Source organism: Amblyomma americanum, chromosome 5 (genome assembly GCF_052857255.1).
Source record: "Amblyomma americanum isolate KBUSLIRL-KWMA chromosome 5, ASM5285725v1, whole genome shotgun sequence".
Taxonomy (NCBI): domain Eukaryota; kingdom Metazoa; phylum Arthropoda; class Arachnida; order Ixodida; family Ixodidae; genus Amblyomma; species Amblyomma americanum.
The window spans coordinates 170,051,363-170,123,451 of NC_135501.1; the positions used below are offsets into that span (position 1 = coordinate 170,051,363).

The 72,089-nt window shown below is 47.4% G+C and overlaps 1 protein-coding gene and 1 long non-coding RNA gene across 3 annotated transcripts; one reads left to right on the top strand and one right to left on the bottom strand.

Annotated features, from left to right (window-relative positions):
* Positions 1-9,439: 9,439 nt before the first annotated feature.
* On the top strand, positions 9,440-22,795 carry LOC144133017 (uncharacterized). Its single transcript, XR_013314959.1, has 3 exons — positions 9,440-9,570; positions 10,078-10,195; positions 22,670-22,795. It is a non-coding gene; the product is annotated as an uncharacterized LOC144133017 (long non-coding RNA).
* A 10,774-nt stretch (positions 22,796-33,569) lies between these two features.
* Positions 33,570-48,141, bottom strand: LOC144133015 (isoinhibitor K-like). Of its 2 annotated transcripts, XM_077665803.1 has the most exons (4): positions 47,793-48,141; positions 39,057-39,239; positions 36,121-36,300; positions 33,570-33,943 (listed from the first exon to the last, which is right to left on the bottom strand). In XM_077665803.1, exons 1-4 carry the CDS (start codon positions 47,842-47,844, stop codon positions 33,864-33,866), a joined length of 495 nt encoding a protein of 164 aa, XP_077521929.1. In that variant the 5' UTR covers positions 47,845-48,141; the 3' UTR covers positions 33,570-33,863. The 2 variants fall into 2 exon arrangements, with proteins under 2 accessions (XP_077521929.1, XP_077521930.1); XM_077665804.1 differs by lacking the exon at positions 36,121-36,300.
* Between the last annotated feature and the right edge of the window lie 23,948 nt (positions 48,142-72,089).

Sequence of the window (72,089 nt, forward strand, 5' to 3'; positions counted from 1 at the left end):
GAAATATTCCGAAGCTCTTGGTGTGTGCGGTGTGGAGCGCAAAGAAATATTCGGCGGAGAACGGGATCCAAGCCCGCGGTGGCACAATCAGATCAGCCTCGTTTCCCGCAGACTTAGTGAGTTCTGTCATCCACAAGCAAGAAGGGCGATCACAAGCCATCAAACATCATCATGAAACCTTAGTAGCGTTCCTCCGTGAAACTGGGTACAGCTTCGTCTATTAATTTAATTAAATCCCGAACCGGTGGTCGCACTACAATTTAGGCGACTCAAAATCATGCTATCCAATTCGTCCTTTTCTGCTTTCGCAAATTTGAGATAAGGCGTGGCTTAGAGTATCCTGCTTAGCGCAAAATTCTGCACTCGGCATAAATCTCTTTCCCTCACCCCTTCTCTTCGATTAGCGATGCGGTAGATCAAACGCTCCGTCGCTTCTACCGTGCGTTTTAGCTTAGTGAGTGTGTCATTATTCTTTCCATTTGTTTGCAAATACAACCCATGTATTTGCATGGTTTGTACCTCTTTGACGGATCGTCCATTGACATAGTTTATTTGCGGAAGGGGCTAGTTGGTGTTCTGCTAGCACTTTGTTTATGGCATATCACGAAGAGTTCAGATTTTTGCTCTGAACAAGTGAGGCCCGGATTCCCATGCGCATGCCTCAATGATGTCCACTGCTGCTTGGAGTGTGTCCTCTATGTAGCCCTCGCATCCTTTGGTGACCCAAAGCGTGATGTGATCAGCATAGATCGTGTGATCTAGGTATGGTATTTGTGCCAATTTGGAGGGAATTTTAATGAGGGAAAGGTTAAAAAGGAAAGGGGACAGGATGGAGCCCTGTGGTGTTCCTTTTGTTTCCTAGTGTGATTGGGGCAGACTATATTGTTCTGACCGTCATCACTCCTCTTCTGATAGTGAGGTAGGATCGGATGTAGTTGTACGTCCTTTCTCCGGGATTGCTTTCGGACAAGTTTGTCAAAATGGCTTTGTGGGTCATGTTGCTGAAAGCGTTAATAAGGTCTAAACCCAATATTTCTTTCGTTCCTGTTCCCTCGTCAGCTTCAAATATGTCCTTTGTTAGGCTGGAAGAGCATGTCCTGGGTAGATATTTGGGCCCTGAATCCTAACGTTGTTTCAGGTAGGAGGTTCATGCCCTGCGCATAGTTTTGGAGCCAGTTGAGGATAACAGGCTCCATTAGTTCGCCTAGGCATGATGGTAATGAGATTGGGCGTAGATTCTCGGTGCTAAGTTTGTTACCCGCTTTAGGAATAAAGATGATTTTCGAATGATTGCACTCTTGTGGTATGTTGCCTGCATGTCAGTAATTTGTTCATAAGATCTGTAACCGTCGCGATCGACGTTGTGTCTATGTTCCTGAGAGTCTTATTTGTTACTTTGTATGGTCCTGCCGCAGATGTCCACAGTTTTCTAATTGCCTATCAGACCTCTGCGTCTGGTACGCAGAGGTCTGGTACGCAGAGATCTTTTAGCTCTTTAAGTATTCAGTTGTACTCTCATATTTATGTATGAGTATGTGCAGTTGACTTTGTTGCACAGCATGTGTTTGTTCTGAGTCAAACAGGTGTCTCAGAAGTAGCCATGTCTTCTTATTTCCGAGCTGCCCGTTGATGCGTTCACATATTTCGTTCCATTATTTGGTTTGGAGCGTCAGTGTATATTCCTCGATTAGCCTCTTGATTTCAGCGATCTTTTTGCGGAGTCGCTTGCAGCGTTTGTGGAGGCCTTTTCGTGCCTGCCACAGGTGTGAGAGTTTTGAGTCTGCAATCTGTTTCTCTTTGTCAACTGGCACCGCAACGCTAGTGGAGCTCACATCCTCATTCAGGGAGATAACCAAGTCGCAAGGTTAGAGGTCTCCTTTGAAGCTGATTTGTCGCGAAGTTCCCTGAACTTGTCGCAATCCGTGGTTCGTATTTCTTTAGCTTTTTTTTAGTTTTATCGTGGGGAAGCTGATGCTAAGGATGAACTGATCACTACCATTTATGTTTAGTTTTCTCCTTTGGATGCCCACAACCAGGAAGGAAACGCTCAAAACATTCCGATTATACGGCGAGTTAGCGCCCTCTTCTGCTCAGCGAAACGATCCTGCTGCCGACAGCACAAAACAGCACTGCATGGTCATGTCTAGACCAGTTACTAGGTGGCGCCACTTCCCCACTAGGGTAGCACCCTAGAGAAAATGTTGAAATGCGAAATAAAACAATTTAAGGGGCTTGTGCATCGTATAATAATTTGTTTTGGTCGCATGCCTGTTTCACAAGTCGCGTTTCATTTAGAGCGCGAGCTCTACTCCTCTGGGTACAACTTCCGATTTTGATGTGGATGAGACCATGTCCTTCCATGCCTCGGAAGGCCAAACCGAACATTACTGCGTGGTGGCATGGCCTAAGCTACGGTAGTATGACCACGTGATGATATGGCGATGACCGTCGGGTACTTAATCTTTGACTTTTACATCTGATTTGAGAGAGTAGACACCACATCGACAATCCCCTTCAATGCCTCACAAGGTCGAACTGAGCTCAAATATGTGGTGGTATGGTCCAAGGTATGATACTATGGCCAGGTTATCATATGATTACGACAATTGGGTACTTCACCTTGAACTTGACTCTTGGCCTTGATGAGAAAATGGCCTTCAATGCCTCACAAGATCAAACTGAACTGCAGGAGGGTGAGTGGAGGGTACGGGTCTGTATGAAGTTTTCAGTATCTGGTAGTGTTTCTTAATTGTGGTTTGTAGGCCTGCATCTCTTACCACGCCATGCTTCACGGACATTTCGCTCGCATAACTTGTATATCTAGGTTTAAGCCATGTGGAACCATAGCTATTTTTCTCTATCGTAGGCGCCGTCCTGTCCATTATCTGTTTCTCTCCCTGGTTCTGTCTGCGTAACTTCCACTTCGGACACTCCATCAGGAGCTTCCAGGCTGAGTTCGCCACACCCTGAGTGTTTGTCTATAGAGTTCTACCACTGTCCACCCAGCCAAGACTCTCTCGAAGAGGAGCCGCCGAGACCACGCGAGAAAGACGCGTATGTAACAAGATAGACGGCATTGTTGATATTCTGTCAAACGGCTATTTTCTTCTACAAGCCAGACAGCCCGCAGTGCATTGCGCTTTCCATTACCTGAAGCCTAAGCCGGGCAAATGTTTCGTGCTTTTAATAACGTTAGCTCTTACTACTCGCATTCGAACATTTGTTTTGCTTCAGAGATTTCAAGTTGGCGGCCAGAAATGTCAGGTCAGCAAAATGTGACCACCCCCATCGCGTTACCACGCACGCACAGTCTTCGTGTCGGCACGGGGGCCGGCACATCATTTGATACATAGGAAATAATTTCACTTCATTATTCACAACAGCGCAGGAAACATGTACAAATTAATGTCCGTGTAATTAATTTTACTTTAGTGTAATTTTGTGCGGAATTGTGCGGCTGAAACGTGGTCCAAGTACGAAGCTTTTCTTGACCAGATGCATCCAGACAAGAGAGAGAAAATGAAACAACGCATAAGAGGTGTGCAGCATATTTGAGCCTTGCTGACTAAAGCAAGCCTGTCTTCCAGCGGAGCGTGCGACAGCCAGGCACTCCAGGAGCGAGGTGAAGAAAAGGGGACGTGGTGGCAAGACAGAGGAAAAGTAGAGGAGTAGAGGTAGTATCCTAAATTGGCATATAGAGCAGGACAGCTACGAAAGTAGGCACCAGAAAGAAGATGGAAATTGAATAGTCTGCAAGGTGTAATGAGAGTCTAGTTTCGATTCTACGTAGTGTATGTCTTTGAGTAATGTGGAGGAGCGGATGGGGTTCGGGTATGGGTCTGTATGAAGTTTTCAGTGGCTGGTGGTATTTTTAATTGTGGCTTGTAGGCCTGCATCTCGTACCATGCCAGAGGGCTTGACAAGAGATCACAGACACTTGGATGAGAATATCGCAGACTAGCTGATGAATCAGCTTATTTCTTATGCCTGCAGGGCCAATGACCCTCTATGTGCTGGCTAAGGACTATAGCCAAAAAGTCTAGGATGCCATCTACTTTTGATTTTAGGTCATGGAGAATCAGCTGGTGCTGGAACAAGCGAATAACGTCCACTGAGTCAGTTTATATGGTTAAAGAAGTGCGACAAACCTCAGGGAAATAGATGATGACATGAATAATAGGCACAATTTCTAGAGTAGCGAAGGAAGGACGATTGTTCTATGGACCACATGTATGAAAGGGTCGGTCTGGTTGTCAAGGTGTTAAGATCAGATATACCGCCTAAACCATGTCTGAGATTGTGGCATCAGTGTGTACTACGGTCTGCGTGATTATGATAGTTTGTGATGGGCTTCCAGCGCTCCCTGCGCTGGCAGCACATAGAGAGCAATAGAGAGCCACAGAGAGGCGAAGCCCATGTTTGCAGGAAGGGATGAAGAGAACTCGTGAATAGGAATAATGGGGGATAAAGATTCTGTTTCTCTAAAGGACAACCACCCTGCACACTGCTGGACCGTCCAGAGAGCCGTCTGACCATGTGGAAGGTGAGAAATGTGGACAGAGGAGAATGAGGACCGTGTCTTAGTACCTCGGGGTTGAAATGGCGGCAGGAACGTTATTGGATGCTTTTGAGGGCCTGTTGAGCGTTCACGAATCTTAAATGATTTGGTGTTGCGTGAGTTGAAGATACGGAAGAGAACATTAATTTGTTAAGTTCGAGTGCCTGTGCCTCTGCTGAGCGCAAGATCATTCCTCTACGAGTTAAAAAAACTCGGCACAGTCGGTCCGAAATTGATGAGTTTCGTCTTCCTGTCGTTAGTACATACTTGGGAGCAGTATTGTGAAGTCATCTATCGCGAAGGACAAGTATTGCAAAGTATTGCGAAGGACAAATCTCGTACAGTCGCTGCGACAAGGAAATGCACAGAAATACAGAAATTTGATTTCTGTTTCGAAGGAATTTTTGTTTTGATGCAATGCCAAGTCCCAAAATATTAGGAAATGTTTATTTTATCGACAGTAAATTACGTCGAGCTCTGTGATAAAGGTATAGCGCCACGATATCAAATAAACTGAGAAGCCCGATCCGTAAAGAGTGGAAAAATTCTCAGTGCTGCACGCGGACTTAGAAGGAATAGGGCTGCCATCTGTTACGATTATTTCGAGTGCTGAACACGCGGGATTCGGGATGGCTCGACAGGCGGCGCCGCATGCTTGTAGCGAATGGTGTTCCTGTTTTCGCAGCGCAGCTGGCAAAGCTATTCGCCGACCAACTGTCACATGATCCTGAAGACGACAGATCCTTTGTTGCGCTGTGCAGGTGCACAGGTGCACAGCTGCAGGGTTGACTGTTCGCTGGCTCCGCCGCCATTTCGGCCACTGTCTCTCCAGCTGTCTAGTTGGTTGTCTCTGAGGTGTTTTCATCTTTTTTGCAGCACTCCAGTGAGACCTTTGTATATACACCCCAGGGACAATCTTCTCACTCAGGGCGCGGTAACGAAGCATAAATGAGTATATAGCGCATTGGATACGCGCACGATTGACAACAAAAACTTTTATGCCTTCCCAGCACCTAAAAGCACATTTTTTAGTGATCACCCAAGGGCTAAGAAAAAAGCACTTTTCGGTGATGCACTTAAGCTGAAGAAAAACAACAATTAGCAATTTATTTGCATCGGCCAATGCACAGTCATGGTCAGAAAGAATGAAAGCAGGAAGGTAAGGATCAGTTGAATGATCATCTTACATTCAAAGACTAAAACAGCCGAATTGAAGTTTACTCTGTCTACAGCACATGCGTAACATCCCCATATCACAATCTAATCCCATTCACTTTGCTTATCAAACAGCTACTCATCCCGGTTCTCGCTCCTACATTTCAACATTCCTTTAAGCTTAAATTATCACTCTGATGAACGTGACGACGGACTTATTCTTGGAGGTAACTCACCTCTTTCATGTGCTAGAGTCTCGGAAACGTGGCTGACGGATACTTTTCGAGGGCATTTAACCTTCGTCCTTACCGTCTAGAGTATAAATAAAGGTCGCCTTCGCATTCGCTTTATTGTCATGACGTTGTTTTGTATATAATAAAAATAGCAGACGATGCCGGCTTCGCGACGACAAGGCTATTTCTTCTGACTGGAGTCAATAATTATTTTTTTAATGCCGGCAGTTCCGCAGAGTAAAAGCTACATATCGGAAAAATCAAAAGTGACTTTATTAGATGTGCCTGAAGGCTGCACAGAACTTGAATTATAATTTGCTTTGTATGACCTACAAAGTTTTTACGATACATATTGGGAAAAACTAGGAATTTTTGTAATGGGAGATATTACCATGAGTACCTCGGAAAACAGTTCATGCAGCATTTCCTTGTATGCAAATTTGCAGAAGTGGGTACAACGCAAAAAAAAAAAGATTGAAACAGCTATCACCGTTCAAAAAACTGATTTATTTGCCCAGTCCGGGCTGTGTGAAAAGTGAGAAGCTATTTATAGCCCGAACATTACTGACGAGAAATTAACTTTTCAAATAGAACTAAGCTGCATTGGGGAATCTTCGCTAAAAAATTGATGACGAAAATAAGGTGTTACTCGGTCTACAGGACCTCCGAAAAAGCTGAATCAGTCCGTACATACACAATCTATCAGCGTTTAATTACCCTTATATTTAGCGCTTAGTTCCCTTATAGTTACCCCATTATTGTCAAATACTGCGCGTATATACCGAGTGATTTTTAAACATTTACGTATTTTATTTTAAAGAGAGTAAGGGAGACGTAGTGCGGTTTGTCCAGTTGGATCGTGTAGAGCAAGGCAACGGTTATGTGCGTTGAGAGGGCTTTCCCGCCATGCATATCTAAAAATGGCGCGGCTCGATGTGATAACAGAGAATGCAGACGCTGTTAGTTTATTTTATGATGAAAGGAAGAAAACATGATTTCGGCGACAATACCATGCTCAGCGACGCCAGTTTCTGAATGAGTACTGCTGGAAAGACAATTCAACGAGCTTACGAGGTCACTTTCGCGCTCGATATTTCGAACCACAACTCCGATTTTGAGGTCGCCTTCGATGTTGACGGTCTTCAACTTCGCGCTGCATTCTTGCGCCCTAAACGGGAAATAAAAAGTATTAGTGAATATAGTGAAATATTTGCCTTATAGGTGAGGCCTAACAAGAAAAGTCGAGCCGGAAAGATACGGTTTATGGTTTACGGGGGTTTAACGTCCCAAACTTACTCTGGCAATGAGGGACGTCGTAGTGGAGGGCTCTGGAAATATCGGCCAGCTGAGGTTCTTTAACGAGCACCGACATCGCACAGTACAAGGGCCTCTATAATTTCGCCTCCATCGAAATTAGACGCCGCGGCCGGGTTCGAACCCGCGTTTTTCGGGACAGCAGCCAAGCGCCACAACCACTGAGCCATCGCGGCGGCCCCGGAAAGAAACCCAGACACGGATATGCCGGTTAATTGTATACTGCTGGTGAAAGTGAATTCGTAAAATATCTTTAGTTTTGTTCAACGGCACTGTTCGCGTTCCATTACGGCCTGATTGTACACAATGTCCGCCTTGCACAATCCAACTGCATACACTGCGCCGACGTTCTTAAAATAAACATCTCCAAAATTTTAAAAAATGATCACCCGGTACAATCGACTTGCTCTAGTCCCTACTTCATAATTGAAAAAAAAAGAGATAAAATATGCGCTTTGTCGGCGGCTTGGAGAACACACTGCCTCCATCTAGCACATATCGGACTGTTTGGATGTTGTAATGCCTAATATTCGTCTTACATATAATGACATCCTGAAATATCTTTTAGAGCCCTTAGCGCTTTCGAATGCACCTGGACCTGGATAACTTTTAATTAACGTTACACAGTAGGTGGCAACAAAACTGCGAAATGCGCAACAAAAATAGTGCTCAAGTTCGGAATGCGAGAATGGATATAGCAGCGGGCCGAACATTTTCTGTTTGTTTGATGTACTGCTCTTGTCGTTCGTTACTTACGCTGCACTTGACAGAAAATTCGAGTGTCAAAGGAGGACGTACCAATAAAAATAAATATTTGCTTATCTTTGAGTACACATGTAACACAGAATGGAAACCAATGCTTCAGAACGATTTACCAGAAAACCGAGCTGTGTTTATAACTTTTTGTTTGATCTAGAACGCTGGACAAATGTGAAACAGTCCGAAAGCTTTTGAACCGTTCGAACTAAAGTGCGCCACGGGGTTGAACCTGAAACAATGTCCCCATAACCGTAACCCGAACAAAATATGGCGAAACTGGCTAAACTCGGCCACCGCGTACTTAAAAATCGGTGTGAGCCTGCGGCTGGGCGCCGGTGAAAGCAGCGTCTTTGCTCTGACGCTTTCTACGCCCATGCTCCAGCACGGCCCCCCTAGAACGCACACCCTCCAAGTAGAAAGTCCGCCATGTTAAGTCCAACAGGCTTCGCCCTCGGAGGCGAGCACAACTTGCTCTTGGCTACTCCTACTTGGCTCTGTGCCACGGGATGTGCGGCGCACTCTGCGCGCACTGGTTTTTCAGTTTGTTATTTTGTTTGATCGGCCATCTGCAGAGGGAATCTTGGATGAGTTTGCTCTCAACAAGGAATTCCATTTCAGAGCTGCAGTCACTCGTGGGGAGAGAGATAAACAGAAAGCATTAAACAAACTTAGTTGAAAAGAAACTTGTTCCATTATTTCTCCCATCGCTACCCCTCTCTTCTGTCTTTTATGCTGCCCTCCTAGCTCCTTTTTCTGGTTATCTCGGACGGACCTCATCCACACGACGGCTCACGGTAGGCTCCGCTAAACGACTGACGCCAAGAAAGTTCTGCCCTGATATTCGGAACGTGTTCAGACATCCCACAGGCATCAGCTGGTAAACATATTTCGCTGCGCCGCCGGAGTGTGTCTCCCAGCTCCGCGGCTACATTGGCGGTCCGCTAGACCCAATGCAAGTCGGGGCGTGAGTTTGACAGTCGCGGGACAGTGCAATCTGTTTCGGTGCACTCATTAGTACGGCCCCTTGCTTCCGCAGGTGCCCAGTTGAAGGAGCGTTTCTTCTTTTTGAAGAGCAGTAATTGCTGGCACAATAATACATGAAAAATGGCGGTTGTTTAGCTCTGATTAAACTTGGAGTGACGCGATAGCTGCAGCTGGCCGAGTGGAACTTGCTCAGTTGAATTGCAAAGTCAGTCTTTCGCCGCTCCGTTTCGCTGGGCGTTCCTTCTTCATATTCGTCCCAATTGACACGGCACATGCGCACAGCTGTGGCAGCTCGGTTTCGCAGGCGCGCTGCGCCGCCGGCAGCAGCAGCTGCTCCGCACCACGTGGCTTGTCACGGGACCAACCACGTGACGAACCACGCGATCCACGCCGAGCCACGCCGCCGGCAGAGGCTCGGCACCACGTGACCAAGCACGTGACAGCGTGGCGGTGCCCCCACCGCCACGGCGCCGCCACGCTGAAGGTTCGAAATGCTACCGTAATGTGGCTATCGCTACAAAATTCCAGACTCCCACGATTTGTATTACTGTGAGCACCTGCACAAAGGTATTGGACTACTTTGCACCCTATCTTGCTCCAGATGCCCACAGCAGAAATATGCTTATATAGAACTGCTCATTTGAAGTGTGGGCAGTTTAAAAGCGGTTTTATTCTTGTCAGTTAGGAAATTGCATATGTTGTAAGGTGCAGTACGTGTTTTAATGTACTGCATGCGCTGCTTCTTCTTTTATTTTGGCCATACGGAAGGAATAATACATTAAAACATGATATGCCACATTGCTGAAAAATAAATGCACGAAATCATGTAATAATAGAGGAATTTTAAAAATTACTGAAATGCCTTCATTTAATCTTTTATGTCAGGAAATCATTTCATAAATTGAATTTCGAAGTGTTGAATTATAAGGTTAGTTATATATAGTCGGATTTTTTTTAGTACAGCCATGGCTGCAGTGAACGGATGATGCGTCCATGTTTTCTCCAGGACGTGCTAAGCAAGTATGCTTAGTTCATATTACACAAGTGACAAAATGGATGGTTTCCTTTCGGCAGAAACACCTACTCCGATTCGGACCGCCTCCAGGTCGACTGCGAGATGTAGACGACTGGATATTTGGGCCACACCACCGGATCTCGCTGGGCATCCATCGGCAGTTCGACCACTAACTATGTGTGTAAATAATAATTTTTGTAGCCGCCGCGGTGAGTCGGTGGTTATGGTGCTCGGCTGATGACCCGAAAGACATGGGATCGGTCTCTGCCGCGGCTGTAGCAATATTGTGGAGGCGAAATGTTGGACGCCCGTGCACTGTGCGATATTAGTGAACGTTAAGGAACCCCAGGTTGTCGAAATTATCCGGAGCCCTACATCACGGCGCCCGTCATAACCTGAGTTGATTTGGGACGTTAAACCTCATAAACGTTTCATCTTCCCACAACGCACTCCGTCGCATTAAAGAAAAAATTACTGTCGAACTCACAGGAAGCTGGGTCCGGCTGTGGGGTGGGTGAAGAAGTACTGCACAAGAGCACATTTTAGTGCGATGGCACATAGAGTTACCGTTCCTCGCATTTAGCCGTTCTGTATTTGTTCGTTTGTTTGTTTGTTTTTTGTTTGTCTCGTTGATTGCCGGAAGCATGCTGCTCACCTGCCCGCCGGGTGGTGGGCAACCTGTCCAAGTGTGTATATGTATATACCTAGAAAGCTGCCCAGCGTATCAGGTGGCAGCTTAATCGCAGCACAAGGTCGCAACCGCCATAGAAGGGCGCTCTACCACTGCGCCAGGGGTGGTATGAGGATTCGCAGGGAACTATGAATATAAGGTAGAGAATGATCGGTATGGGTCATTACCCCATTAACGCTATCCGACTGTCAGCCATGAACACTGGACTTGAACACCGGAAGCGAGGTGAGAACCGAATTGCAAGCGCACCCTATTCGCATTCGGCCTAACCACGCAAAACTAACATCATTTTTTCTTTTTTTTATCCATTTCCGAGCGCTCTTTTGTCGTGAACTGAGATATATTTTATGGTGTTGTGGCTTGGCTCTTCAGGCTGCGCGCGCCCATCACACGTCACCATCATCTTTTGGGTGCGAGCAGGTGCACATGTAGCTCACATAATGTAAACTTAAAGATTTTACCATGTGAGAGAACCAGGCACACGAGGAGGAGAACTAAGCATTATTGTACTCGACTCATCGTGATCATCTATCAGACCTTTACGGAGAATTGCGCTTCCTCTTGATAACATTAACCACCAGTGGCTGCGTTAACGTGTTATTTTAGGTGGAAGTGTCAGGATCGTAACAATAGGAGAGCCATGTCGACAAAAACTGCACGAAGTACAGTATTGTTGTCTGTTTACCAACTGGTTTAAAAAATATGGGTCCTCGTTGGCAGTTTCTGCGAGAACATAGTTGTTTTTACATGTGGATTCCTTTTTAATCACACTCTTGGAGTATCAGGTTTGTCGTTATAGTCTGGAAGCTGAGGCGGAGAATCAGTACATATAATAATGCTCCATAAACTGCTACTAAGGAACTGGGAACAAAGGCACCGTGCTCACAAATTTTTCATATTATAATTGAACTTGCACTAATGGCATTGTTTCTTTTTAATTCTGTACATATAGTTCTGGGAAAAGAAGTCATAAATACGAAAATGCGGTCTGTTCAGGGGAATTGGTCGGCATAGAATACATTGTATCCACGATAACAGGTATTTAAAATACGACTAGGTAATGGTTATGAGCTAACAATGTTTTAATTTTGCCTTGGTGCGCAGTATTATATTGTGGTACAGGACGTATTAGACATCATCAACGAAACCAGATTTCACAATCTGTAATCAGCATTGCGCTTCAAGATAGAGTCTGGAGTTAAGGGCGCCAAACGATCCGACATCGAAACAGACTCGCGATGTCCGCCGGAAGTTGTGTAACCCAACTAAAAGCCAAGCAACCCTCGGTGCCGAAAGAACAAGGCCCCCCATTTGAAATTCTGAGGTGCGCTCGTCAATAATAACATTGCTCGTCAGGCGCACGCGAATCGGTCACTTGACCCTCTTTAGTCCAGCAGACGCATTCCAGTCCCACTTCTCGCATCTACATAGCCACATCGATGCAGTTTCGACCTCTGCTTTGCCACGCTAAATACTGCGTCAGTCCAGCAATTTGTTGTCAGAACACAGCAGTGTTTTTCTGCCTTCGTGGCTCTGTCCATGGAGCGTCGCCTACCTTTTCCCTGTGACGATTTATTCCCGCAAGAAGACAGGAAATGCAAGTTAGTTTTCTGGCCATTAAGCACGATTTGTTGGCGCTAAATGCGGCTATGCTACTTTGCTCGAAATACTTTGGGGGAACTTTCTGTAATAACATGCCAATTTGTCTGGGGCCACATAGTCACCAGCTGCTGCAGAGCAACTGACCAACGCGGTGGTCAGACCTGTGACTCAGCGGAGGGTGCTAAGAATTTCTAGCTTCGCACAGACCGCCATTGGAAACTAAACCTGGCATCGTTTAACGCTGGAACCGTATCCAGTGAGGCTAGTCAAACAATGCTCTTCGAGGAACTAGCTGGTATTAAAGGGGATGGTGTAGGGCTCAGTGAGGTTAGGAGGACAAATGAAACGATTACAGTGCAATGGGGTTGCCGAGTACTATGCTATCGTGGTATAGTGGACAGACGAGAACTAGGTGTAGGATACATCATCAATGAGGATATAGCTGTAAACAGGTATATATTGTCACGTCTCGCTAAATAACAAATGCATGGACCTGAGTGCCGAAAGCATCCAGCATCGATACATAAGCTTTACAAAACTTCGTTGCGTTACTCTGCTCTGAAAAAAGCATCGACCCGATGATTTAAAACGATAACAGAGGTGGGCAGAAAAAAAAATATTCACGTTCGACAAATGCTATTGATGCGGCCGGGAATGCGTTAACATGTGGGCTCCGATTTCGCGGGATATTTGTCGTGCCGGACTGAATTCCTTCAAAGCAATGACAAATAAGTTTCGCTTTTGGCTGGTTTTGGCAGGCTGGCTTTGCATGTTTTCCAATTCTTTTACAACAATGCCGCCACTTTCAATTCAAAATGGCTTCTTATTTTTTAAAATCAAATTTAGAACTCAATTTTAGGTCTGAGTTTTCCAATTCCTCCGCAGTTATTTGACTGCTATTCTCTCTTTGGCCGTTACGCACCTGTGCGCTCTCCTCTTTCTTCTTATGACGTTACCTAACCTCCTCCTCCTCCTCACTCCACTTGTCCTTTCACTCCAAGGTACACGCGCAGATGGACGGCGGGCTTCTGTTCGCATGGCCCTTGTGATGCTGGAAAACGCTGGAAATACAAAGAAAAAACACCCTTTGTCGACATTTTTGTTTTTAGGCGCTGGGAATTTATAATGTAGCAAGCGCGGCGCCACTGGAACCCTCTCGTCACGTTACCTGACTTGATGAAGGACTTTCAGCGGGCCGGGAAAGCGGCGGCAACTTGTTTCTTTCAGTTCATGGTGGCGAATGGGCATTTATACCCACACACGATCATTTGGTCTGTAATTGGTTGTCGTCGGCCCAGATTGTAGCGCTTAGTGTCGGTGCGCTGTTGCTCTACAATACACAGCGGGGAGAGGAGTCCGGCCTCTTCCACGTGCTAGAGCGAGGCGGCGACGCGGATTTTGTCTTTGTCTGACACATATAACGGCACGACGTCGAGCAAGGAGATTCCCTGCTATGGACGCGCCGAAATGCGTCGCCCGGGTGGTCCTGGACTGCTGCGTTTCAGGTGTATAGGGCGTAGGGTAGAATGACATCTCAGCTCTTGAGTCTGCTTCGACGCAAACCGCAGTCGTATCTGCGATTATTCAAGGCCTTTATAATGCCGTTAGTATGCGAATGGTGCGCGATTGTGCTCTCGTTACTTGTCCAATTGTAGTGTAAAAGAGCTCCCCTCAGCTGTGTACTTTGTCCGTGATGGAGACTTCAGCGGTGCAATGTCGCAGAACTATGAGAATGCTTCAGACTTTGGCTGCTGTGCCAATCGGGAAAGCTTTCGCTTCGACGCAATGGCTCATGCAGTCGGTCGCTACATTGTGAACATATCTTCGGAAGCTGTAGTCGGCACGGAACCGGCAATGGCCACATGGACCTAATAAAACGGCCTTTGTGGTACCCGACTTGACTTCGGAGGTGTACTGGATTTGTTGGTGGTTTTTTGTCGCCGCCACTTCGGCCGTCTGTACAGATACCGTGCGAGGTGTGCGGACATAAGTCGTCAGTTATATTTGTCTTGTATGCGGCATAAGGCGCGCAGAGTTGCCGAGCTGTCAGTATATCGTGAGAAGCGTACAGAATATCTTCCCTGATACAGTTCAAAATATAATAAAGCAAGCGGCCTCGTTTCGTCCAAAGCTGTCCGTGACGATGCCAATTTGTCGACGTGAAAAACTGGGGCGATCAATTGTATCGATCCGGAGAAAATTATATTGCATAGTTCATCAGCTCGCCACTACTGCAGTCCTGATGCCGTCATCTTTCGCTCACTATTCCATTCCAGTTATGATTCTATACAAGTTTAGATTATTTAATTCTAATTTCACCCTTGTTCTGATTCTAATACAAATGTCAATCTCTTTTTATTCAATTTGTACTCGTTAACGCATACCACATTCCTATCTTCTGGCTCCGTCATTTTGCGCTGCTGCATGCAGAGTTGCACGAGCAAGTACTAGCTGGGTAGGACCTTTCAAGAGAATTTTAACATTAAACGAGGAGCCAACGTTCTGAAGGCCATGCACCTACTCGTACACATATGAAACAACGGCTAGCTTCTTTTTCTGATCCACCTGTTCTCTTCACTGATAGCCCACGTGGGGCTGGCTTAGTTTCCTGGGATTTGTACACAGAATGCATGAGCGTCTCAGAGAAACCAACATTGCGAAGACGCGATGCTTGCATTGCAAACTGAAGCGGTCAGTGATAACGTTGCAATTACCTTCTTGACAGGTATGAAATGGGCTGATTCGCAATTTAATTATCAGCTTTTAATTTAATTTAAATATCAGGCGATATTCAAAGAACAGAATCATCACCCCTATCGGCCGCCCTAAAGGTTAAGGCGCCGAAGAACTTTCGCAATATGGAAAAGAACGCAGCTACGTGAATTTCCAAATCACGGCGCGTTACGATAGCAGATTCGGAGCAGGTCTTTCTTGCTCCGCGAAACTGGAGAGCGTGTTTCAATGGGTGGTTTGGATTCAGAATGTAAGTTCTCAATTGAGCCCGACGAATTTCTTGCTCATTCGCCGGTTTGAAGAGCTGCGCTTGATCACCATTTCGAAAATGCTATTAGTAACTGTAGGTTCACGCGGTTACAAACTGACCAGAAATGCGTAGTCTTTTTTTCGCCACACAAGAAATCAATATCGCTGCATGCCGGAGGCTTCGAGTATGAAAACATAAACATAACAAAGCTTCGTGGCAATATATTTGGACGGATAAGTTAATATTTCTGATTAAAATTGCGGTTAAATTCAGGACCTCTGCCACAGAAAACGTGATATCAATAGTCCATTTTATTGAAGTTTGCCACAGCTTGTTTGAAATGCACGACAGAAGAATCACTAGGCTTTGGCTACATGGGAGCAATACTTGTATTTTGCTTATAAAGCTTCCCTTCATGTGTCGTTGTACCCCGTAATGTTGGATGCTTACCCTCCCAGGAGGGACGCCCAGGCGACGTATGCCGGGCTAGCACTGAGACTAACCTTTGTGTTTACTTGGCATAAACAGCTGCCCAGTAGAGGAATGTTGAACAGAAAAGCATTCCAAACGTACATGCACTCACAAGGAATGGATGATTTTTTCATTGCATTGGTACATGACTGCTTTTTCCCTAACCGTTTAGTGCTCGTCAGTGAAACTTATCCGAAAATTTTTAAAAGAAACGAGAGCGCAGTGACAAGATAACACTGAGATTACAGGGCAGAGAGCCAGACATCTAAAACTAAGACCAGTAAAAAGTTCGTTCGCTAAGGCTAGACGGGAACGATGTTTTTCATTTCACTGTTAGAAAAGAAAAATACAGAGAAACAGGAGTAAAGGGCAAATAACATTTGTTCACTCTGTGTCTCTGAGTTGCCTGTGTTCTTGTTAAATTTGTGTCTATGGCAATATCGAGTCCTTTTTCTGCCTCTCTGCTCCGATCCGGCCCATTTACATAACAACAGTGAAATTGTGAAATAATTTAATCCCTGCTAGTGCCTGTAACACGGAGTATGTCTATAGTGCTGTGACCATGCCAGGGCCACAAAGGTAGCTGTTTACCTAGAAGCTACTATATAAGAATAGGCTTCTGCGCTTATTCTTCGCAGATAATTCGTTGTGCATCCCGGACCTTTATATGTTATGAACCAAAAATATCAATACTAAAAACCATCTGTTCGTTGTCACGGCGCTTCCAATACAATACACAATATACCCAGTCTACGTCAGCGTGCTAACGCGCCTGTATGGTCAGAGTAAATATGTTTGGAACATATATATCCCCAATTTTTTTTTGCTGAAGGAATTGGCATTCCTGGGAAAACAGCGTTCACCGCAAAACTATGGCATGACAATACACCATTATATTCTACGCAGAGAACTGCGGCAGAAAGCATTTTCAACGAAAAACATTCATTGTGCTAATGTTTTTTCCTGCTTCCTTCTTGTCAGATTTTTCTGCCTTGCTCGCAGTTACCTCTTCATAATACAGTTTGACAATGGGTCGAATATCTGACATAGGGTTCATGATCTAGTAAAAAAACAGAACAGACCTTACAAACAATAAGAACCTTACAAACAATAAGTGGGTGGATACGTGTCTGCTTCTAGGTCTGTGTTTTCGCTTTTCGCTGTCTTCTCGTGTGTGGCGTGGGTCGGACAGTGCCCTCCGTGCGACCGAATGCTGACGACGCCCCTACGGAGAAATTCCCGGCACGGCGGGCGCATTCTCAAGTGAGAAAACCCAACCGGAACCCTCAGGGGCAAGCTAGGCTTAGCTCGGCGCTGCCGAGCGAGGCCGCGCTACGCGTCTGCATGGATTCTGCGTTGTCGACGACGGCTACGCGGATGCCCGCTGTGTTGCCACCTGACGCAGCCTCCACGTCCACGCAATCGTCAGCGCCTCTAGGCCTCCAGCCTGCGCCGTCTTCCGATGCTACGACTTTGGCCTGTGACATGGACTGCTCTACCGCCTCCGTGCCCGTGGCACTCCCTCAAGAAACTGTGCCCGTCGCGCCAGTTCAGTATTCCCACCAAGGGCCGTCACCAGCGTCTGAGCCTCCTCCACAGATGCCTCCCGTGAGTCAAGGCTCTCTTCCGCCTGCTGCGAACTCGTTCCGCGTTACCATCAAGCCTACATTGCGCTTTGATATGACTGCCATCCCTGCCCGGAATGTTCAAGCCACAATTGACCATGCCCTTGGCTCTTCGAACTACTGCGGGTTTGTCGTCCATCGCCCATCGAACACCATCACGGTAAACTTGTCATCCTTGATGGACGCCCAGAAACTTTGCGCAGTTACGCGGATCCCCCTGGATGACAGCAAGCATGTCCCGGTGCAAATATATTTTGCATCTGGTCCTGACACACTCCGCTGCATGGTTTATCATGTCGACAGCACGAGCCCTCCCGAGGAGGTGCGCGCAAATATTCGCTGCTCAACTCATGTTGTACTGCAAGCACGGCCTATGGGTCGCCGGGGCTCATACCTGCTCATCCTGCAAGGCCCGTTGACTCTCCCGAAGTACCTTACCTACTACGGTGCGATCGTCAAACCACAGCCCTTCCGACCTCGTCGTATTTTTTGCTATCACTGCCACAAAGAAGGACATATGCAAAATACCTGCCCTAATCCAGCAGCTGTGGCCGACATGAATGAACCAACAGCTCATTGTGCCCTGTGCAAATCGCCGGACCATGACATTCGCTCCCCCGCTTGTCCAAAGAAGAAGCAAGCGAAGAAGTTTCACAAGTCGCCTGCAAAAATGGATGTCCCTACAAGTAATCGCTTTGCAGCTCTCGCATGTGACGACAACGACTTCCCTGAACTTCCTTTATCTGAGCCTGCTGCTCACCATACGTCTCCTCGCCAGCGTACATATGCACAAGCGGCTCACCTTCCCGGATCAAATGGTACGCCCAAACGTCCAGTGCATCCATCACATGTGGATACTACAGATGAAGACACAGCTTTAGACAATGCAATCGCGGAGGCTCGCCGCCGACTAGACGAACTCACCCAGCGCCGGGAACAGCGTCGTTCTCAATCCTCTCGAAGAATTCTCATAACTCGGGAGCAATCATCAGAGGAATCACCTAGGGTAAGCACTGGCCCACAATCAGGTGCCGACCACCTGTTAGCCGTGACTACCCCGACAGTGGACAAGATATTAGCGCTGATGAAGCAGGTGACATCCCTCATCGTGGAAGCTCTTCGGCCTCGTCATGGATAGCGCATCATCATCGGTGGTGGTGCAGTGGAACTGTCGAGGTTTCGCTAATAAGGCCTCTGAAGTGAACATCCGCCTTCGCGACGGAAAGCTGAGGGCATGGGCGTTCCTACTGCAAGAGCATAATGCACTCCCACGCCTTTCAGGTTTCTGCGCATACCATTCACCATCTATCCCTGATCGCCGTTGCACCGCCTCCTCCCTCAGCCCAGGTAAATCTGCAATTTATATTCACAGTTCAGTTCCGCACACACCGCTCGACCTTTCACGGTGGTGCAACACACGTCAAGAGGTTGTCGCCCTTCTCGTAAAACCTGCACGCACACCCCTTATTCTAGTTTCTTTTTATAGTCGTCCTGGCTCCGCATCTCCCAATCTGGGATGGGTTCGTTTTCTACGTTCTACCAACTCGGGTATCCCTATTCTAGTTGGCGGTGACTTCAACGGCGCACACACTGCGTGGGGTTACCCATCGGATTCCTCAAGGGGTTCACACATCCAAGGGAGCTTTTCAGATCATTCCTTTCAACTTTTAAACCACCCGAATACTTCTACCCGCCCACGAGGTGGCCCGTATTCACCTGATTTGACTTGGTGGTTAGGCCCCGGTAACCCTCGTTGGGCTGTTGATTCTGATACTTGGGGTAGCGATCACAGCCCTATTTTTATCTCCCTCACGCCTACGCGTCTACGGAAAATACGCCGCACTGTACGAATAACATCATGGGATTCTGTACGCGCAGACAATCATTTATCTACATTCAACCCCTCTTCAGCATTGTCTACTCTATCTGATGTTCTCGCTACTCACACTATTACCACTACTGTAAATGAAGATGACCCAAACCCGGACATACATCTCTTGAATCTGTGGGCTCTTCGTCGCCAGGCGGATCTTTACGCTACTCGTCACCCCGATGACCCTTCGGCTCTTCCTACTCTTCACCGCGCTACCGCACGGGCGCGGCGCTATGCAAAGCGGCTAGGCAGGCAACGCTGGGCTGCATGGTGTGCCCGCCTGTCCTCTACGCAGGGCAATCGACATCTTTGGAGAGTGTTTCACGCCATGGAGCGCCCTTCTCAGGTTGCAGATTACACAGAGAGCATTCGCCTCGCGCTAAATGTGGATGAGGACACATTTGCACAACAAGCGGCCCGTCAATTTTTTCCAAACCATGACTGCACCGCTACGTCTCCACCTGACTTATCGGTAACAGAGCCCCCCGATGGGATTGCTTCTGACCTCACCATGGCAGAGCTGCTGGCCTCCATTGACCGTTTAAAAACTACTACTACTCCCGGGCACGACGGCATACCTAACTCCTTATTCCGTAACTTGGAAGGGAGGGCTTTGGAAACCCTACTTGATACTTTTAACGAAGTGTGGCTTTCTGGCATCATGCCGGGAGACTGGAAGCATTCTATTGTGGTTCCAATCCCCAAGTCAGGTCAGCCTCCAGTATCTCTCTCGGCCCTTCGTCCATTTTCCCTTACCCCTACCATCTGCAAGCTTTATGAAAACATTCTAGCCGCACGCTTATCATGGTGGCTGGAATCCCATGATTGTTACCCAGATTCCCAAATTGGTTTCCGCCCACATATTGGAACGGAGGACGGCCTTGCTACTTTGGCTGCTGACGTGCTTGACCACTCTCCACAGAGTCACCTCGTACGAACCGTAATCGCTACAGACATAACAAAGGCATATGATAACATCCTTCACTCTGCCATTCTTGCCTCCCTTCAAACTCTTGGTCTCCCTCACCGGTTCCTCCTCTCCATTCACGCCTTTTTAGCAAATCGAACCTTCAGCGTGCGTGTCCACGGAAAGCCCTTTGGTAATTTCACTTCCAATAGAGGAGTGCCGCAGGGCTCCGTTCTCGCCCCCACATTATTTAATGTGGCTTTAATTCCTCTGGTTCGAGCCCTAGAGACCATCCCTTCTATCCGCGTGCTTGCATATGCCGATGATATCACCTTGTGGTGCTGTCATCCAGATGCGTCTATTCATCAGTCGGTCCTTCAACACGCGCTGGATGTATTGACATCTCGCCTCCCACCTTTGGGTCTAACACTTTCTCCTACTAAATCATGTTTCATTCGAATTGGAAATAAAGCCGCCTTACGGAAAGCTCCCCCTTTAAATTTTACGGTACATAATTCTCTTATTCCTCAGGTAGAAACTGTTCGTATTCTTGGTCTTCTCCTCCATACATCTGGGACTGGCACCCCGTGGCTGACAGCCACCCGTAAATCGGCTCACGCTACTCTAGGTCTGATTCGTCGCATAGCTATGCGCTCTGGTGGCGCACGTGCTCATACGGCCCGCCAGCTTGTGCGCTCTATCCTTCAGCCACGGATAGTATATCAGGCTCAATTTCAACGTCTCACCCGCAGACAGTGGGACTCCCTTGAAGCTATCAATCGTGAGGCTATGCGCGTCATAACATATCTGCCTCGTTTAACATCCATACCTGTGCTACAGGAGTTCGCCCAACTTAATACACTCAGTGAGATCATCGACCAACGGGTGGCAAATAGAGCTCGAAAACAGTCTCTCAAACTTCATCGTTTAAAGACACTTCCACCGTGGTCCTATTGCCAGCTCACTGACAATCGCCCCACTGTTTCCCCGTCGGTATCAGCAGCGTATCTGCCTGAAGGGTGCATATTATACACGGATGCATCTCATTCTGCAGAGAGGGGAGTTACTGCTGTGTATAGTCCATCTCATCCGCATCTCAACTCTCGCGCGACGTATACTGCGGATACGTGCACTCCCCTGGCATTGGAACTTCAAGCCATTTACAATGCCATTGCTTCCCTTCCGCTCGTTCCAACATTCAATTCAGTTCACATTTACACCGACTCCCGCGCCGCCCTTAAACAGCTGAAGGCTGTTCGACGAACGTTCCAGATTTCACAATCTATTCATGTGCTCTGCGCAAAGTATCCATGTCCTGTGCGCATACACTGGGTTCGCGGCCATGCCCAGGATCCACATAACATTCAAGCGGATGCTATGACTCATCTTCATACATTAGACGATCCGCCACCTTCCCCTCTTCCCCCAGATCCGTTCTTGTCCCACGTTTCCGATTCCGAAGTTCTGCGCCAGCGAACACGCGCTCTAATTCCTCCGTGTTCGCACCCTCTCCCCCGTAGTCTTACTCGGCAGGAGGAGGTATCCGTGCGCCGGATTCGGGCAGGGGCGGCTCTGACACCATCTGTCCGTCATCGGTGGCGTGCCAAAGATCTGCCACTACCTGACAGGTGCCCTCACTGTGGAGCTGCACCGGACATATGTGATGTGCGGCACTTGTTGTGGACGTGCCCAGCGACGGCTGCTATCAGAAAACGGCTCCTCAGGGAGGTGGGCCTGCGGTGGAACCGCGAAAGTGACTTCGTGAAGTGGACAATGGACAACCGTTTCATTAACAACCTCTGCGACTACCTCAGCGCAACGGTTCTTCACTCCTTCTTTTAACTTTCAATCCCGTGCATTCCTTCCCCCCTTTCCTTTTTCAACTTATGCCTCATGGCACACTTCTCGAATAAAAAAAAAAAAAAAAAAAGAACTAGGAAAGCAATCACTCGGAAGGAAGTCAACATGTCACTCCTAAACTGCCACATGCCACCACTGTAACCGCCCCACGGCCAACAGTATTAGCAAATGAAATAAATAAACCCCCGTCCTTATGAAATCCACATGAGCGCATGAATATATCCACTTGCTTGCATTGCCCATTATCTTTCATCGCCAATGATAGGCAAATTTATCAAAAAAACGCTCATTTCTTTGCAACATTTGAAGGCTAACGTATTGCCGATCGTGAAAATGCAGGGTGTATACGAAATAAAACGGCGCAATGTAATGTAATTAAGAACAAAAAAGATGAGGCGCGCATAATGCCTTATCAATATGCATTGGAGTCTTTGTAAGTGCTTTGCCTGCGACCAGTATGGCAGCGGCTGCTGGTCAGTTTGGTTGACAACGTACCGGCATACAGAAAACGGGGAATTTGCCGACCATCCACCCAAGTGCGAGACACTCCCGCTCTATAGCCGAATAACGCGTCTGACGTGAGAGGAGCCGTGTACTGCAATATAACACGAGATGAAATGTTCTGTTGTGTTCTTGCAGGAGACCAACTTTATACCCGTACCAGGAGCATCCGTGCGGATAATCAATTCTTTCTCTTGGTCACATGCCTGGATATTTTGTTTTGAAATCAGGGCGTATTAAAGCCTTCGGAAAGCTTGATCCCATCACATTCGACAGCCTTGTATCTTGCGCGTTACTTGAGCTGAAAGATGCAGCGATGGCGTACAGGTAGAACATCCGCCTCGCGTGCAAGAGGGCTGGGGTTCAAATCATGGTGCCGCGCAATTCTACACCGGGTTAAAAAAAAAATCCGCGTGTCGATGGAATTGCATAACCAGGCCTGGAGTGCGGCCTTATCTCGGTGACCAGAACCGACAACGCACTCTCTCACCATAGCAGGATTTGGCCACCCTGGTGTAGTACTTGGCCACAACCTTTTATGGTCAAACCAATTAACCCTCGGCCCTCGGTCCCCAGCGGCTGCAGACCAACTGACCACGGCGGCGGTCAGACCTGTGACGCAGCGGAGGGTGCTAAGAATCTCTGGCTCTGGACAGGCCGCAATTGGAATCGGAACCTGGCAACGTTTAACGCTACAACTTTAGCTAGTGAGGCTAGCCTAGCAGTGCTGTTCGAGGAACTAGCGGGAATTAAATGGGATGTGATAGGGCTTAGCGAAGTTAGGAGGACAGGTGAGGCGTATACAGTACTAAAGGACGGACACATACTGTGCTACCGCGGGTTAGAGGATAGACGAGAACTAGGTGTGGGTTTCCTCATTAATAAGGATATAGCTGGCAACGTAGAGGAGTTCTACAGTATTAACGAGAGGGTAGCAGCTATAGTAATTAGGCTGAATAGGAGGTACAAGCTGAAAGTGGTGCAGGCCTACGCACCCACATCCAGCCATGATGACCAGACCGTTGAAAGCTTCTATGAGGACGTAGAATCAGCAATGAATAGAGTAAAATCGCAGTACACTGTACTGATGGGCGACTTCAATGCGAAGGTGGGCAAGAAGCAGGCTGACGACCACGCGGTAGGTGACTATGGGATGGGCTCTAGAAATAGCAGGGGAGAGTTATTAGTCGAATTCGCGGATAGAAATAATTTACGGATCATGAATACCTTCTTCCGCAAACGAGAAAACAGGAAGTGGACCTGGAAGAGCCCCAATGGTGAGATTAAAAATGAAATCGACATCATACTATGCGCTAAACCTGGCATCATTCAGGATGTGGCCGTCCTCGGAAGGGTGCGTTGCAGCGACCATAGAATGGTAAGGTCTAGAATTAGCTTAGACGTGAAGAGGGAACGGAAGAAGCTAGCGAAGAAGGAGACCATTAACGAGTTAGTCCTAAGAGGGAAAGCACAGGAGTCTAGGATAGCGCTGCAAAACAGATACTCGGCTTTAATTGAGGAAGATGATCTTGATGTTCATTCAATGCACGATAACCTGACATCAATAATTACGGAGTGCGCAGTAGAAGTAGGCGGTAGGACAGTTCGAAAAGATACCGGGAAGCTATCTCAGGTGATGAAAGATCTGATTAAGAAGCGCCAAAACATGAAGGCATCTAACACTACAGATAGAATAGAACTAACGGAGCTATCAAAGTTAATAAATAAGCGCAAGGTAGCCGACATAAGGAAGTTTAATATGGAGAGAATCGAGCATGCTATAAAGAACGGAGGTAGCCTAAAAACAGTGAAGAGGAAACTAGGCATAGGTAAAAACCAGATGTATGCATTAAGAGACAAGCAGGGCAATGTCATTAGCAATATGGATAAGATAGTTAACGTAGCCGAAGAGTTCTACACAGACCTGTACAGTAGCCAATGTAATCAGAGTGCTAATGAGAAAGACAGCAGTGCACAGCAATGCGTCATCCCGCCAGTAACGAAAGATGAAGTAAAGAAAGCCTTAGAAGCAATGAAAAGGGGAAAAGCAGCTGGGGAGGATCAGGTAACAGCAGATCTGTTGAAGGATGGAGGGGACATCGTGCTAGGAAAACTAGCCACCCTGTATACGCAATGCCTTATGACCTCGACTGCACCAGAAGCTTGGAAGAATGCAAACATTATCTTAATTCATAAGAAGGGAGACGCCAAGGACTTGAAAAATTACAGGCCGATCAGCTTACTATCCGTTGCCTACAAAGTATTTACTAAGGTAATCGCTAATAGAGTCAGGGCAACGTTAGAATTTAATCAACCAAATGATCAGGCAGGCTTTCGTAAAGGATATTCCACAATAGATCATATTCACACTATCAATCAGGTGATAGAAAAATGCGCATAATATAACCAACCTCTATATATAGCTTTCATTGATTACGAGAAAGCATTCGACTCAGTGGAAACCTCAGCAGTCATACAGGCATTGCGTAATCAGGGGGTAGAAGAGCCTTATGTCAAAATACTGGAAGATATATATAGCAACTGCACAGCTACTATAGTCCTCCATAAAGTCAGCAATAAAATTCCAATAAGGAAGGGCGTCAGGCAAGGAGACACGATCTCGCCAATGCTGTTCACCGCATGTTTGCAGGAGGTATTTCGAGGCCTGAATTGGGAACAGTTGGGAATAAGAATAAATTGAGAATACCTAAATAATCTGAGATCTGCTGATGACATTGCCTTGCTGAGTCACTCAGGAGGTGAACTGCAAATCATGATCAACGAGTTAGACAGGCAGAGCAGATCGATGGGTCTAAAAATTAACATGCAGAAAACCAAGGTAATGTTCAACAGCCTAGCAAGGGAACAACAGTTCACAATTGGCAGCGAGAGCCTAGAAATTGTGCCGGAATACGTCTACTTAGGGCAGGTAGTGACAGCTGATCCGGACCATGAGAGGGAGATAACTAGAAGGATAAGAATGGGGTGGAGCGCATATGGAAAATTCTCGCAGATTATGAGTGGCAGTTTACCAATTTCCCTCAAGAGGAAAGTGTACAACAGCATAATCTTACCGGTACTCACCTACGGGGCAGAAACGTGGAGGCTAACGAAAAGAGTTCAGCTTAAGTTAAGGAAAACGCAGCGAGCCATGGAAAGAAAAATGATTGGTGTAACGTTAAGAGATCGGAAGCGGGCAGAGTGGGTGAGGGAACAAACACGGGTTAATGACATCCTAGTCGAAATCAAGAGAAAGAAATGAGCTTGGGCAGGGCATGTAATTCGAAGGCAAGATAACCGCTGGTCTTTAAGGGTAACGGAGTGGGTTCCAAGAGAAAGTAAGCGTAGCAGGGGGCGGCAGAAGGTTAGATGGGCGGAGGATATTAAGACGTTTGCAGGCAAAGGGTGGATGCAGCTGTCAAAGGATAGGGTTAATTGGAGAGACATGGGAGAGGCCTTTGCCCTGCAGTGGGTGTAGCAAGGCTGATGATGATGATGATGATGATGATGACTTGAGCTGAAGGCTAAGCTATTTAACAGTAACAGCTAATGAGTTTGCCGTAAAAGCCAGCCAGATGGACGAAAGAGCCATCTTGCTTCCTGATTTCGAGCCTCGCTGCATTTTACTGTTTGACCATGAAGACACCTTGCGATTCGATTGCACAATCGCTCAAAGCATGCCGTAAAAAATCACGCGTGTCGAGCAGGTTTTACACTCTTGGGGCTTGACAATTAGACCAGGCTTTCGGATGCGTTCTAAAAAATTACGGAGGGTGAACAGGCGTTATCTCAAGTGAAAGTCGTGACCAGGGGCACCAAACTGGAAGGCCCGAGTTTGGGAAAATTCGGAATTTTCCCGAGCTTTGGCGACGCCCTCAGATGAATGAACTAATGGTATTAAGGCACAAAATTCAACCCCCGGCACACTTCTAGTTGTATTGGTTTGCCATGATATACTCTGAGGTTATCTCAGGTGGAAGTCGCCTCGTAGGCTTCATGGGCAGTCGACAAAGCATGGTTCACGTGATCCGACAGCCGGTGCACTGCTTAAGTTTGTGTATCGTTCCACCGAGTTTATTATCTGTGGAATCAAGTTATGAAATGATGGTTTATTGCATTTTAAGCAGTTTGTAGAACTTTAAAGCATTTTATAGTGTGCGATATGTGCATTGAGTGCGCTTTGGAATAATTGGTGATTTATTATATTTTTCGGTGTACCGCGAGTGAGTGTTACGGTCGCGTCATGAGCTGATTGTATTTAATGGTGGCGAGGTAGACAGTGCAAACGATTTGACCAATCGTGTCAACAAACTGGGAGTGCATGATTTAAACATCAAATCCAAAGGTCGCCACTATTCCTCAGGCGTCTAAATTTCTAAGTAAACCCTGATCTCGTGCACCACACAAGACCGCAAGTGTTTCTGGCGATTATGCTCACATTTCACATCGGGCAACACGCGCCAACTGAAGATGCAGTGTTCGAAGTGCATACTTTTTAGAAAATCGGTGCTTCTTAGTGTATAACAGTCGTGAATGTGCAAATTTCCATTCTGCGGAAGCGGGAGCGTCACAGAGTTTACATATAGTATGCACAAGGAAGGCAGCCCGTGCCTGGGCCTATACGGCTACGATGCAGCAAAGAAATGACGCTTATAACAGATTTCGCTGAGCGCCTTTCTTGAGACATCAGCAAACTAAAGCTAAGTTTATTTGTACTATTTTATGTATAAAATTCTGAGATATAACGGGCTAAGTCGCTTTTGAAATATCTATGTGAACGTGAAGGCGGAAGCTGTGCGAGAACTCTATTATGCTACCTACGGCATCAAGACTGCCAGGTTCAAGGCTTTCGATAAATTATTCAGCAGACAAGGGAATGGCTAGAGTTGCTGCTGACGACATGGATGGCGGAAGCCAACAGTCACCAAAAACAAGGAGCAAAGGGTATGTCATTTTTTTGAATTTGTAGTTTTAAAATGGAGAGATTAATAAAAGCATGAGAAAAAATGCACTATGTCCGCGCAATGGACAAATGTGGCGCTGGTGAACACTTTCAAGGTAGCGTTGCACTACACAAATACTGCCCAAAGGAGGAGAATGTACAGCCGTCGCCGTAGGTCTGTTGGTAGAGCACCGGACGCGAAAATCGGAGGTCGTGGGTTCGCATCCCTCCGGCGGCATGTGGTTGTTTTTCTTCTGCTTTTAGTAATGTCCCATTGATAAAAACTACAAATTAAAGAGAACGGCATCCCCTATGCTCCTTCGTTTGTGTGACTGTTGGATTCCGTCACGAATACAGATTGCTTACAGAACACCTTGTCAGCAATAGATGTTCGATGTTAGGCCTTGATTTTTTCAAGTTTCTGATGTCACCTTTCTTAAAGATTAGGCTGTGTTAGCGTTCTTTTAAATACTCCGGTACTCTCGATGTTAGGGGGCAGTTTTTATAGCGCATATGTCCTAAGTCCCGTCCAAAAATTTTTCGGTACCTATTCCTCAACAGCCACTTCGCTTCTTTAGGTCTTTACTTCCTCTTTTGTTACCGAATTGATGTTCAATTCATTCAAGCCACGGAGTTCAGAACTACCATTCTGATTATTTCGGCTATTGCGATGCAGGCGCTCTTTAAAAAACCCCACGTGGTCTATATTATTCCAAGTTTTCTACTAAGGTGTCTCTGTCTCTCATAGCCCACCTGATGCTTTGGGATGCTCAACCTCACAATTTATACTGCATTTTTACCATCCGAAAACAATACACGACCCACCGATGTGGATACCCGGCATCGCCCAAAACGTGGTGGTGCTAGAAAACTCGCGTCTGGTGTCAATGGTGTGACGTCATCAAAAGACCGCAATTTGGGCATGTTGGTTATTCATTTGTGAGGGAAGAGCGCAGAACCACGGGACAGGACAGGAGACAGCAGCTGTCTCCTGTAATGTCCGCTCGTTGTGCGGTGTTCCCGCAGACACGTTATCACAGGTCACCGAAGCTTACGCATTGAAATATTAAGCAGAAATTGTACTAGCACTTACACCTATTTCAAGTACAAAGGGACAGAATAGCATTAGAATAGAATTGCAGCGAAATTAGAAAACGATTGGAAAAAAACTGAAAGAGAATTGGGATAAGAATGGAATTGGAATAGAATTGAAACAGAATTAGAATTGCAGCGCTTTCTCATTATTCACAAGTTCGCAATGGTCCTTGCAATTTTCTTCCCTTTTTTTAGTATCCTGGTGATATCTATTTTCACATACAGCCGTCATATTCTCCATCTAGATTTTTTTTTCCAGTTGTCATTTGTTTACTGCTGGTGTGTTTACTATGGTCATATTGCTGATTTTTGTGTGCGCGTGATTTTAACTGGACATGTTATAGAGAGAGCTTACTGTGGTGTTTCGCAGGACGACACATCGACGAAGACTAATGCGTGGCCCCCAGGCCCATGGCCAAAGGAAATAAGCCCCCGTTTATTGCAACCTGACAAGTATATATACAGACACTGAGTACGTCACGCATGCGCCGAGCATCACAAGAGTACACGTGCACTTGCTACGATAGATACTATCACACGAGGATCGATAACGCCACACTTACCAGCTTTTTATTTCTTTTTATTTATTACTGGCGCTTCAATCTACGAGATGTTTTACGTTCTTTTTTTGGCACAAAACACACACCGCACATTCGTTTCCTGTCTCGGGCCGCTGCGTTCGCAAGTGATTTCGCCCTCGCCCTCCTAGCCAATGATGTGTATTTATTAGCATTGCAGTTAAGAAGTTGAGGCGAACGGCTTGAGGCAGACGAAGACGTGTTGCATGGCTGCCCGACAGACTACGAGCTGCCAAACCAGTAAACCACAATGCTCCGTTTATGACGGCTACATTGTGTTAAATCCGGCCGTATACTTGGTGGAAGTCGCGGGTCTCGATCCTATCTGCACACCCTGGAGCTCAGCAGCCGTCGGCTCCCTACCTTGATGACCGACTCCGGCAGCAACAGCTCCGGCTCCTTCTGTTGCTTGTTCCGGAATGCTTCGCTACCAGGACCCCCGAGTCTTCAGCAACATCGACGTTCAAGATGTTGAGGACTGGATTCATATTCATAAATTTCAATATCTATAGCGCCGACGTTTGTGCACAAATGTAGGGGGAATTATCACAAAAAACAGCAGTAGTATGTATGCGTTATATTAGGAAGATGAAGCACTATAGTAACCACTATGGAAACCCTTGCGCTATGCGAGAAAAAAACCGAAGAAGGAGAGAACAGTTGCAGAAAAAAGGAATCAACCGTACAGGGGGATATAAAGAAACTTGGTGTCAACTTTTGTAGCAGGCCTTGTGAGTAGACATGTCACTCATGCGGTGAATTTCCTCTTGCATTTTGTGGTGATATAATTATTTGTTATATATTTTTTATTTATATAGATCTTGCAGCCTTGTACTCACGGCCTTTTATTGCCCTTCCTGTTTCTTTGCCCCTCTCTAGAAATAAAGTGTCTAGTATAAAGTCAGTACTCGTCTCGGTGTGTGCCTGTATCCTGTCACTCTCGCGCTGCATCACTTCGTTACGTTACACCAATGGCCACAAAACGCCACCTTAGGTGATTCGTTTCTTACAACCTTTGTCCGTAAAGTTCCGAGACTATGTCTATTAAAAAAATGCCTTCAACATTGAAATAATTTTTGCAGCGACCCTTCGAGATAGTCTCCCTTGCAGTCTATACACAGCTTTCAACGCTTCTTGAGGTCTTGGAAACAGTTGGAAAACACTTATTTGGCAGGGCTGTACGCTCTTTTGTCGTGGCGTCTTGAATGGCCTCCACGCTCCCCAAACAGCGACCTTTTAGGGCTCTCTTCACACGAGGAAACAGGAAAAAATCGCAAGGGGAGAGGTCAAGCGGGTATGAAGAATCGGGAAGTACAGTAATGGTGTGCTTGGCGAGAAATTTTGTCACGCCGAGAGCAGTGTGCGGCCTTTCGTTATCGTGGATAAGGCTCCATTTACCAGATGACCATAACTCAGGGCAATGGCTCCGCAGTGCATCAGGCATGTGCTGGAGCACGCGGATATAAAACTCCTGATTCACCGTCTGCCCCTGTGGGACCAACTCGTGGTGTATGACACCTCTGGCATCGAAAAAAACATCAGCATCGTCTTTGTTTTGCTCTTCTTTCGCCGCACCTTTCTTGTGGACTTGCGGAGAGCTTGTGGACCGCTATTCGGCTCTCTGCCTCCTTTTCGAGGATCCTATTGAAAACACCATAATTCGTCTTCAGCAATGATGCTGTCGACGAATGCATCATCCTTCTCTGCCTTGAAGAGCAAATCAGCGCTCACTGATGGCCGCGTGTCCTTCTGGTCCCATGTGAGGGAGGGCGGCACATGTCTGGCATTAAGCTTTCGTTTCCCCAAGTTCTCACGCAAAAATTGGTGACAATTGTCTTACTAGTGTCGAGAGCACCTGATAGCATGTTGACTGTAATGGTGAGGTCTTCCTGTACGATTTCCCTGATCCGAGCCACGTTGTTTTCATTCCGTAATGTTGAAGGGCGCCCCTGCCTTGTGTCGTCTTCCACCGACGTTCTCCCTGAAACGAACCTCTTGTGCCACTCGAAAACTCGCACTCTTTGCTGTACTCGGGGTTTTGGGTTGGTGGAACGTGTAGTTTCGCTTACACTCCCAGGTTATATGGTAAAGCGTGAGGGTTGCCCCGCACCACGGGCATGTGTTCCTATACTGTGTAGGATACATTTTGCTAAGTATATGTGGGTTAATGAATGTTCCCATTTGTAGCCTTCGCCAACTAGTGCGGAGCCGTGGGAGAGCCGGCTAACCAGCTGCGAGCTCGCCACCCAAAGGGCAATGGTGCAGCACGTAAGCGAAGCAGCGCCTCAGTGGAGCCCTGGACTAGGGGCCCAATCCTGCTTTGAAGGTCAGGAGTCTGCAGCGATGCAGACGAAGACCGAACGCTAAACCTTTAATGGACCAAATGAAGTTTTTTCCTTTCTCTCTCTCTCTTTGCCGTAAGCGTCACGAAGGAGCTCATACGTCTGTGTGGCTGTCTTGCCAAGCTTCACACAGAATTTTATGTTTACACGCTCTTCGAGGTGGGCGTCCATCTCACCACATTCACCCACAGTGGAATGCGCGGCCAACTAGTGACAATGAATTTTTCTACATGTAGTGCCATCGAGTGGCTGCCACAGCGTTTAGCATAAATAACTGAGGTTAGCCCGAAAAGATGGCGCTACACATACGCACCATCATTTGTTTAGGGGAATCATTTCTAGAGATGGAAAATAACTCGAAACTTCACGGACAAAGTTTGTATATGCTTTCTTCTGTGTCTTCCTCGCAGAAACATTTATTGCGCCTTAAATTGGTGCCGGAGAGAGATAGAAAGACGGAAAGGCAGGGAAGTTAACTAGGCAGCGCCCGGTATGCTACCCTACACGTGGGAAGGGGAACAGAGGGAGAGATCGAAAAGGGAGAGAACAAAGGTATATGATCACTTTTCCACGTGTCCGTTGGCCTTTACTTGCAGGGTACATAGGGCACACATTGATTGTTCACAATCTTGCGCTCAGTCCTGAGTCCTTCAAGAACTTTAAAAATGCCTTCAAGGCTTTCCTCTGCGATGAAGGCTTACTCCAAGGACCGAGAATTTTGGCTTCAGTAAGGGGCCGAGGATCTAAACGGCGGAGTGTTGCGGATTCAACTTTAGTGGTAATATTGTGCCACACAAGGAAAACGACAAATAAATCGGCGTTTAGGTCGTCGTTTTCCTTGTGTGGCGTGTTATCACCATCAAATGTGCAACCAGCTAGCCCACATTTCTGCCTTGCTTGAGATTGAAATTATTTAACGAATATACGACAGTACAATCACAATCAATAATCTTGAGTACATTACTTCTGTTTGCTGCGAACGTCAACTTTGTAAAAATGAAAAAAAAATTGATTCAAGAACATAATACATTTAATTTGTCATTTTCAATCGAAACATTTACCCAGTGTAATAAATTACCCTACTCTGTAGTTGATAGCGTGAATGAGGAAATGTCTTGCTGAACTGAGAGCTTTGCGGTGTGGCTTTCATTTAATTTCCTTATCATAATGGAGCTATAGTACAATGTCTATGGTTGGTGTCTTTCCATAATCTTTTATTTTCCACTAATTCCTGCGCGGAGTAAAGCGATTTCACATTATGAATAAATAAATAAATAGATCCCCTGGCCGGACAGATGTGCCCGGAGACCTGCACAACATAAAAATATTGTTTTGGCGGCCAGCCGAAGATTAGGCACGATGAACGATGGCAGAGAGGTGATTTAAGGACGCTGGCTGAGCGCGGAACGCTCCGTTCCGCGCCACTGCCAGCTTCAGCGTCTAGGTCACACTCACTACCCGGGCCGCCGAGCGGTCGTCCCGATCGGTGACAGAGACGCGCAAAATGGTGACAGGGTTCAGAGCATTTTAGAGCAGTAATAATAAAGTGAAGTGCTGGCTGCCACGACGAAAGAGACGGACGAATGATTCCTGGTGCGCGAAGCTTCAGGGCCACAGGTCTCAAGGAGCCTACGGCCGAGGCCCTTGGACGCACCGAACGGCATAGGGAGGGGGCGGTGTTCTCTCATTTGGGCAGCGTCTCGGGTCGGTGGGGACATAGGCCCTGGTGACGGTAGCGTTTTCATTTCGTCCTGTCTTCTGGTCGGGACAGGCGACGGGGCTGGTGTGAGCGGCGATGTCGGTTCTGGCCTGGCGTGTTGGGGCACAGCCGGACGGTGCGGACCATGTGCACACGGCCGACGAACAAGGCTGACGCAGGACGCCGAGCTCCAGGATGCGGATGCCGATGATTCCCCAGCACCCCACGCCAAATGTTACGTGTTGGCCAGCGGAAGAAGCAGACGAGATGACAGATGGCAATGAAACGATTTAATGGCTTCTAGCCTAGCACGAGCGCTACGTCCTGCGCCACTGCCAGCTTCTTCGTGAAGAGATGCTCAGATTCATACTGGTTGCAGAAACTTTGCAAATGTATTGCCATGTCGATACAGCGTATATAATCTAAGCGATCTTCTTCGTTTTTATTTCAGTTGCTCCCATTCTTTTTGCTGTAAATGTTTTAAATTTCGTAGACTCAAGGCAGGCATTTCATTTGATTGATAGAAAAACAAGTATTAGGCAGGCCCAATTTATTCCTCCAAATCATCGTATAGTGAAATTTGCTGCGAATAACTTCCAGAAGTAGGAAGAGAGCCACTCTATTCGTTTGGCTTCTGAGCTGCGCCTTCAGAGGTAGGTCGTGCCAACCCTGGCTCTCACACAGCTCTGTTTGTCGCAGCGTTGTTCCCCGTCATTGTATTGCGGACCAGCTTGCAGTACTTCACTGCATCGAAATCTAGACAAGAAAATGCAAGTTAAACAAGTATATTTTAGTTTTGTTAGTGGTGGGCGATGTCGTTAATACAAAATTACTGCTGATACATTCTTGCCAGCATTCATGCAGCACCACATGAAATATTAGGTGGAGCGAAGATGTCGCCCTGCCAACCACTGCATGATCTTATGTGAAATCAGTTATTAGTGTACACAAATATAGAATATTATTATCGTACACATTTTTACTTCCCTTTGTGGTGAGGCAAACTGGCTTGGCGTGTAGCTACTTAACGGTCGTGCCTACACAAAGAAGTCTTTCAAAAACTGTAGTAGACTTAAAAAGCGTCAAATCATTTCTAGCTAATTAATTCTGAAGCTTACCTATTATTTGCGTCACATATTTATTCTCTGCGCACAGATAAGATATTATCTTTTGGCTACTATTCTGATAAAAGCAGATAAGATATTATCTTTTGGCTACTATTCTGATAAAAGCTTCTATTTGCGATGCTCTCTAACAAAATGTAGAGGGCTTTATTTGAATATTTTTCTTCTCTAACTTAATCGCACCTTTTTATGACTTCTTCGTTATTTTTCTAAACTTTCATCGTTTTGTGCTGCATTATTTTGTTCCATGCGGGTATTTTTGCAGATTTCATCGTTTCAGTATGTTCGCACGTGCTTTTTACTTAGGTGCACAATATTTGTTTTCGCGAGTAAAACTTGGTTCTTTCAGAACTGGGCACGTGGCATCTTTTGTGCACGACAGCGCTCAGAACACGAGAATAATGGCAGCGCTTCAAATTGGTATTTATAATAAGTAAAGGTACCATGGGGGCGACCAAAAACAGACAGTAATTCGGCAGAAAACCATGCTCTTTGAATTTGATTCTGAACAACGTGCAGGACTGCTGAAACAGCACGTTTAACGTGAAATAAGATCCCACTACATATTCAAAGCTCGAGGACAAACCAACGCCGATAGTATTCCGACTGTAGCCGCCGCAGTGGCTCAGTGGTTATGGTGCTCAGCTGCTGACCCGAAAGACGGAGGTTCGATCCCGGCCGCAGAGGTCGAATTTCGATGGAGGCGGAATTCTAGAGGCCCGTGTACACTGCGATGTCAGTGCACGTTAAAGAACCCCAGGTGGTCGATATTTCCGGAGCCCTTCAGTACGGCGTCCCTCATAGCCCGAGTCGCTTTGGGACGTTAAACCCTATAAACCAAACCAAACCAAACCAAACCAGTATTCCGACTGTAGTCACAAGTTACAGAATGAACTAGTCCAGAAACTTTAGGCGTCGTGAAAATATAACTGCTCATGTGGGTTCACACGAGCTCTAAGCATAGTTTAGGTTACTCGCGCGTGCCTTGTGCAGTACTTCGAGCAGAGCTGGATTGAAGCGACGCTGCTTTGTATGTGTAGGTGCGTTCCCGCGTTTTGTCTGGCGCCTTTAAATAATCATAGGACTTCCACTTCTCTGCACGAATTCTTTCAGGAACATTACGCTTCATATAGAGACTGCATTCATTGATGCCGCATGAGAACTGCCACCACTTGATCCTCTTACACTTCTAAGACATCGCTTGGATGTTCAGCATATTTTGACTTCGTAGAAGCCTTTGGAGAAGTAGAATAAGTAAGACCGCCCCACACCGATCGCTGGCGTATGGCTATGCAGTTCGTGAAATAGCTGGTCACTTCACACAGTTCTAAAATAATGTTTTATCTCCGTACATAATACGATTGAACGTTTCTGAGGAAGCGTTTTGTGTCTTTTGTGAGATGCATTTATGCCTAATAGGCGCTATGGAGCTAATCGTTTATACAAGGTATTTAGAAAAACTTGAGAGGACACTTAAGCTTCATGTGAATGGTATGACACGATAGCGTTAATAGGTCACTTCAGCGTCCTCGGGCCATCTTTGTGTATCACATCGCCTTGGGTGTGGGTACGTGCTCAAATATGAGAATTTTTTCATTCATACACCGCGGGACACGAGATTTGAATAGAGCGTTTCGCCGCTGCGTGCTTAGTTTTTTTAAACCCTATTGTTCCCATATTTTCTGCACTTTTCTCCACCAGGTGCACTAAGATTTTAATTACTCACTAATAAATAATACCTTAACGCTACAAGGAAACTCAGCGCGTACGGTTTTAAGGAGGAGGGGGCAGGTAACACAAAGAACTTACTGGTGCAGGTGCCCATGCATTTCTGGCAACTAGCAAAGCTATTACGAATTCCTCTGCAGCCACCATCCCAAAAACGAACGCAGACGCCCTCCTCTTCGTCGAAGCGCCAGCGCAGCGTAGGCTTCGTGCATGTTTTGCGACTCCGCGGCCCGCTACAGGTCAATTGCGGGTTACTTCTCGCTGTAAGTAAAGCCAAATTATAGATGTGATTAAGCACAAAAAATATTAGCCACAGCACTGCTGTTTTGGCTGTATTCGACACGCGGCCGATTTCGTATTACCGTTGCAATAGCTCGTACCTTTTGCACCCTCAAGGAGCTCTCAAGTTGCGAAGAGCGCAGAGTAGGTGCGAGTGTAAAGCGAAGCAATATTTAAATCCAATGTATGACGTTTACCAGTTAACCACACTTGGACTATCTCAATTCCTTGCTTCAAGCTGTAAACTTACTCCAGAACTCTGTCCTTTTCTTACCAGCTGTCTGCATGCCTTTGAAATATGAGATAGATATGTCCGCTACTCGGAACCAAGTAGCGCTTTAAGAATTAGTTCTCTCGGGTCAGTGTACACTTTTGCTTTCCTTACGCTTCGGATGCAACGTACGGGTGATAAGTAGATGCATAGAGCCATGACTTCGGTGAAGTTGAAACACTCGACCACGCCTGCGTTTCACCACATGAAAACGAGCTGCCAAGTGGGAGGCTCATTGCGACCTACAGAATAATTGTACTACTCCCGAGCAACACTAAGTCACTCATAAGGTTGTCATTTTCGCCGGAAATCTTTGTATCGAGCACCGATTCTCCTACAGCGTCTGACTGTTCTTGACGTGAAATCTACCCTAAGCATATCGAGAAATCATTCTTCTTCATTACCGCTCTTTTGGCTGCTCCCATAATATATTCCTCTCCCCAGTTTCTCACTGAAAAATAATAACCTTGAAGTGAAATGAATGAGCGCAACTGCGAATGGCCACTTGCTGTCGATAACGTACGCAGGAGGGCTATATACTACGTGTCTGGACGAAACGGTTGATAAAGCTTGATGTAATGCAGGACTGGAGCTTTCTGCTACAACCAATGATTCTGGTTCACATAGAAAATAACGTATCGACACGTAAGACTCTTTCCTAGCTCGAGGCAAGCACTTATGGCGAGTTTTCCCATCCGCCAACCAAGCAGGTAAGCTCAGTTATTCCTTTTCAGCAGCAGTGGTTGCGGATAAAATATCATTATCGCTAGTAATTTTCTCTAACGACCGAAATGAACATGACGTTCTCTTCTTTTAATGTTTAAGCGCTGGTCACAGGCATTTCACAATGGCCTTTAATGCGCCATAACAGGGTGTCATCTTTCATTTTTGCAGACATACGCGTGGATAGCTGTGTATTATAGCACTTCCTTCTAGAAGACATGTAAGCTTCCTATCAAGGCACGAAAGGTCGGTTGCCTGCGTATAATATTTACTGGTTCATCAATTTTGAAGTGATAATGTAATGTTAAAAAAGAAGTGTAAATACTCGTTTTTTGAGGGTTGCCATTGTTCACAGCCAACATTTGCGAACGATTGGGAATGCTCCGGCGTAAAAATACTTAATTTTAATATTGCAACATACTGCTTTTCTCAATTTTAAACTATAATTGTTTGTTATAAATTACATTAGTGTACGAAAGTGACGTTCAAATGTCCATTACATACTACAGCGATTGTAAGACCTGCACTGTATAACAGAAATTAATCTAATTCTAACCTTAGAAGCCTTGTTAACTGTATAATTAAAACTGAATGTTTGTTGCCTGAAACAATGAGCCTATAACTGCGACGAGTGAGGTTTACGAAGCAGATAGGAGGCACGTGTTAGCCTTGCTCAATTAGTACTGCAAAGACTGTCGATCCAGGTGATTTTCAAAGGGCTGCGCAAGGAGGGCTATATGGCGTCTTGATGACTTGTGCCATGCCACCAGCCGGCTTGAAGTTGCCGGCTGGAAAAAATTCTTGCCGCCAAAGCCATATATCACCAGCTATTTTGAATGGCCATGCCCTGAAATTTATTTTCGGATACAATTTTTTCCGGCGTCTTGAAAATTTTCTTCACGAAGAAAATGTACAACAGATCTTTGTAAGTTGTAATTATTCCATTGCTTCGCCTGCCGCCCCAGAAATCTTCCAACATTAGCAAATTCCTCTCTGAATTTTGCAGACGTTTTTTAATTCATTCCTTGTTTCTTTCTGCGCGAATTCCATAGAAGAGGTCAGTTATCTGTTGGGCGCACTGCATGTCCTTTTGGAAGCCTCATTATGACAATTATTCTACCTTTTGTGCCAAAAAATATACCCTGTTGTACTGTTCACACTCTTCAAATTTCGCCCTCAAAGTAGTGCAAGCACTGTTTACGACTGCAGACATTGCTATCCGTAGTCTTATTTAGACCATCAAGACCCGTGCGCTTATAAGAAATTGCTGAAATCTGTGCGGCAAAAGGGTGCAAATTTTCTCGGAGTGTTCAGCTCGAGAGGGGTGATATAAATTTTCCTCCGGAGTCAAACATCCGACTAAAGATGCAAAAGCTTGGCTCTGTGACCCCTTTCACTTACAAAAAGGAATGCTTTTGCAATCGTTGGAGAAAGCGAAATGCTAATTAGCGTCTCTGAGTGGCCAGAAGACATCGATACTTGGCTGTTTGACATGCTAGTTGTTCTAAATCTTATAAGTGCCTGTTAGATGACTGCAGAAACTCCGAATCAAGAGGCTGCTTCCAGGGCACGAATTTCCAAGCACTTTCTTTGCGACAGCTTTATTGCAATTCATTGAGATGCTAACCGTGCTATGTGTATGCCTTCCGCGGCGTGAATATGAACTGATGAGTGAGCAGGCTGAATTGTTGAACCACGAGTTTCCTTATTCCTAGAAAGTCTTCGGCGTTTAAGGGGTACTTACGGAAACAGGTTCCCAGACAGTCTTTCTCAGAATCAAACCGGTTTTTGTTCCCGCCACAGCCACCGTAGATAAAATACTTGCAGAGTCCAGATTTTTGCTCATAACCCCATTTAGGAATGCGAGCCCTGCACGGTCCAGTTTCCGCCGGGCGCTTGCAATAGCCGGGAGTACTCTTGCCGGCCGCTGGAGGAAGAAAGTTAGCAAGAACACTGTAGCATTTAGTTCCAAAAACCAGTCGATCATGTCCCCCATAAGGGCCGATAGCTGTATTCACAATGTTACGGGAAAGTACAATTTAGAGGTGTAGAGGCGTAGAATGAAGAGTTCCTAGCAGGTGGCACCAACACGAACAGGGAGTCACATTAAACTCCTCTTCTTCGTTCTTCCTTTCACGCGAGAGGCCACTTCGTATTCCACTGCCACTTCGTCGTAACAATATCATGCGCCGCACCACACTGGCGATAGTATGAATAGTTTAGAAATATACGAGAGACCAATGAATGTTGTTCGTAAGGAAATGTTACTTCGTGAATCCATGGAAAAGAAATTATGCAGCGCTTTTCTATGTGCGAGGAGAACGTAATATATTAAAGATCTCCTTTTTCACTGCAAATTGTGTGAAGTATAATCAAAGAGAAGGAATCAGAGAAGCGATGTATTCAAAATATTTTTGCAAAAAAAAAACAACCTAAGAAACCATCTATGAAACATCTGCTTTGTAATATGCGGTGCAAAAATTGGGGAAGAACATGAATTATTCCATTAGACACAATGATTTACGTAGTATATCTTCACTGTAAGGACCCTTCAAGCACTCATTTATAATTTGTATAATTTGTGTCATGAAAACTCTCGAATAAATATCTCGTCTCACAGTCGAAATTAGTCAAATATGTTTGTTAAAGCGTGGCAGCACAAGTAACTAATGATGGCCCTTTTCCGTTGCCAGACCAAATGTGAAATAGGCGCTCTAGCTAGCAGTTCATTTTTCACTTGGGTTCCAGTGGACAGATACAGTGTTCACATATGACAGTTGCTCGGATAGCTTTGAGAGGTAATGTTCATATTGATCAATCTCTTCTTTACATTCATAGATCTCTGGGAGTCCTGATGCCACTGCTGACGAAGTGGTGCAGTGGTCAACCGATGCACAACTGCCCTTGAATGTCATGTGCTACCATCGGCGGCACTTGGGTTGCGACCCAGAATGCTCTTCCCAATCAGCCTCTCGCGAAGAATTAAGCTGCCATCTGACAGGTTGAGTTGGTTCCTAGAATATATATATATATATATATATATATATTATATATATATATATATATATATATATATATATATATATATATATATATATATATATATGAACAGTGTGTTCCACGTAACTTGAACCAATAAGGATTAAAAAAAAAGCGGTAAACCGCAGCCCGCTGAGGCCAACGATACATTGTTTGCCATCATGTGGCATTAATCAGAATATTTTTAATATTCCGCCTAATTAGGTAATTAAGTAAGATCAATTATGCCAAATTTCAAATGTTCATATCAGTGCCAAGAGCGTTACGTTAGGTTGTAGAACAGATTTAGAAGCAACCGATCTACTTTATAGTAGCATCGTATCTCCTACGGGGCCTCTTCCGGCATCTAAAGAAAGCCCGCGAAATATGAAAAAAATACCACATGACTGCGCTCGTGCGCTACCATATTGCAGCGCTCTCAACGGCGTTTCGGGAAAACGGAGCGTGCTCGCTGACTATGGGGAAGTGAACCACCGCTGCTCTTAGCAGCGGCTTGACAGTGCGTCAGCACTATATATATATATATATATATATATATATATATATATATATATATATATATATATATATATATATATATATATATATATATATATATATATATATATATAGTGTACGGGCGTGTGTGTGCCTGTGTGTGTGTCAAGTCCCATGCTATAAGAAGACGCGTCAATGCACTGTATGATCTTTCTTGGAAAACGATCAGCCCTCCGATCAAAGTGTCGAGTAAAATAAAAACGTTTCCTTAAACGAAGTATATATATATATATATATATATATATATATATATATATATATATATATATATATATATATATATATTGTAGGGGTGTGTTTATTCGGTGAACCCAGATGATTCCAGCCGCTCAGGGGAGACTCGCAGCGAAGCGTCAGGCGTGGCGAAAGAGCAAGGCAGCGAACAACTTCTTCGTCCTTGAGAGCGGCAGCACGCGACGCATGTCAGTGGTTATATCGATGAAGATTACCACACTACAGTTTCCCCCCGGGCAGAGAAGGAGCCATCCTGGCGACTCATGGTGCCGAAAGGACAGACGGATCGTAGTAGGGCTTGATTCGGTCCACATGAACTATTTCGCGTCCACGGCGACGCAAGTCCGCAGATGGCGTAACGGGCTCAACTACGTAGTTCACAGGAGATGTTTTTTGAAGCACTCGGTATGGACCGTGATACCGAGCAAGAAGCTTCTTGGACAGGCCGGCGGTTGTGGCAGGAACCCAGAGCCACACCAGGGAGTTGGGCGCATATGAAGGCGCCTCACCAGTGTCACGATGGTGTTTTTGTTGCCATTGATTTTCCTTTGTGAGCGAACGAGCGAGCTGACGGCATTCTTCTGCATACTGGGCGGCGTCCGAGAGTGGCGTCGATTCAGAAACATCAGGGCGGTAGGGAAAAAGCGCGTCCATTGTGCAGGTTGGCTCGCGCCCGTAAAGAAGAAAAAAGGGAGAGAATCCAGTGGTGGTCTGTATCGCAGTGTTGTACGCGTAGGTTACGAAGGGAAGAACGTGGTCCCAGTTGGAATGAGCGTCGTTGACGTACATGGCCAGCATGTCACTCAGAGTACGGTTGAAGCGTTCTGTCAGGCCATTCGTCTGAGGGTGGTAAGAAGTAGCGGTGCGATGAATGATGCGACATTCTTTCAGTAGGGCCTCGAGAGCGTCGCACAAGAAAACGCGTCCGCGGTCACTGAGCAGTTCCTTCGGAGTCCCGTGGCGAAGAATCAAGTTGTTGAGAATGAACAAAGCAACGTCTCTTGCAGAGGCAGAGGGTAACGGTGATGTTTCAGTGTAGCGAGTCAGATGGTCTACTGCCACAATAATCCACCGGTTTCCAGCAGGAGTAGTCGGAAGAGGGCCATAGAGATCTATGCCAACGCGGTCAAACGGACGAGCAGGGCAGGGTAACGGCTGCAACGAAACAGAGGACTTCTGAGGAGTTTTTCGGCGTTGACAAGATTCGCAAGCGCGCACGAAATGTCTTACGAAGCGGTACATTCCACGCCAGTAAAATCGCAGACGTAGGCGTGTGTAGGTTTTCAATACGCCACCGTGAGCACATTGTGGGTCACCATGGTACGCAGCACAAATGTCGGCGCGGAGATGACGCGGGATGACTAGAAGCCACTTCCGTCCATCAAGCAAATAATTGCGGCGATAGAGAAGACCGTCACGAATGGAGAAGTGGTGTGCTTGGCGGACGAGCGCTTTGGAGGAATGACCGGGAGTAGGACTTGAGAGAAAATTCAAAAGTGCATTGATCCAGGGGTCATTCCGCTGCTCGGTAGCCATGTCGATAGTTGTAAGAGTCGACATATCGTAGGCACAGACGTGGTCAGACGAATTATCTCTAGGCAATGGCGAGCGGGAAAGAGCATCCGCGTCCGTATGCTTCAGCCCTGATCGATAAATGACATGAATGTCAAACTCCTGGAGACGAAGAGCCCAGCGAGCAAGGCGACCGGATGGGTCTTTCAGAGAGGCAAGCCAGCACAAAGCGTGGTGATCGGTCACAACGTAAAACGGTCGACCATACACATAAGGACGAAATTTTCCGATAGCCCAAATAATGGCCAAACATTCCCTTTCTGTGACTGAATAATTAGATTCTGCCTTTGTCAATGTTCGGCTGGCGTATGCCACAACATACTCGCTGTAACCAGGCTTACGTTGGGTAAGGACGGCACCAAGCCCAATACCGCTGGCATCAGTGTGGATCTCCGTAGGCGCAGCCGGATCAAAGTGGCGTAGAATGGGCGGCGAAACCAAAAGGCGGCGTAAAGTGTCAAAGGCTTTATCGCAGGCTGGAGTCCAGGCGGAAAGGTCGGAGCTGCCGGCAAGGAGCTGGGTCAGAGGAGCGATGATAGAGGCGAAGTTCAAGATGAAACGTCGAAAGTAGGAGCAGAGGCCGATAAAGCTCCGAAGCTGCTTCAGGGAGGTTGGCTTCGGGAACTCTGCAACTGCGCGAAGTTTGGTGGGGTCGGGAAGAATGCCGTCCTTAGAAACTACGTGGCCTAAAATTGTGAGTTTTCGAGCGGCAAAGTGGCACTTCTTCAAATTCAACTGAAGCCCAGCGCCGGCGAGACACGTGAGGACATCCTTTAGGCGGAGAAGGTGAGAAGAAAAGTCGGCAGAAAAAACTACGATGTCGTCCAGATAACAAAGACAGGTCTGCCACTTGAGTCCACGAAGAACAGTGTCCATCAGGCGCTCGAAAGTAGCCGGGGCATTGCAGAGGCCAAAGGGCATAACGTTGAACTCGTATAATCCATCCGGTGTTATAAAGGCAGTTTTCGAGCGGTCATTATCAGCCATCGGTACCTGCCAGTAGCCGGAGCGCAAATCCAAAGAGGAGAAATACTCGGCTCCCTGTAAACAGTCCAAGGCGTCGTCGATTCGCGGCAAAGGATAGACATCTTTGCGCGTGATTTTGTTAAGCCTACGGTAATCGACGCAAAACCGGATGGAACCATCTTTCTTGGTGACCAAAACAACCGGAGAAGCCCATGGACTGTTAGATGGCTGTATGACGCCCCGGCGAAGCATGTCGTCCACGTTGTCAGCAATGACTTGGCGCTCAGAGGCCGACACGCGATAAGGACGCTGTCGTAAAGGTGCGTTTGTACCAGTGTCGATTGCGTGCGTAACGACAGACGTGCGACCCAGAGCAGTGTGAGGAAGGTCGAAGGCAGAAGTGAAGTTCTGTAGAAGAGCAGCGAGTTGATCGCGTTGTGCGGGTGGGAGATCTGCGTCAATAGCTTGTTGAAGAACATCGGGTGGCGTCGAAGCGGTCGCTGTATCGCAAGAGCTGAGCACATTAACGTCTAATGAAGTAGGCGTTGCAGGAAGAGTATTTACAAGCGCGGGATCAAGTTCTTCAATACGACCGAGACACTCGCCGCGTAGCAGGACGGACGGGCACGAAAATGGATTTGAGACGTACATTGCACTAAGGCCATCTTCGATCTTGAGGACCGCAAATGGAAGCAGGAGGCAGGGATGGCGTGAAGCGGCGTCGGAAGGTGTGAAGAAGACAGTCGAACTAATAACGCTTTCACAGGAGAGTGGAACGAGGGCAGCAGAAAATGGAGGAATGTCTGTGTCACTGGCGACGAGGAGTTTTGCAGGCCGGGTAGGGACGTCACACAAGACGGTATCACAAAGAGGTAAAAAGGAAACTTCCGCGCGGGCGCAGTCAATAACGGCATGATGAGTGGAAAGGAAATCGTAGCCCAGGATGATGTCGTGTGAGCAGCGAGACAGTACAATAAACTCGATGGTGTATAAGACGTCTTCGATGAGAACACGGGCCGTGCACGCCGCTGAGGGATGAATGCGCTGTGATGAGGCGGTGCGAAGCGAAAAGTCGGAAAGTGCGGTGGTCACCTTACGAAGACGACGGCAAAGAGCTTCACTGATGACTGATACGGCAGCGCCCGTGTCGACTAGAGCGAGTACTGCGACGCCGTCGACAAACACTTGAATTACGTTAGTGGGAGAACACCGAGGACTTGAAGAGTTCGAACCAAGCGCAGTTCTTGCCCCGGGAACTGCGACTGTTAGTTTCCCTCAACGGTGCCGGTAGAACGTCGGAGTGGGGACGGGGAACGGCGACGAGGGGAAGGTGATCGGCGAGCTGTGTACGTTTGATTGTCACGAGATACAAATTCGGAACTGGGCGGATTTCTCGGCGAGGGCTGGTCTGTATTGTAGGAGTAGTTCCATAGTTCAGGTCGAGAAGGTGGAAGGCGTTGGCGGCAAAGGCGTGCGACATGGCCCGGCAGCCCGCAAGAGTAGCAGATTGGTCGGTTGTCCGCGGTACGCCAAGGGTTCGTAGGGCGTTGGCGTACCCTTGGAATAGGGACATGGAATGCAGACCCAGGCAAAGGCGAAGGAAGGTTGGAAGGAGCGGCCTGGTAGGAAAGAGATGCTGATGGCATGAGCGGCCTGGCCGCAACTTGGGCGTAAGTCAGTGGTGCCGTTACTTGCGCTGGCACGGGGCTGGGCGGCAGCACAGGGCTGGGCGGGAGCATGGAGCTGGGAGGAAGAACGTCAGCGATGTGATCTTGAACGGCACGCCGTATGGTAGGGGCCAAAGACGGAGCCATGTCAGGAACAAGGCGGCCACTATCCTGTAACTGAGGGACCAGCGATAGCTGGCGGGCGACCTCTTCTCGAACGAAGGCTTTGATTTGCTGAAGTAAAGGGCTGTCCTCTGATGGGGTAGAACCGCCCAGCGCAAGTGTAGAGATGGCGTCGTCTCTAACACCGGACCGCCGGGTAGAAGCGCGCTTCTTACGAAGCACGTCGTAGCTCTGGCAAAGCTTGATCACGTCACTCACCGTGGCAGGATTTTTTACCCAGAGCATTTGGCACGCGTCGTCAGAGATGCCTTTCATGATGTTCTCGATCTTATCCGCTTCAGTCATTAGCGGATCGACACGCTTGCATAGGTCCACGATGTCCTCTATATAACTAGTGAACGACTCATCGACTTGCTGAGTGCGCTCACGCAAGCGTTGTTCTGCCCGGAGCTTGCGAACTGCAGGGCGGCCGAACACTTCTGCAAAATTCTTTTTAAATGCAGACCAAGATGGCAGGTCTGCCTCATGGTTGCGAAACCAGAGGTTCGCCACGTCAGTCAGATAAAAGATTACATTGCTTAGCTTGATAGCGTCGTCCCATCTGTTGTAGCTACTGACGCGCTCATATGCCGCCAACCAATCGTCGACGTCCTGGTCGGCTGTGCCACTGAAGAAGCACGGATCACGCTGCCGTAGAGCTCCAGAACACAGCACGGTGGTTGGGAGGGGCGACGATGTCGTGGCAGTGTCATCCGGCATGCTGGAAGCAGAGGGTAACGTGCGGCTTCTTAGTTCCAGGGTGGACGGGAACGTACCCAGCAGCACCTGCACCAATTGTAGGGGTGTGTTTATTCGGTGAACCCAGATGATTCCAGCCGCTCAGGGGAGACTCGCAGCGAAGCGTCAGGCGTGGCGAAAGAGCAAGGCAGCGAACAACTTCTTCGTCCTTGAGAGCGGCAGCACGCGACGCATGTCAGTGGTTATATCGATGAAGATTACCACACTACAATATATATATATATATATATATATATATATATATATATATATATATATATATATATATATATATATAATTCAAAGTTGAAAACGCTTCATTTAGCCATAGATTAATTTTGAGTCGACGTGTTACAGGGGTCTCCTTCCTCTTCTTAAGGAGTTGGCACTGGCGCACATGTACGACACACGAACAAAAGAAACAAAGGGAGGCAAAGAATAATAGAAAAGATACAGATAGAAAGGGAAAAAGGGGAACAAAATAAAAAAGAGAAACGTGCTGTCCCCCGCCGCCCACCCCGCAGCCTCGGGGAGCCGACCCCGGAAGAGGAAAAAAAAAAGGGGAAAACACGGAGCGGGAGGGGATAATGGCTACCCATCAAGGCAACAGAGCGGCGGCGTGTAAGGTGCACAGGAGCAGACGGTGGCGGGATCGCCCTACACACAAAAGTTAAAGACGCGTGCATTCGCGTGCCCCGACCATAAAGAGTAAACAAATAAACAGAATAAAATGCAGACAGGGCCGGAGCTTCCGTCATCTGGAACCACTTCGGCAGCCAGAGCCAAGACCGAATCAGCGGCGCCGTGGCTCTGGCTTCGGCCTTGGCTCTGGCTGCCGAACACACACACACACGCATTCCATATTTCCCTTGTTTCTAATGTTTCTTTGACTTCTTTCCGTTGTCCAATTGCTGTTCACTACTGTCTTTTGCTTTGAACTACTCATTGCTCTGCACTAGGCAGTTTTTGCAATGTCTAAATACTGTATCACAGCGGTCAATTTATATCAGATTTCCCCTCGGGAAGCTTGTGGTTTTATCCTATTTGTTGTGAGAAACGCACTCGATTGGTTTTCAGTGGCAGTCTCAACTACTGGGTGCGAGCGGAGGACAAATTTAGAAAGCTAGGTTTTGCGACGCATCGGAAGGTTATACCACACTTATCATTATGCGCATAAAATATCTTACAGCAATCCGCAGTTGCCTCACAATTAAAGGTAATGTCCAAGATAGCGGTAAGTGTAAACCCTCATGCACCGACTAGTTTGTTTCCCCTTGGTTTCGTTGCATGTGTTCGGTGCACTCAACGCCAAGCACGGAACAGGGTGTCTATCTCATCATTCCTAGGTTTATTTCGCTACAAAAATCTATCTTCATTTACAAGACCAGTTAATGTTTCGTTGCCATCAGCCTAGAGAAAACACAAATTCTCCTCCTATTCTGACGTGAATTTCGTTATCGCGGCTCTATATCCTCAAAACGATAAATTTCTTAGAACTTGAAATTGAAACGGCTGAAGTCAAGCTTTCATAAAAAAACCGTACCTAGTATAATGCGATTGCTTACCGCATATGCAGGAAGCGGCCAGCAGTACGCATATTGCACTCACAAAATTCATAGCCGATTTTCTTCCCTTGGCGAAGGCGGGATCTCGGCTCGCTACAGCTAACGCTGCTGAACTTGTGGGCCTTATATACAGAAGCACGCTTTGTGAAAGCCGATTGTTTGCGTTGCACTTGTGAAGGTTGCGTCCTTACTATCACTGTGAGACTTGCAAACTCTCGCATACAATGGACACAGTGTAATATTTGTTGACGCCCTGGATTTCATTTTGATGATTTTCTTTCGACTTGCCTGATTCATCTGAAAATTTTACCGGTTTATGTAAAACGCATATTACGCACTTTTAAGCCGATACGCGCTCAGATTCATTTCTAGATTCGTGCCCTGTAGCCCTCGTTGTGAGATGAAAATTCAGATGAGGTCGTATGAATATCCCTAGAAAATAATGTTTTAGCTATAAAACGAAAGAACTTAAGTCAAAGAGTCATAAGAGAATTATTGTTTGTGCGGCTGTAATATCTGCGCATGTGTGCGGGAAACTTATGCCCGAAAAACAGTCCGCAGCAGGTGGGCTTTTTGTCATATGTTTTGACCTTACACCAACCGAAGCAAGAGTCGATGGCATGGAGTGTAAAGTCCTACACTGTGCACAATTGATAGCCTATTGTACATTCTTTTGCACACTACTGTATCACGTTTCGAGCCACCAGAAATACGTTCTCTTGATTTTTCTTGCTTGGGACAATGGCGTTCATGACTGAAACGAACATGAGATGCTATTCTTTACAGCAGTGACAGTACAATGCAGGCTACGTCTGAATATTTTGGGCTCACAGATGTTCCTAAGGTTCGTTTCTGTTAAACGCTTTATTCCTTTTCTTTTGCCGCAACTCTTTCTTGTGTATGTCTTGGGCGTCACAGCCATAGAAATGCCCCGACGACATTGTTGTTCAGTGCTCCCATGAAGACCACATCGATCGATTTTTAACGCCGTTTGTGAGTTTAAAAAAAATATTTTTTTCTGGAACATCTGGCCGAAGAATACCGACCACAGCAGAGTAGAACGTGTGTAATTCTAGTCGACTTTGACGATATTCCCCTCCCGTATTTTTCTATGTATCTTTACTGTCATGGAAAACTGCCCATCCTTTCTGAAGCAGAATGTTATCTTCAGCGCAGGTTTGTAATTAAACGTTAAAATAGCTTCGGACCAAACAAAGTTGAATAATTGTTTCGCGGAAATTAGCCATCGTTTTGTGGACATGAATATGAATGGCAATTTTTCAGGGATCCCTTGCCATTTTTGGAGGAGCGAAATTGGACACACGCAAAGGTAATTAAAAAAACGAAGTATTTCTATTCCTCTACAAGCAGCAACAACTTAATAGGACTAGTTTGTTAGTAAACCTTAGTGAACAATTCTGGATAAAAGCCTTTTTGAACGGTAAAATTTTATGAACGCTATTTTCTCACATACTGTAAGCTTTCACTACAAGGATCATTTCCGCATATCTCCCGTCGGCGGGCTTGCATTTTTTGCTATTAAAGTTGTTAGGTCGTCAAAAGCGTTCCCCATTAGTTTTTAATGGCAGCCTTAACGGGTCGATGCTAGGATGGAAACATTCTAAATGAAAGATTTTGGTAGAAATAAGAATAACGGACCATTACCTTCAATACTTCTATAACAGTGTCTTACAATATTTCAATTTTCAAAATTTTTGTTCCAATTGTCGACATTCCTTAGGCAAATTTATAAGTTCATATGATTTGCATAACTTTAAAATTTATTGACACAGATGGGCAGAAAGATCAATATTTTAATCTAGTTCAAAGCGGCACCTTCAATACATTTACCTAAAGCTAAACCTGAACTGAATACACTCTGAAGCTGTGGGGGCTTTACTGCTGACATGAAGAATATTCAGCCATTAAGCGTACGAAGCTATCGAGAATACACCGAAATCATATTTAATTACAGAACACAGCAAGAAATATATAGTTTTGTTTGCGCGAGTGCGAACCTACATGTTCGGGATTATTCGCAGCTTGAAAAAGAGTTGTCTCGCTCTCACATTATTAAAGTAATAATAAGAACGCGGGATCATTTGGTAATTGAGTAACTCAAAAATTTTTACTTGGTTGGTGGTGGTTGTTGCTATGAAGGGGGGAGGGGGATACTGGTCTCGACGTATGTTGTCCCTTAGGGCATCACTCTTGGGGACCAGGGGGGGGGAGGTTGGGGATGTCGGGGGGAGGGGAGGAGGGAGGGCCACCGTAGTTTCCGTGGACGTCCTAAGCCGTTCTGGAGTCGCACCGCCGCAGCAACGTCAGCGTCCAACAGAAAGGGGAGCCACGATGCACTGGGAGTGCGTGCAAGCACCGGGCGGGAGGGAGGGGAGCCTCGCTGCACTGGGAAAGTGTGCAAGCACCTGGCGGAGGGGGGGGGGGGAAGAGGAGCCTTGGTGCACTGGGAATGTGTGCAAGCACCGGGCAGGGAGAATGAGCATCGGTCCACTCAGATCCATCGCCTCGTGCAGGACGAGGCGAAGGTCTAGAGGAGGATGCTCAGGCCAGTCTCTTCGAGGAAGGAGAGGAGGACCCGATGCGCAAGGAGCTGGCTGCGAGCCGGGAAGAGGAGGTCGTGCTCCGTGGTAGACGGGGACCGAGTGCCCGGTGTACCGACTCGAGTCGTCGCCTGGGAAATCATGGGTCGGGCACGCCAGCAGGAGGTGGCCGAGCGTCCCCGTCTCCCCGCAGGAGGGGCAGGCAGAAGAGTGGGTCCTGCCACACGCGTACAACCTGGAGGGCGTCCACGTGCAACGGATGCGGAGGCGCAGGAGGAGGGTTCGGTCCCGCCTGGGCAGCTGGTACGAGAGCCGGCGGAAGGGCTTGTAGGCCGCAATCCTCCGGTCGGGGTGAAGTGCCCGTACCATCTGCGTGATGAGGGGGCAGCAAAGTCATGTTGAGTCACTGCAAAGGATGCCGGGCACCCATCGGTGTGGGCAGACATGGAAAGAGTGTCGGCCAGGTCGTTGTCTTCAATGCCGGAGTGGCCCGGCACCCAATGCTGGGAGATCTGGTGGCCAGCATCCTCCAGGGTCTGCAGGCGGGCCCTTAGCAGGGAAGTAGTTGCCACGTTGTCAAGAGGCCTGGAGAGCAGCTGGAGGGCTGACCGGGAATCACAGAGGACCACGACTGGACCAGGTGGAATGGTCGCAATCAGTTCCGCTGCCAGGTGGAGTCCGGCCAACTCAGCCGCAGTGGAACTGCCTGGGAAGGGCAGCCTGCACGTCCTTGTCGCTTTCAGCTGCGGAGCCATGAGGGCCGCTGCCCCCTGTCCTGTGGCTGGCAGCACCGAGCCATCGGTGAAGAGAACGGTGGACCCCTTAATCTCATCCAGGAAGGAAGAAGCGGTCTGATTGAGGGCCGCAGCTGGTGTGTGGCACTTCGACGTGCCTCCGAAGTCCAGGGAGACCTGCAAGGGAGGACGCGTAGGTGGTGGGGGGATGGCAGGGTGGCTGGCGGGAGGGCCCAGGGACTGTATGTAGGCAGCAGAGAGCATGCCCATCCTGGAGTGGGGGTGTCCCGAGAGGCGTGCACGGAGGGCTCTGCCGTCAGGATCATGGTGGAGCCGGTCCGTGTGTGTGAGGCGTCTCTGTAAGAGTAGAATATTTAATGGGAGACCCCCGCCTCGGCTGGAGTGGCTGCGATCTGGGAGCTCTGTGGGACTCCCAGGAGACGGCGGATGCATTTCCGCCGAGAGGTCTCGAGGCGGCGAAGCCGGCTGGTCTTTAGAGTCACCAGAGGAAGGGCATAGAGCATCGCTGATGTCCCAGCTGCCTCAAACAGCCGGATGGCCCAGGTAGAGGAACAGCCGTTCCCGCGTGCCAGGAGGCGTACGGCTGCTCGGCCGACACTGTCCACGTGGAGCAGGAGGGGCTTGTCCGCTGGGATCCAAGTGAGGCGATGGTCGATGGTGAGACCAAGGTACCTAACTTGCTGCCTCCAGGGGAGGTCGGTGCCGTTAATCCGCAAGGTACGGATTCGCGACGTGGCCCGTGCACCCCGCGAATGGACGAAGAGTGCCTCTGACTTGGTGGCAGAGAACACCAGGCCCCTGGACGCCAGGAAGCACTGCACCTCGTCGAGGGCTCGCTGGTGGGCCTGCCTGGCAGAGGCGATGTGCCTCCGAGAGGCCCGCGACCAGACGGCAACCTCGTCCGCATACACGCAGCAGAAGACCCTGTGGCAAAGACCCTGCTGGATGGTGGACGGGAGGCCGGCCTTGACCAGGTTGAAGAGGAAAGGGTTGAGAACTGAGCCCTGAGGGACCCCGGTGGTGATGGGCCGCGGAGAGCTCAGGGTGCCCCCAACCCGAACCTGCATGGAGCGGTTGGAAAGAAATGCGGTTACGAATTGACGCAACCGCCCGGTCACTCCGAGTTCGGCCAGGGCCTGCTCGATGGTGGAGTGGGGCAGGCTGTCGAAGGCTGCCTGTACATCCAGGAGGACCAAGAGGGCGATTTCGCCTTGCTGCTTGGCCTCCTCCAGGCAGGAGACCATGTCGGCGATGGAATCTGCCGTGCAGCAGTGCCGTCGGAAGCCCGTCTGGCACTCTGAGAGGAAGCCACAGGCGCTGGCCATTCAGGAGAGGCGTTGAAGGGCCACGAACTCCATGGATTTGCAGGCCGCCCAGGTCAGCGAGACCGGCCGGTAGGAGGAAAGAGCCCTGGGAGGTTTCCTCGCTTTCCGGATCGGGACCACGATGGCCGTGGACCAGCTCTCTGGCAAGATCCCGCTGTCCCAGATGCTGTTGAAGGCATCCAGGAGGCGGGCCTGCTCAGGGGTGTCCAGGTTTCGCAGCACCTGCAAAGTGAGCCGATCTGCCCCAGGAGCGCTCTTCCGCTTAGAGCGGTGGAGGGCTCGGTGGAGCTCGTGGGGGGTGATGGGCGCATCCCACAAAGCTGCGAAACAACTGGATAGGCCTGCCGGAAGAAGGAGTCGTCCGGGACAGGGCTGGGCAGGGGGACCCAGTGGAAGGATGGGACCTGCGAGGCTCGCCACAGAGAAGTGGTCAGCCAGCTACACGGCCATGGCCTGGTAGGTCACGCCCCGGGCGATGGCTGCCCCCAGAACAGGGTGACGGTTTGTGACCACCTGCAAGAGGGAGTGGAACAGGTGCCAGGCTCTGGATGACTGAGGAGCGGTCTGGAGCGAGCGGCAGATGCCTGCCCAGCTCTCTCTGGTCCGTCGGTTGGTTTTCGGCGGCAGGCTGCATCGATCCTGGGGTAGGCCTTCTAATCCGCAGGTGACGACGTCCTCTCTGTTTTGCGTTCCGCTCGACGCCTGGCAGCGCGGAGGCCCATGAGGCGGATGTCGGGGACAGAGGCCTGTGCTGTGCACGAGACAGTCACCGTGGTCACCTGGGCGCAGGACTTCAGACAATCCAGAAAGTCCCCTGCAAAAGGGATGTCTTTAGTGAGCTCCCTGGATAGGGACCACATGATGACATGATACTTCCTGTCTTTGAACGTTTGTCGGAGGAAGGGCTCAGAAAGATGGGGAAGTGGTCCGAGCCAAGAGAGTCTGCCGCCCGCTTCCAGGAGTAGCGGCAGGCTTCCGAGAGAAGGGCCAGGTCGATGACCGTGGAGTGGCCTGGCCGAATGAATCTAGCCGCCCTGGGCCACAGCACTTGGAGACCGGCGGCCGACACCACGTCCAGGAGCTTCCTACCTCGGGTAGAGGTCGTATGGCTGCCCCAATCACTGCGGTGGGAATCAAAATCACCACAGATCAAAGCATCCTTGCCCAGACGGGAGTGGAAGCCGTCAGGCAGGAAGGGTCCCAGGGGACACCGGGGGTAACATAGACGGAGGCCACCGATGTGTCCGTGCGGCCGAGGCGGACGCGGATAGCACAGACTTCCATGGGGCCCATGTCTGGGGAGGCCACATCCAGGATGGTGTGGGGCATGTGGCTCCGCACATAGACGGCAGCGCGGGGCTTTTTTTGCGTGTGGGAGGTGCCCAGGCAGGGGGCTACACTGCAGGTCTGAAGTGCGCAGCTGGAGCAACCTGCATAGCCCGTGTAACCAGGGAGGCGGGCAGCATCCACTGGGACACGGGTCTCCTGTAATGCAAGGACATCAAAACTGAAAGTGCCCTGCAACAGGAGGTCCTTAAGGTCGGCATGGCGCGCCCGCAGGTCATTCACATTCCACTGCAGGACGTGCGGCCTTGCCCTAGGACGTTTACGGCTGGCCATGATTGCCACTGGAGGGGCTCTCTCCAGCGAGAGGTGCCTCACACAGCCTTCGAACCTCTGAAGTAGGGGAGAGCTGTGGCAGGAGGGTCTGGACGGCCTGCCGCGAAGCCGCCGTCAACGACTGCTGGGCGTCTGGGGTAGCGGTCTGGGTAGGGGCCGAGATCCGGACTGCAGGGTGGGGGATGCCAGGAGCTCTGCGACCGCAGGGCCTGGGCGTAGCTGAAGCCCCTGTCTGTCGCGGGCCCCGGCTCTCTGTTGGGCTGCTGCTGTTGGCGGAGCTCTGCCATGACGGCGCGGCGGGTATCAGGGTTGGCAGTCCGGCGAAGAGCAGTGGTCACCCGGCTCTGTTCCTTCCAGCGGGGACAGGCGTGGTCCACTGCTCGGTGGCGCCCTCTGCAGTGGAGGCACCTGGGGACCTCGGCAGTACAGTCCCTGTGGTGGTGGGGGCCGCTGCAGAAGGTGCAGCACTGAGGACTCGTGCAGGAAGCGGCCACGTAGTTGTACCCGCCGCACTGAGAGCACTGCAGGGGCCGGGCCTTGAAGGGACGAACCCGGAACTGCAGTCCGGCAATCTGGACCCGGTCCAGGGGGCTGCGCCGAAACGGATAGTAACAGCGCCACCGCGGCGCCGGTTACTCAGGATGTCGACGGAGGCCTCTATGGTGTCCGCGATGTCCTTACCCAGAACCGCCGGGTCCACGCCGAAGATGGTCCCGATGTTGTCATCAGGGCGGTAAGCCTCGAAAGCCCTGACCGGGGTGGAGAGGAGTAATCTCAGCCCCATGAGACCGGCCAGGGACTCCTCGCTGGAGACCTCGGCAGAGATGATGTTGCGCTACCGATTGATCCGGACCTCCAGGACTCCGGGAAAGGAGTACAGAAAGGACCTATAATCTTCCTTCACCACGTCCCGGAGGGAAAGAGACCTCTGGAGCGGCTGGAAGAGCACCGTGGAATACCGGGAGCGTCTCGGGCCGCTGGGCGCCTGGCCTTGCGTTGAACCAGGATCCAACCTCCTCCGCGACGATGGTTCTGGCTACCTGCTTCAGGAGAGTAGAGATGAGGGGGGCAGGCTCCTTACTTACCTCCCCAGCATCTTGGCTGGAGGCAGGAAGGAGAGAGTTCGTAGGGGGGCCTCGGACGGGGGTGCAGCATCGAAGGTCTTAGCACGGAGCTGCTGGCTGGCCGCCACGATCAGCGACTCCAGGGCTTGGGAGCGTTCTCCGCAGGAATCAGGAGGTGGGCCCCCCGGGGCAGTAGCGACCGCATCCTGCTCCGCGTGGGCGGGGGAGTCGCCTGCAAGAGAACTGATGAGCAGAGCGTCTACGTTTGTAGGGCTAACCAAGTCCTCGGGGCTCCCTGCGGAGGCGACAGCCGTCTCCTTGGCGTGGACCATGGGACGGCGGGGTCTCCTCGGCTGGCGCCTGAGACCCATGGGTTGGTCGGGGTGCGCCTTCAGATATTGGGCCCGTTGGCGCGTGACGAACGGCGAGGGGGAGCGCTCGGGCGATGAGCGCCTGGAGCCAGCGGGGCCATCCAGGATAGTGTGAGCCTGACTGCCGGTTGGTGGAGGAGGGGTCTTGGGCGGGCCCAGGAAGAGTGGTGATGCCAGAGCACGCTGGCTCTTGTACTCCTCCAGGAGGAGTCCCACCCGCAGGCACAGGTGGCGCAGGCAAAATTCTGGCTGACATGCCAGACTGGCGGACCGCTGGTCGCAGGACGGGCGCCTCGAGCTGCGGGAGGGGTGCCCGGTGTCCGGGTGATGGCTCGCAGAGTCGTCCCCATGGTGGGATGGGACTCCCCTCCGAGTTCGAAAACAAGAGGCACGGGAAACAAAAGGGGGGGGGGAGATGTGCGCTAGAGAAACGAGAAAAAGGAATAAACACAATGACAAAAGAAAGGAGGAATAAGCCGAGCGGTTAAGAAATGCGCAAAAAGGGGACGCGGGAAAACAAGAGACTGCAATGAGAGAAAAACCGGTCAACAAATGCGGAAGCAAAAAAAAATGCGGGAAAGCAAGACACGACCATGAGAAACAGAAGGAAGATAGGGTTAACTAATGGACACAAAAACCGCGGGAAAATAACTGAATGAGAACAGAACAAAAAAAAATGCTCGACAAATGCACACGGGGAAAATCCCGAGGGAAAAAAACACAATAATAAGAAAAGGAAGAGGGAAGAAAACGGTTAACAAATGCGAACAAAAACACATACAAAAAATGCGGGAAAATAATACACAAAAGAACAGGGAACGGGAATCAAAAGCTGAACGAATGCACACGATAAAACAAATCTCAGCAATAGGAAACAGGGAGGAAAAAAGGTCAACAAATGCGTACGAGAACACGAAGGAATAAAACACGAGGATGAGAAACAGGGAGACAAAAAGGTTAACAAATGGCACGAAAAACACGAACAAAACGCGACAATAAAAGGAAGAGGGAAGAAAACGGTTAACAAATGCGAGAGAAAAAACGCGGGAAAACCAGACACGACGATAGGCAGGGAGGGAAGGGGGAATTAAAAGGTGAACGAATGCACACGACAGAAGGCGGGAAAACAAAACACGGCAATGAGAAACGGAGAAAAGGTTAACCAATGCGCACGAAAAACACGAAGAAACAAAACGCGACAATGAGAAAAGGAAGAGGGAAGAAAAACGGCTAACAAATGCAAACGAGAAAAAAACCGCGAGGAAAATAAAACGGGACAATGAGAGCGAGGAAAAAAAAAAGAAATGGATAACAAATGCACAAAAAAACAGCAGATGACAAACAATGAAACGGTAGTGAACAAAAGGGTTAAGAAATGTGCAAGAAACAACAGGGGAAAATACCAAATTGACCAAACAGCAACTAAAAATGAGGAAAGAAGAGGGGTAAGGAATGCGCTCAAAGGAATATGGAAAGACAAGTATGAGCGGAGCAAGGAAATAAGAAAACACGTCGGAGAAAAGTGAGGGCTAACGAGTAGGTGAACTTAGCCAGAAGAGCTAGACACAAAAAATAGCAGATAAGGAAGGGGAGGGTGTGGAGATGTTAATATTAGAGGTGAGAGAGGGGAAGAAACTTAAGAGTAAGAAGGACCACGTGCTAAGAGAACAAAGAAACACCTGGCGGAAAAGCAGGGGAATGATTAGAACAAGGAAAAGAGAAAAAGGCCTTGCTAGTGAGTGACAGTAACCTCTCGAGGAAGCCGTGTTACTAAAACGAGAACGAAAAACTTGCTACAGCGACGCGCTGGCATGGCTTCAGTAGAGGCGCCGGGGAGGCACTACACCCGGCGGCTGGGGCGGAGAAAGGGCCTTGGATCTGCTGAACTGGACGTGAAATCCAAAATCAGGGCACCATGGCACAGGGCGCACACACAATCACTGGGCACACAGGATGGCCGAAGGCCGCAGGCGCCGACAGCACACGCCGCGGCCGCGGAGGGCGCACGTGCTCGACGGGGCGAGCGCCGCGCGCAACCGGCCGCACTGGCGGCTAGGTCGACACTGGCACGAGGCGCCGGGTACGGGCAGCGAAGAGCCGAGGAAGCGAGCGACCGACGTCTGCTCCCTTCGGATGCTCCGAAGAACTTTTTACTTAAAATGTGAGCCCAAACAAACTGTTCAGGGAAACCTAACAGAAGGAGGAGGATGAGGAAGAGAATAGGCAGGGGAAAATAAAAAAAAGCGCTCGTAACTGCCAAACAAAAGAAGAACGCAGGCATCATCGCTCAGATACTTATTTATCTGGACTTATTTAGACAACCTTTTTTATCTGCGCTCATTTCGCTCGCTGCTCCAAGTGCCCGACTGGGAGCGGGCAGAACGCAAGCGTCAATCCCACCGAAGTGTGACGCGGGTTCATACACGTGGCTAGCGCTCTTTGTGTCTGCGCAGTTTCTGTTTCGGCCTTGTGCGGCCGCGAATCGGCTTGCGTTGAAGCGGAAACGAGAGTGGAAGATTCCAAATTTGAAGAGTTGGTAGGATTACTTAGTGGGGACTACAATCCTGTCATTAAATAAGGAGCGTTACAGAAAAGCTTACGCAGCCGCCGCGGTCGGGTTCGGACCCGGGAACTCCGGATCGACTACTGATCCGGAGTTCCCGGGTTCGAACCCGACCGCGGCGGCTGCGTTTTTATGGAGGCAAAACGCTAAGGCGCCCGTGTGCTGTGCGATGTCAGTGCACGTTAAAGATCCCCAGGTGGTCGAAATTATTCCGGAGCCCTCCACTACGGCACCTCCTCTTCCTTTCTTCTTTCACTCCCTCCTTTATCCCTTCCCTTACGGCGCGGTTCGGGTGTCCAACGATATATGAGACAGATACTGCGCCATTTCCTTTCCCCAAAAACCAATTATTATTATTATTACAGAAAAGCTTAGAAGTTACCTATTCCGTATCATTTAGCAAGGCTTTTAGATCGCCGTCTTAGCTGTATTATGTTGCACTAGACCACTGAAAATTATATTCTAAAAAAGGCGCTTTTCTGACTCAAAAACCAAATTTGAAAGATCGCAAAGTTTTAAAACACCCTCGATCTTCGAGCAGAGTTTAAATCCTCCTCAATATTTTTCTCCGAATATGTGTTACACCTCAGCGACCTCCAGGGATAACTTTTTGTCAAACTCTTTTCTGCAAGTAAAAAAACAAACAGATAGCTTGGCTGCAGCTTGCACATAATAGCGTTAATTGTAGACCTGTGTGAGAAGCCATTTGTTCTGCACTGAGTCTAGTTAGGTTAATGATGGCGATGAGTGATATCTGTCTAAAGTACCTGTAGGCCAGCCCTCACATTTCTGGTCAACCGCTTATCGACACGTGAAATGCCACTGTCAAGAAAACTAAATCCGTGAGATTAAAAAACCTGTAGATGGAAACTGACCGAAAAAGCACGGATTCAACTCTTGACTAAGGCAAGCGACGACAGCAGTCCGCACTACCTCTTTCTGCCATTTTTACCTGCACGTATGCAGGTCCCTCATGGTTGTTTATTGTTGTTTTTCGTATTCTGTGAGTACCTATATATGCAAAACTGTTCGGCAATTTCGTTCTAGAGGTCCGTTAGCTCTTTTAAATTACCGTTCATTTGCTATGCTGTGAAAATTTAACTCTGCATGTTAGCATGGTTCGAAACGATGAGATCCTTTTCGGAATACTTCATTAACTCGTTTTCCTACCAATACATTCTTCATGTGTTGGTATACATGTAGCGAATACTGACAGAGATATTCGGCCTTCCTTCCTAACTTACCTCCGGAATCATGTTGCCTTATTTCTACCATGCTGCGCTAGAACAATTGCGCAATCATTAGAGATACTTTCGAAATAATTGCGCCTGCTTCATCTTAGTTTCTAGCCGCACAGCAGTAGTTAACGATAGACACCTGATATTTCAAAATGGTGAAGGAACAGACATGTTTAGAGTAGTCAGTCACTGCCGAGCTGCACCACGAGATTGAAATACCTAGCAAAGCACGGACACACTTGTCAAGTGCTCTCAGTATCCTTCAACGAAAAGTATGTGACCTTGTGATGCCATCACAACTTGCCCACTGGTTTATGAGCAGCACAGTTTCTAGACAGCAACCCAGATAGCGAACCGAAAAAAAATGTTATATGTGCAAATGGCCCCGCCACAGCATAGCGGACACTTGATACTGCAGCTAGCAGTCGGATTATGGCGGTTGATGGAGCGACAGTTGCAATAGAAGCTGACCCACAGACACAAGTCGCAAGAAAAGCTGCGATAAAATTCAGGCCAACGAATTGCGCAATTAAGGTGATTTAAGCGTACCTATGTAGCTTTTACTGAACGCACCTAACGTTTAAAGGTGCGAACATATAAATTCGGTATTGAGCTGTAATGACATCTCACATGTCAACGTATACTCAAGTGAAGGCTGACGAGGCCATTCTCCCTTTAGGAATAAAAAAAAATTAGAAAGCGAGCCTAATTTTTTTTAAGCATTACTTACTATGCAGCCCAAACAACAGTAAGCTTGAACCGGATTTCACGACGCTGCACAGAGTAGCAGATGAGTAAGCATCGAGATTGCGCTATAATAGGTCTGCAAAAGAACAGAGGAAGAAGCAGCCGAGTGTTTTCTCATCGCACATCATCACAATGTAAAGGCTGCTATCGTCTTTTGTTCATAAAAATTGTGTTGTGCAGTTTTCTTGTTGTTAGGTAAATTCATTTTTATTATTGTGAGTGTAGCCTGAGGAAACATTCAGATTTGTAAAGGTACGCGAGAAGAACTTGCATTTGTTTTGTTGTGTTTTGGTACACCAAGTTTGTTCATAGAGCTCTTTACGTGCATACAAAAAGAGCACCAGCAAAATATCATGATCACTGTTATATAAACGCTTTTCTGCGGCTCACTGTGACCGGACTTTGTTGAGCTAACTGTGGGAGCTCTGAGAAATGATGAATACTTATTACGTAAATCCTCTTTTGACATATTTGAAGGCTCTTGTGAAAAGAGACGGCTAAATCCGGTGCATTCAATATCATCGGCGTTATTTGCATGCTCTGTGGTTAGGAATAATACCATTCGTTGAAGATTGGACATACATTTGTTGTTCAACAGGCGAAGGAACTTAACAACCAAAAACGTTCAATTATATCGGGTTTCTTATAAAATATTAAGATATACAATCTCTTCTCACTCCAAAATTGCACCAAAATGGTGTTTTCGCTCGAAATTTCAGAAATACGTAGCCCCCATCATGAGTGAAACCAAGGATGACGTCCACTAAGAAAGCGAGAAATGTAAACGCTGTGGAAAACTGGGTGAGCACGACAACATTATGTAGTCAGCGGTAAGAATTCATGAAATGAAGTGCTTTGCTTAAACTGAAAAATTGTGACTATTGCCGAATTGTCAAATGGTGAACCTTTATGAAAACGCTTCTTTCAGGTTGCCAGTACAAAACAAAGTAACAAGGCAAGTCACATTGCTGAGAAACTGAGATTGCGACTGATGTTTTTTTTTTTGTAGCGTGAGCTACACTAGCCGATGTTTAGCACTTTCGCGTGGCTCCTGGACAGCCGTGCTGCGCATGCGCGAGGAGCAGTGACGTCACACATGACACACAGCTAGCGCGCCGGAGCCGCCGCCGCCGCGCGCGCCTCACCGTTCTGCGGATTCCAGAGGAGCGACGTGACTCACTGGCGCCGGGCGTGCACAGCTGTGTGCCTTCGTTGCGCAGTAGCCAAGTCTGACGCTGCGCCGGAGCCGCTTGATAGCGCCTCTCATTTTGTGCGCATGCGCAGAGGTGTCAGTGGGGGTATACATATAGCGGGGCGTTTGCCAGTGTGGTATGGCCATGGAGAAGGAGGAAGTACGAATTAAAAGAAAATCGAAACTTCTTTCGCAACCTAGCCAAGCTAGAAATAAAGCCTACATCCTACACTATACGTCAGTCTGAATACTGGAAGGTGGTCACTCCCCGTGCTAACTATTCTATGGGTACACTATCGTACATTTTACCTAAACTTCTTAATGATCTGAATAAATGTGGAATTGATTTAGGTCGCACTACAGTTCGTGAACTGCGCCACGTGATATGTCATGTTTTTGAACAATTCTAATATTGATTTCCTTGTGATACATTAAATCGAATCAATTTTGCGTTTCTGCATGTTTGTATTCCTGTATGTTTCATGTATGCTCCTGTACTGCCTTGTAGAGGGGACCGTGGGCTCTAGTCAAGCTGTTCAGCAGCTTTTACCCACGGCCCCTCCATCGTTTTGATGGAAATAAAGCTATTATTATTATTATTATTATTAAGTTGCGGCTCACGCTACGTATATCCTGGCATATAGCTAAGCCACTGCTAAGCCACGTATGGCTAAGCCACTGCTATTTTTTTATGAGAGCGCACTGCATATACGCAGTTGCTGTATATAAGGCGATGTTAGAGAAACGAATAATAACTCTTGAATTCTGCATGTAAGTGGTTATACCGAAATAATATAAAATGGTGTCCCCATAAGGAGCTACTTGTTGCCTTTTCTCGGTCTGATGTATGATTGTGAACATTAACAAATCTCCCTGTATTCGACACAACTAGTGCTTCAATTTTGTTATTTTAATGAACTGCTCTCTTAACATGTAACTTTTTTCAATGCTGCATTTCCGCAAATATTTTAAGGTCACCAAGTCAGAGAGCTGTTTGTATATGAGCTTAATTTCTTTTTATTGCATTATGCAGGTCTCTTCTATTGCACAACAGGAACTCAAAATAAAGCTTATCTAATGCTGCTTAACTACGCATAATTATGAGTACAAACAGCAAGGACCGGCGCATGAGATATTGCAGTCACGAGATCATTTCATCCGCCTCGTGTTATTCATACATTTTGTAAACCAACACGCAGGCCTTTATCATTATAGTATAAAAATAATTGATTTTGATGTGTTACTTACACAGCCAAAAATTTCAAATCTGATAAGCTTCGTTATGTTGAAAACTCAGCTTAGATAAGTGGGGATAATTCTTTTGCGCATGACCTTCGCATGTTCGATATGCGAGATTCAATTCCCAGTGCCACCGGCCACCCGTCGGTGATACAACGAACATAAGCTCTCCCCTGGCCTGGTTTTTGGCTTCTTTGGGGTGAAAAGCTTGAGAGAAATTAGTCTTAGACCCTACCTTGAGTAGAGAAAAACGCCTTGTTCCATGCGCTTTTTTCCCACAGATGTCTTGCGCCGTCAGAATGCATTACTATCATCAGCTTGTCTACATATTCATCACGAACACACTCGTTACCCAATAAATGTTGTCATGTAACCTGCATTTTGAAGCACTAAGCCTACAGACTTTTGAAATGAAGCGTAGTTGGCAGTTGAATACTTGGTATTCTTGTCGTTCATTTCTTTGTCTTCTTTTAATCGCTGCATGCACCCATAACAAGGCGGACCAACAGTTTCAATTCTTCACCTTAGTATGTCTCACATGCGTACCACTGCAACCTGAATGGCTGTCTGAGTTTGTTGTGAATGGACCAGCGGACTTTACCTTTATGGTGCTTAAAACAAAGAATGGAATGTAGTCTTGACTAGGTTCATGCATTTCACAATGCATGGCTTTTATTTTTTTAGAAACCTGATATGCTTCTTCTAGTTTGCATTTATTTCTTTGGTCACTTGACATTATGGCAGAGCGTTTTTCAAGAGCGGCTGATGGCATCGTTCTAATAATCGAATAGAATGTCGCAATCACGCGCCCGTTGAAATTCAACATTATTCGTGAGAAGATCACTTATAAATGCTATGCATAAATATGATATGCCTTTCGCGAGCAGCTTCTGGGGAGTGAAACCTTCCAATAAAAACCAATCTCCGCTTGTCGTGCAGTGTAAGAGTTTTTTCTAAGGGTTAGCATCAAAGTATTATTTCCTGCTTCCTCCACACCATTTACTTATATTCATAAAGTCATTCGTATTCAGCAGTCAATAATATGGGGCATGCAGATGCAACAGGAGCCAAGAAAATCTTTGTTGTCCCCATGCATGGCATTCAGCAGTAGGTGGTATTCAGCGGTCAACAATATAAAGTACAAACCATTCAGTGGATAAATGATGGTTATGAGGAGCTCTTGCCGTAAAATGTAAAATGCGTGATGGCTGCTTTGATTTTTCAGAGCGGTGTGTAGGGGTGAAATCTCCGTTAGGGAGATTCCGCTCAGAGATAGAGATAGTGGTTGCGGTATGTTACCTAGCGCGAATAAAACTGGGGACAGAGAAAGGAAAACAGACTAAACAACTAAACACACGCTTGATGAACCATTGATGTATTCGGCATGGTACCTGCAGACCTAATGCGATATTTTAAAAGCTGAGAAAATTCAACTCTATGTAGTTTGATTTATAATCTATTAGCGCCGCGACCCATCATCATCCATGATTCATCTTAAACGCCTATATTCACTGGACGAAAAGAGAAAGGAAGCCTGAGTATCCTTTCTGCTATATTTATATTTTACACACGTGATAATATTAAAAAAAAATACCCAAATGAAGATTCCTGCCACAGTCAACTTTGTCTTAGCTATCTGCTGTATTGGCACGAACTAACACAAATGCTCATTTTAACGCGGCAGCGTTAAAGGAACCGTTCACCATTAATATGAACCAAGCCGATTGTGAGCAAACTACCCACCGTGACAGTGGTCAGGTAAATCAGTGATTGGTTGGTCGGAAAGAGCAACCTGGGACTTCCAAGCCCCATGGCTGGGAGGATTTGCCATCGCAGGGCTGTGGCGCATCGCCTAACCGCTCAACCACTGCGCCATTTCGAGTACGAGGACTCCCAGAGATCCATCAACATAAAGCAGTGGTTAACCTTCTGCATATATCAAAGTTAACACAATACTATAACGCGTCATACCCTTAGGTTGGAGGTTAAGTGTCCCCTCTAATTTTTCGCCTCGTACGATGTCGATGGCACGCACGGTGTCAAACAGCTATTGAGCATTATTTTCCTGTTTTTTTGGATGTATAATTATTACTTTACAACCTCTCTTCTTGGGAATGCTATGCTTGCACTTATGTCTTTAATAAATACATATAAAAAGATACTAAAATCAGAAACTACGCCAAGTCGATTCATACTAGTGCTCTCGTTTTTTTGTGTGTAAATATCTTTATTTAATATAATGTTAATTCCATGCAGAAATGGCTACAGTGTTGAGAAGTGAAGCTACATCTATGTGCCCAAAAACAGTGTGTTTGGAGTAGCGCCTGTGCGCTGTTCCCTCAAAGTATCAATTACTATTACGTTTACGATAGCAGTGTACAAAGGCATATGAGTAGCTCTATGACTTTCCATGTCTTTCCTGTTCCATGACTTTTAGCACGAAAGAAATGAAGTGAATGTGAGAGGTTAAATTCTTCTATGATGTCTCATATGAGTTCTTGCATGAATTGCGGCATTATATTGGTTGTGTTAATTGTTTCCCGGTGGCATATCTGTATCACTTTACCCGGATTTACCGATATCGTAGACTACAGCATTCAAGCCACTCGATATCAAGGCAATCCCTGCCAACATGTTCTAGCTGCCTTGTGCTCAATACATGTGTGCGGTTATTCCATATCGATAGTGTAAAGAAAAAAATACTATGCGGAAAGCATCACCATTAAGTACTTCTCTAATATTGCAATGCTCCTGCAGGTCTGTGGTATGGAGATGTTGGCACACCTGATCACTTATGGTTTTTACTTATCGCATGAATACTCATATATTGCCCTCAACACAGACAGGAAATAAGTTTCTCGTGATATACCTGCGAACTGTTTCCGGTTAATACTATAACTTCATAAAAACTCCAATGAAATCACCTACTCATGAGCGGTCTGATACAACATTTTATAAGGCAGCAGAAGAATAGCCCAAAGTGCAATCATGGCTCAGCTTCTACTACTTTTTTACTACTATTGGTCCGGAATATGAGCTCGAAGCAGCGGAATGGCAAGTGTAAAAATCTATAATATCGCCAAGCAGCTTTGCAATTGTGACGAAATGTGAAATGGGCTCCAAGGGAGTTTGTGAACTGTATACCTTCAAAATGTTATGGAGATCATTGAACTGTCTCAAAGTTTTAATCTTAATGCAGCATAATTTAGTGAAGACGCATTGCCTTCGTCGAATGCTACAGTCACGAATTAACCTTTCCTTAAAATTTTTAATGAATATTTTGCCTGACTATTGGGTAAATTTTACTTATTGGAAATCTAAGCGAGATGAATAAATTGCCGGTGCCTGATGTCATTTCTTGCGGTAGTTGTGCAATATGCAAGAATTTGCTTTCAGTTGTCATCGGCAGGAGCTGTTATTTGAATATTATACAGTGTGCATGCTGAAAATACATATATGCACAATTAATGCTTTTGAATATATTTTTGTCTTATCTAATTGGTTACAGAACAATAAAATTTATGCTTCAAATGAGTGCTACAACTCACACGCTATATAAAGCCAGCCGCGGTTTAGCGCTAATGATGATGGGATCCTTACCCCAAGGACATGGGTTAGCATTTAGTCTTCGACATTTTGCAAAAGGCGCTCAAGTACATTGCGATGTTAGTGCATATTAAGGAGCCAGAGTAAGCTATTTTAACCGAGAACCCTCCGCTATGGTGTCTTCAATGGCACGTGTGCGTCTTTCGATCGTTAAATACTACATACTGCCCCCTCCACCGTTACCATCCTCAATTTGTTTGTGCCTATAGTTCTCCCCATCACCTTACTCTGAAGTAGAAGGCTGTAGAGAATATTACTTTGTCCGATTTCTCTATCATCCGCATATCAGGCCTTTCACCGCCTGTACAAGTTGAGCACTGAAATGCAGAGTGAAAACTGTGAAGTCTTCTTCACTTGTGTTGATTGACAATACCAATTAAAGTCTTAAATTAAGGGATCACTTTACGTCCAGACTGCCGAGAAGGCGAGCTTTCGTGCCAGCTGCGCACAGGCGTTACTCGTACGTGACACGTTTCTTAATCCGTAGCGCAGAGTCGCAGCCATGGCAGGTCCAGACGAAATAGGCAACGGCAGGGAACGCTAGGAAATAGTTTATTGTTCTCACGCGAGGCAAACCGCACTGTGGAAAAATGTTCTCTCTTAAAAATAGACGTTCAGTAGCTCACCAAGTAGTTTTTGTCGACCTGCGTTGGGTTCGGAGGTGGGCGGGCCGCAAAGGGGTCCCTCGGGGCAGTCAGGTGGGGGCCCGCCACAAGAGAGGCTTTCCCCGCTAAGAATTCCTCTTTTTATCCCCTCGGGCATTTCCTGATTAGGAGTAATACGTTGCTCACATGCTCAGGCATGCAATTCTTTCCAAAATAGGCTGTGGTGACGTCACAACCATGTTGGGAGAAGAGCAGAGTCGCAGGAGTGACTTCTCTCCCCATTCCGGTGGCGCGCACGCGTGGAAGTCACGATCGCCGCTGGCAAGGGGGACGAGGAGGGATACCAGTGTACCTAAAACTACAAAAAAAAGCTACAGATAAAACCCAGCCTGAACGTTTACTTTAAAGTATGCGAAACGCCATTGTGTGTGAGAAGCTCCAAACCGGTGCTTGCATTAAAACATCACAGCTTCCCTAGCGAGGAGTGTTTAAGGCCTGTACTGGCATCTCCCGAGGCACTGGGGATTAGTATCGGCTTTTCTGTAAAGTTTTTCTGTTACCAAGAAGTTCTAACTCTCGAGTTTTAATGTCTCCATCTTCTTCTTGCGGAGTTAGTCGGAGCAGAGCCTTGGCTTTCGCCACAAAATATTTTTGAAAGCATTGAGCTTCTGCACTATGACACAGAAGCGAAGACATTGTGCGAAGTTTCCCACGTGCAAATTTGCAGGTTGGAAAGAATGAACTGGAGTACCAGCGAAAGCTGAGAACGAAGAAACGATATTTGGACTCTTATAATGAAGCAGTCCATAGACGTTGCGCTGGATGTTAGCTGCAGAATTCTAAAATATCCTGGGCGACACATCCACTCTAAACGTCTGTCCATGTCCTGGCTAACCATTGATAATTGCTCTAGTTAGGCGATGCAGGTTTTCCGCCACACAAGAATTCTGAAAAAAGTTTGATCTAATGGCACGTGATTTGTAATGCAGTCTTTGTAATCCATGTAACATTTATTTCTTTGCTCTGGAAAGCAATCGCGATGTCTTTGTTGGGGCGTCAATATCCATCTCTAATGCTTGTCATGAAGAGCGCAGGGGGTGACATCTCTTGCGAAGGAAAGTCACCGGTCCAAGAGCAACTCTATGCCCCCCTGGATGATGTTTTCGATGGTGTCGGTACCAGCGGCACCAGCTGGATTCTCAGAAGGAGTTCGGCGCTCAAATATTAATTGAACAGATTCAGGGGTGCGAAATACTTCAGGATTGTCGTCGAATATAAGGCTCAATTCGCCTAAAGCGCGATCCGCTTAGAGCGAAAGTCGATGATCGCTAATGCCCAGTCAGGAAGTCGACGCCCAAGATCATGTCGCGGGAAGACTGCTGGAGGACCGCGAAGGTGGCGGGCTGGGTGTGTTCTTTAACCGTAACATGTGTTGCATCTTCCGGATGGCGTATTAGGTAACCTCCTAGTGGTGGATGGAGGCTCCTGCAGGTGTTCTGGTTGTGCTGGATATCATTAGTACAGACAGTTTCAAAATTTCGCAATCGTTCGGCTTCGCGTTCGGCTTCGCTTCCGGCTTCGCCTTCGGTAGGAAATTTACATTAGTTTCTTCAGATGTTCGCTTGAGTTTTCCGGAAATGAGAGCTGAAACCATTCCGTTCTTACAGCTTAACTAATTACAACCAACGGCAGTAAAACTTCTACAAAACACACGCGCCGGAGCGAAAATGGCATCATAGCGAAATACAACTGAAGGGAAAACAGGTGCTCGGTATGACATATATGACGCAAGCGGACAGCCACCGAAACCTAGGAGCACAGGGAATGTCTTCTGTTGAATTTATAGTTTTGCATCAATGGGAGATTAATAAAAAATGAAAAGAAAAAAAAACAACCATGCGCCGCGGGCGCGATCTGAACGCTCGTTTTCCGAATATGCCGTCCGTTGCTCTATCAACTCAGCTACGGCTAAGGCTGTCCAATCTATTGCTTTGGGAGGTATTTATGTGTAGTGTAAGCTAACCTTGAGAGTGTTCACCAACGCCAGCCTCGTCGATAGCGGCGGACGTAGCACGTCCTGTAATACCACGAGTGTGACGTGGAACGTCATCTAACGGCGAGGGCGGAAACTGTGCGAGGACCCTCTTATGCTATCTATGGCATCAAGGCTCTCAGATTCAAGGCCTTCGTTGAACTACCAAGCATACCAGGGAAGGAAAAATAGGTGCTCGTTATTGCGAAAGCCAACTGCCACCGAAACGAAGGAGCACACTGAACGGCTTTTTTTATTTTTCATTTGTAGCTTTTAAATATTGTGAGAAGAAGCAGAAGAAGAATCGACCACATGCCACTGGTGGGATCCGAACCTACAACCTCCGAAATTCGCGTCCGGTGCTTTACCAACTGAGCTACGGCGACGGCTGTCCAATCATCTGGTTTCGGGGGTATTTATGTGTAGTGTAAGCTAACCTTGAGAGTGTTCACCAACGTGACACTCGTCCATAGCGGCGGACGTAGTACGTCCTTTTTTAAGATCACCTCTTTTACGAACATAGTCATAATGCCATTTAACGGGGGCTGAATATTTAACTTCTCTGAGTGTTCTTCGCTCTTCTGTAAATATTGGTAGCGCAAAAACCCTGCTACTGAAGCAACGTAGAGGCATATGAACAAATCAGCATGGCTGCAATGCTCGAGTCTGATGAACCGTGTTTGAATTACTCTGTGGTTTCCGTACTTTTCTGAAGCATTAATTGTTAGTTTTTTCTCCATTCCCAACTGTATAAAAAAATGCCACATCAGCTCGTCTGTTTGACGGAGCCAACGGCAGGCAGCAAATAGTGCCTTGTATTCGTTTAAGCAACGACGAAGAGTGAAAAAATTAAAGGTAGAATGGAGTCTGCACAAAATGGTTATATTATACACGCGGTAGCGTCAAGGCCGTGGACAAAGACAAAACACCGCCTACTACACCCTATAAAAGCTTTGAAGCAGTTGCGGACGGAAGAACTGTTTCCAGGTTAATCTGTCTGCATATTCCATCGCTAACAATGTCATAAAGCCGCCAGAGTGTGGCTGTTAGCATAAACAAATAAATATTACAAAGCTTCGCCTCATTAGCCTGCTCAGAAACAAGCTCCTAGCCGATGCTCAAAAAGCTGAAAGTGCAAATACTAGCGTGCATCACTGCGCGTAGACAACTAAAATAAACGCTAAAATTCAAAGATGAGTGGTCTTTGCCACGCGGAAATGTTTTCATGCGCACGACACAAGCCGCTTCGGGGTGCGCGTGGCGCCGCTTCGACTCCACCGCTCCATTGTGGACGGCTTCGCAGTCCTGTTTATCAGTTTGTTAGAAGTATTTTATAATATTCAGAATAAGGGCATAATAGAGTTTCACTAAGACCTCAACTGCGGATTAACGCCATCATCCATACTCTCACATCTGACTTGTAGTTGGCGTCGCATCGTCGTACGTTGCAGCCTCGGGCGTCAGTGGCTCCGGTCTTAGATCCATAGACGGAAAAGCCGTTGAAATTCTTCTGCATGCTGAAGCTAGACGGTGGCATCAAGGCTATCTTTGGTTATGTTTAGGCATATGGCGTCGACCGTGCTGGCTGCCTCTCTGCCGCGGACGAGCCGAAAAGGCGTCAATAAGATTTTCTCGATCTGCACCGTGGTGTTGTAGGTGAAGGTGACGTAGGAAAGCACGGCATCTCAGTTATATGTTTCGTGAGGCTGTTTTTCTCCTCTTGGTACGCAATTTTTCTCCAGTGGCTTGTTTGACTGTAGAGCGGGATGGCTTCCGGTAGCTCTGCCACGAACGCTGTTCGCTTGTCTGTGATCAGCACTTCAGGGACCTCCTACCGCACTAATGTGCATTTTATGAAACATTTCGCGACTTCTACTGCTGTGCCGTTTGGTAGCGTTTTTGCTCCGAAGCAGAGGATCAGGCACTCGGGTGCAATAATCCTTAACTTTTTCCGGATGTCTTCTACATTTTTTCGCGGATGATATGGTCCTTACCGATCTTATGGAATGCATTTGTTACGGGTGGGATTGAGTTAAAAAATCGTGCTGAAAAGGTCGGTGCTGTCTTTAGTCACTGTCGAGCTCGACAGGATTGCACATTAGAAGGACTTTGGTGTAGGCCAGTTGGTATGACATCATGAAGAGCAAAACCGCAAAACAGGACGACACTGAGGACTGAGGACCACCCTGTGTTGTCGCCTGCCTCAGTCCCGTCCTGTTTTGCGGTTTTGCTCTTCAGGATTGCACATACCGTGCGACGTCGGTGCACAGGTGTGGCTAGTATTAGTTCTCTTGAATATGGAGTAGTGCGCTGGTAAACGGTGTTGTCCGGCTGGCGCTTAGATGTGCGAATAATGGAAAATTTCTTTCCGTAGGTTGTTCGGGCCGATAGTGAACTACGCTGTCTTGATGTGGGCAAAACTTTCCTTCGCGTGGACGTAACTGGGTAAGAAGATGGGCCAAAATTGCGCTTGAGCATTGCTCGCTGTTATGCGGTCTTGCATTCCATGTTTTTGACACGGCATTGTAGCTCTGTTTTGGGGCGCTGCTCTCGTGCGGAATTGCTGGTTGTTAACGGTCACAGGCGAGCGTCGTTATTGTCGTCTTTTAGTGGCAGCTCTCCGGCAGTTCATGTTAGGCAGTCAGCATCGGAGTGGTTCCGTTGAGACTTGTAGATTGCTGCGGCATTGAACTCATGGCGACGCAGCTTCTATCATCACAATGGCAAATCTGCGTAGTAACTGCTGGCAGCTTTGAATGGTCATCAGGCGAAGTTTCCCTGTCGACCATATGATGGCGAAGCGCTCCTTGTCGGTCGTCGTATAGTTTGCCTTGGCCTTTCATAGGTAACAGCTAGCGTACATGAGGAATTTTTCCATACCCTCGTTTTTCTAAATGAGGGCGCCACCTGAGACCACTCTTGTTACATAGGTACGAATTTTCGTCTGGAGTTCTTCGAAAAAGTACCAAATCACCGGAAGAATATGTAAACGGCCTAGAGTTTCTTGGAGGCTTCTGCTTACATGGTTTCCCACTTGAATGGCAAGCCAGCCTTTCGTCACCTGGGTCAGAGATTCCGTGATGCGTGAAAAGTTCTTAACAAATAGTCTGTAACACGCACGGGAACCCAAAAATCTGCGGACGCATTTCTCACCGTCACGCGTGGGGAACCAGGCAATAGTGTATGTCTTCTGTAGGCCAGTGCGGACGTTTTCTTGATGAATAACAGCTCCTGGCAGGCCAACTGACACATCTCAGGCTTCTCGGACGGCCCGGAGACCTGATGGCGCCCAGAACTTCCTTCGTCCTCTGTAGGTTCAGCTTGTTTTTCATCACGAAGAAAACAATGACGTATAAGAATGCTCCACAAATGTTTGCTT

Bases quoted from the DNA above. Each gene is read 5' to 3' on its own strand.
- LOC144133015 (XM_077665803.1), bottom strand. From the start codon at position 47,844: ATGAATTTTGTGAGTGCAATATGCGTACTGCTGGCCGCTTCCTGCATA. The intron at 39,240-47,792 runs GTAAGCAATCGC...TTCTTCCTCCAG, and splicing joins GGCCGCTTCCTGCATATGCG to CGGCCGGCAAGAGTACTCCC. The intron at 33,944-36,120 runs GTAAGTTCTTTG...TTTCTTGTCTAG, and splicing joins ATGCATGGGCACCTGCACCA to ATTTCGATGCAGTGAAGTAC.